The sequence below is a fragment of the Acipenser ruthenus genome, chromosome 47, assembly GCF_902713425.1.
Source record: "Acipenser ruthenus chromosome 47, fAciRut3.2 maternal haplotype, whole genome shotgun sequence".
NCBI classification, from domain to species: domain Eukaryota; kingdom Metazoa; phylum Chordata; class Actinopteri; order Acipenseriformes; family Acipenseridae; genus Acipenser; species Acipenser ruthenus.
In genome coordinates, this window is record NC_081235.1 from 8,730,221 (window position 1) to 8,785,000 (window position 54,780).

A 54,780-nucleotide genomic window follows, 5' to 3' on the forward strand; every position below is an offset into this window, starting at 1 on the left:
GTGAGGGGGGGTGGGGGGGGAGTTGGCTAGTGAAGGGCACATCAAGCCCAGTGGTTGTAACTCATAAGGACAGAGCTTGTAACCTTAGCAACAATGCCATTCACTTTGCTTTGTGACCTAAAAATTATAATAGGCTTCGTGCAAGGAAAGAACTACTAATAAGGAATATCTGACAGGATAGCAGTCATCAGTGGACTGTTTCATTTAACAATAATTATAATAATAAAAAAAGAGACACTAACAATCTTATGACGTATGTATATATATATATTAGTACACATTACGTCACTGTGGGTTATTTGAAATAAATGCATTTATTTCCATATTTTTATTCTCTAATGTTACCTTGCTGTCTACAGATAAAGCAGCAACGTCGATTTGACAACTTGAAACCACTCGATAATCGTCGGTTAGTCCAATATAAATATATGCGTAAAAATGAACGCATATAGAAATCCTCCCCAATGACCTCATTTACTTGCGAGTGTTAAACGAGCAGCTCACTTCTCCTGCAGGAAAAGCAACACTTTATAAAACAATGTGCACCTTTCTGTTACTGCAGTGTGTTCAGCGCCCCCCGGAGGCTGTACCCTGTCCCCGCTTCTCTCTCTCTCTCTGCGGGGCGCCTATGAAAACGTTAGGAGCAGCAGAACAGAGACTGCAGTCTCCTAGCATAAAGAAACACACAAGCAAAGAATACAAACGGGGGGGGGGGGGGGGCAAAATAATTGCTTCTGCGCGCACACACAGCCACTACCAAACTCCCAGAGACTGTTTCCCCAATCTTGGGAGTATTTTACCTTAAGGTAACATTAGCTAGATTACTACCAGAGCAGGATAGTTTTCATGAAGTTATTGACATGATCATGGATTTCTGGGGGGGGGCAGGCTCCTCCATCCATCTGTGTCCCACTCAGGGTTCAGGTCTGGGAAGTGTAGGGTTTAAAGTTGTCTCTAAAGACAGTCTGTGGTGACAGCTCTGCATGCAAAGGGATCTCAGAAAGAAGCTGGCCGCCAGTCATTAAAATAAATTACAGGGCTCTGGTTCTCTTTACAGCCCCGAAGAGCAGCCGCTGACCACAAGCGACACTCGCTCTTCAGTCAGGCAGTGTGGAGTAGTGGTTGGTTATAATCAGGCAGCAGTGTGGAGTAGTGGTTAGGGTTCTGGACTCTTAACCGGAGGGTTGTGGGTTCAATCCCCAGTGGGGGACACTGCTGTTGTACCCTTGAGCAAGGTACTTTACCTAGATTGCTCCAGTAAAAACCCAACTGTATAAATGAGTAATTGTATGTAAAAATAATGTGTAAAAAATAATATAATTGTATGTAAAAATAATGTGATATCTTGTAACAATTGTAAGTCGCCCTGGATAAGGGCGTCTGCTAAGAAATAAATAATAATAATAATAATTACAGCGCAGGCAACGAAGGGGTGAATTCAATCTTAAAGCACGCCACTGCTTTACGACCCGTGTTATGATGGCCCTGTTTTTTATGGTGCTATTCAATTAAACGTCCGTGCGTAGAGGGCTCGCCCAGAACATGCACGGGCAAAAATGCAATTTATTATAAACATCGAGGAGCATTAGCTGGGATTCAAGCGCACACACATATTGCACTTCTGTACCGAAGCTGAAGAGGAATTGATAAGCAGATAATGCGCGGTGATTCAGAAGTCTTCAGCATTCAGGAAGAACTGGAACTCAGTGTTCTGATATCTCTAAACGAGTTTAAACAAAAAAAAAAATGACATTTATGGTTTTGTTTTAGACAATGCTCCTAAATGTTTTGTTTTTTTGTAATTTGATAAACTTGCTTGTATTGACCATGTTCATTTGAACCTGTGTTGTTTTTTTTTTGTACTATAGCCAACTTGTTGACCAGATCTCCCTTGAAAACATGATTTTAATCTCAATGGGACTTTCCTGCTTAACTAGAGAAAACAAAACAGCATCGCCCTTGACCTGCTTTGTGCACGAATCACGCTCGATAGAAATAGGGTGTACTGTAAGGGTAGTATTGCAGCAGATTTCCAGGATGCTGGCAGATTTTTGAGCGATCTGCCTGTCATCAGTAGGCCCTTGCCGGGCACTCAGCCCTTTAGTATCCTGATCTGGTTCCCTCGAGTCTGTGACGTAAAACTTACAAGACACTAAAGGAGTGGATTGGATCACCCTAAACCCTGCGTGGGATAAGAGCACCTAACCCGGGATTGCATCCACCACCTATAATTAACAGCAGGAAGGTGGAGGATGCACTCCAAGGTGATTCCCCAGTGCTGTAAAATGCTCTAAAAAAAAAGCTGCGATTTAATCCCAGCCAGGTATCGGTCGACCAGATCTCAAGCGGTTAAACTGACAAACGTTTCAGGCTCTTGCCTGCACCGGTGAGTCGGTAGCAATAGCCAGGATCCGGTCGCTAGCATTGCCCGCGGCAGCACACGGGACTTCTGGAGCGCTCTGCCTCGAAAGGCACGGGGTTCGGCAGCCGTTAAGAAAAGCGAGCTGAGCGAAGCGACGGGCTGCCTCCCCGTCACTCTGGGAGACTGCCTTCATGATTGAATGCTGCGTGTGATGCCGATTCTGAAACTCAGTGCCTCCTCTGGAAAAATCTAGCAAACAACAAGACGCTTATATGGTTATATTAGCCTGGTAATGTGTTTATATATCATATTGGGGTCAGATTATAAATACATAAAATAATGAATAATTAACTACAACGATCAGACCTGGCTGTCTTGTTTGATCGAGTGCTCTGCGTGCTCTGGTGCCTTGACTGTGTGGCACAAATGAGAGAAAATTTAAAAAAATCGAGGACATGGCATCTTCTATTAGTATTCGTGTGACACGACCCCTTTAGAAGCGCTGATAATTAGAGGCTCAGATATCGGAAAAGCAATTTTCTGACAGTGAAAATCATTGCCTGGCTCTCGCTAGCGGCGTTGTGAAGACAGTTCCAATTCACTGTGGGCTCAGGGAGAGGGGTCGGAAAGGGGAGGGGGGGCTGTAATTGCTGCTTTTTCTATGAATTTGAATGCCCTTGTGAAGTTTTGGGATTACATTTATAAAATAATCATAATAATAATGATGCATCTTTAACAGACTGAGAGGTCAGAGATGTACTTTGCATTATTTTTAACCGGCTCTTCTGCTTAATTAGCAGAGTGATTTCATGTCGGTTTTATTGTAGTACTGAACTGGTCGCACTTGACAAAACTCCAGCTGCTCAGGACCACTGTTTACATGTAATAAAATAACACTATCAGCGAGAGCATTGCCAGATACTACAGTCACACTTTTTTTGCAATTACTCAAATATTGTGCTCTTCAGTTCCAGTTGCCCAGCATAGACATATGCAACTAGGCTATCCGTCAATGTAAAAGAAATGTTTAAAAACTTGAGGACCAAAAGATTCTCAGCACAATAACACAATAAGGGTGTGTGTGTGTGTGCAGGGAAAGTTAATAATGCTGCTGGTTAGGTGTCCTGTCAGATGACAGGAGCACGATGCTACCTCCACACTGTCTAAATCTTCGCCAGTGAGTCCATTTGCCTGTGTTTTATTGGGCCCCTTGCACTCCAGGGAAATCAATCTGCAGGGAGCTTAATGTGGGAGGCAAGGATAATTGTTTAACATCGCAGATGAGCGATGACAAACCGCCCTCGCCCCCTCACTCCTTTCTCCTCGCATAACTTCAAAACGCTGAATCAGCGTCTTTAGGTAACGTCAAGCAGACGGACGTTTAGGACCTTCTTCAGTGTAGCTGTAATGGAAATATAAAACAAAAACAATTTAAATGACTCTCGAAGCTTCTTGTTCTGGAAGTCCTGGCGATCTCAGCACAGTAGTGTACAGCGATCTTAAAAAAATAACAAAAAAACAGACACGACATTCTGAAATCCCATGGTAAAAACACTGTAAAACATGCTCAAGCACAGAGCGAAGTATGAGCAAAACAAAACATGGTAAAGTGAGAGAGAGGCGGATCCATACATTACATATACATTATATACACTGCCAGCGCTCAAAGAGCTCCAAGCAAGCCTGTCAGACTCATTAGTCTTCTAAGTGTTGTAAGCGACAGGCAGGGTCGTTTCTGCTGATGCAACAGAAGATGTCTGCAGCATCAGAAGCACACCGGAATTCTCTGAATAAATCAGGGATGGAAATAAGACTCCTACAGCTGAAACTACCTTTAGAGGATGTAAACAAACCAGACAGTCAACAGGGCACGGCTTCCAGGGAAGCAGACCGCGCGCACAGGAGCGAGTGAACTGAAGGAGGATCTTTATAAGCAAGCTGGTTATTTTAGTACAAAAATGAAACGTCACGGTGAGACCTAGTCTTGGAAGGTCTATGCAAGCAGATACCAGCATTTCCCAAAGGAGCCTGCGCTCTTTGTCTGCCATGCCCGGCAATGATAGTTGGTTTCCTGAGTAGCTGCAGAATAGATTTGTCTCCAAGAAACCCTCACAACAAAAAGGTCCTTTCTCCTATTGAGCCTTTAAGCAGTTGCTTGATAAAAAAAAAAAAAAAAAAAAAAAATGACGTCGCTCCTCGAGTGCTCTCCTCGTCCGAGGACAATGACGAGAGAGCACTCCACGCTGGCCTAATAGGCGATATCTCAAACAGAAGAGGCGTTTGGAATGGGATTGCACGGAGGAGCACATGAATAGGCTCCTGCAATTACACACGACTGCGAGAGCTGCAGAGAGCCCTTACACAGCCCCCCCGCGGACTCTAATGAATTCTTCAGTGGGAGGTCAGTGTCTCTCCTGCACTGTTCCTCCGCACAATGAGATGAAGAAGGAGATGGCAAGGTGACCCTGGAACACTGCACAGCGCGCTGGCTGCTTCTTGCGGGTGCTGCCTTTCCTTCTCTTCTCTGATTGTGTGAGGGGCGGTGTCTGATGGCTCAGAGGGTCGCGAATGTGCCTCTGAGGTGGATGGTCCCGGGTTCAAATCCTGGTCCGTTAACCCTTTTAGAAAATGCTCTACCAAGTGCGTATAATAGAGAGCAATGGCGCCACTGTGATTCCCAGCTCTTATGTGAAACGCTATATCACATATATGTAAGGTTTGAGAAAATGACAAAGCTACAGACTTGTGTTTGCCCACCTTTGAACAATGCAATTCATTAACAACAATACTTCATACAAATAAAATTATAACTCTCTCTCTCTCTCTCTCTCTCTCTCTATATATATATATATACACATACATACAGTGCTCCCCCTTTATATAGCAGCTCTTTATAAGCCAGTATGTCTGTGGCTCCCCTCTTCCCCCAAATGCCATTCCACTAGCTCTTTCATTCCAACACTAATATCGGTCCTGTATCTATGGCCCTAACTACAGTGATATACAGTAGGAGCCCTATATTCGTATTGTTATATGATTGCACTGAACGTGTGCTTTGGCCAGGGCTGTCTTGCAAACACTCATTTCAATGATATATCCCGTGTAGGTAATTCTAGATTGGAAGTTGTATGAATACCAGGTCATTCATGGATAGCCGTATTGAATTCCTGACCATCTAAAGAGAAGCTGTTTCCTGTCTGGAGCAGCTGCCAACGTTACAGATTAAGGGGAAAAAATAATAGGTTTTAATATAAACTAATACTCCCATCACTCCCACTGCGTGTCAAATACAATCGAGGAAACCGTTTCAAATTTCATCCCATTCAGGGTTATTTTTGTGATCATTATTTTTGATATATTATATTATTACATTCAACAACCCAAGGACCTGTCAAAAATGATTCATGGCTGTTTCTGTTGTATCAAATTTCTGTGCATAAATATGCATGTCTATATTATATATATATATATATATATATATATATATATATATATATATATATATATATATATGTGTGTGTGTGTGTGTGTGTGTGTGTGTGTGTGTGTGTGTGTGTGTGTGTGTATTCCTGCTGCGTGATGGAGGTTCAAGCATTGATTGATGTAGGCCTGTGTTGTATGGCTAATATTGGCAACGGAACAACAATACAGGGTAAAACAGATTTGAGGTTGCTTCCAACAGCTCACGATGATTCATGGATTTTGTGCTGCAAGAGGTTTTCTTGTACCGGTTTAAATTGAAATCGCCTTTCACACGCAGGTGACACACTTTCCGTTGGGATATTGCAAACTCACTTAAGCACTATTGTACAAACATGTTGAAAGATTAAAGCCACATACGATATCCAGTTGGGCTGAGATATGCTGTTCAATATCTAGATTCGTTTTTAGTTGTTTTTTTTTTCATCCCATTATTTATAGCTGACGTGTACATTCACCCTTAATTGTAAATTGCGAATTACTGAAATTGTAGCAGTTTAATCTGTTCAAGTATTAGATGGTCTTTTCACGATAATACTTGACTGACACCTAGTGGCAAAATTAGGTATAACTGAAAACAGAAAGGGGCTTGATATGGCAAATAACATCTACCGCTGATTGGAACAAGCCTCTGCACAGTAGCCTCAAGCTCGCTGGCTCAGCCTGAAGACCCCGATGTTAAGTTTTGTTCTTGTGAATCAAATATGCAGTTAATGTGCAAATGTAGAACAGAGAATGACTTACTGATGTATTTAAGCGATTAATTAACGCGATCTGAAGAAAGAAAAGGCGATTGCATTAGGTATACATTGATGTAGACTTCAAACTGTCGACCTGGATGTTTTTACAATAGTTTTATAATGGTTAGCAATACAAACACAAACCACTTAATGCATTTGCGTGTTGTCAACCTGCTCTTTTCTATATCTTTCCAATTTTAGTATATGTGCGGGAAAACTATATATATATATTTCTGTGTGTATATACACACACACACACACACACACACACACACACACAGAAAACGCAAGACTAGTGTTTTATGAACATCTCAAAACAGCACCCGTGTTACTGTTGTACTAAATCAACTACTGATTGTATTTATAGAATTCATTATGCACGTTTTATTCATTACAGTAGCTAGGGCCATTGCGTTGCATTCTGGGAGTTCCGATGGCGTCTACTCGGAATATAATAATAACTGTAAATACCTATTTTTTTCCTTCGCCAAAAAATGCATGCTCATGACACGTTGGTGAGGTGCCATACACCGTGAATTTAAATTATGACACTTAAATAAAAGAGGAGAGGAGCAGGTCCTACCGAGATTTGAACTCGGATCGCTGGATTCAGAGTCCAGAGTGCTAACCATTACACCATAGAACCGCCTATGAACGCGTATACCGCACGACGTGGAGACTAAACTTTAATTAAATAGATCTATTGTGTAAATTTATACCGAATTCTGGAGCACATAGTCCACTGCTTTATATTATGACGTTTCTTTTAAACGTCGTTTGCGGAAAAAAATATATTTGGGTTTTTTCTTGGATATAAAATCGGCGATTTTGTAAATAGTTAAGTAGGCTATACCCTGTATAATGTCGTGTTGTTAAAACAATATATAACGAATTTACTAATAACACTTGAAATACTGTTAAAATATGAACACATGGAACCAAGAAAAGTCAAAATAATGTTTTTTTTTAGATCAGAAAACAATAACAATGATGGCAGATTTACTAACCAAGTCAACAAACACCTTAAAAAAAATATCCGCCGAAGAAGCATTGTAAAAACAAAACAAAAACACCTAAAGCGAAGACTGTGTTTGCATGCTCTTCATCTTTTTGTGCATGTGGGCAATACTCTTTTGCAGCTGCACTAAGACTCAGATGTCTGTCACTGAGAGACCTGTGCTGTTCTGATGTGATAATCCGGTACAGAAAGGCTCTCACACGTGTTCCTGATGTTTCTGCCGCTGACTGCATGACAGGTTCTATGGTGTAATGGTTAGCACTCTGGACTTTGAATCCAGCGATCCGAGTTCAAATCTCGGTAGAACCTCACTTATTTTTTTTTATTTATTTTCTGGACTGCATTGCAATATGATATCATTTTTAATTTAATCTTTAATTAATGGGTTTGTAATCAAACTTTTTAAATGGGATATCGGCCTATCACTGCATTTTGACACCACTACTACTATCGCTACTGATGCTATTAACAGTAATATGGACAGTATAGTTACCTGAAGAAAAAAAACACTAATATGCGGGTTTGAGTTTCTTATGATTATGAAGGACGGTACTTAGTTGCGACAGCTTTGCGCAGGCGCAGAGATTCACTCTGTCACCGGAAGTTCTTGTCCATCCCGAGGAGGAGGAAACGTGTTTTTCGGAAGAGGTTCTGTTTAGTGCAATGAAAGCTTCCTTCGTTTCTTTTATTTAAACCCAAAGATGGCGCCATATGTTTAGGAGAGCAAGAGTGAGTTGACAAAAAATAAAGCGTGTGTACGTTCGGTACTGGGTAAGCTAACTTTTAAAACACGATTTGAAAAAATCAGATGATCATACCGAACACAGATAGTTCTGGAAAAATAATACAGAGGATTTCTGACACATCTGGAAAACTGCAGATGCCAGCAATGCCGGTGAGTTACACACAATATCAACATGATGTATATATAATTATAATAAGATAATAAGCATATATATATGGACAGTAATTAAAAAAACAAAAAAACAACAACAACGTTGTGCAATTTTTATTTTCCAGTGGGAGTCTCATTTCCATCCCTGTGACCCCTTACTATTTTACAGCACTGAGATTCCCTGTGACCCCCCTCCCCCCATGCTAGCCCCTAACCCGTATCACAGCAGGCACTGCCGGGGCGCTGCACTCCTCTGGTAGCGCACAAACACAGCTGTATGTCACGCTGCTGTCTCTTTGTTTCAGGCTGGGACAGGCTGCGGATCCCTGGTGCAGAGGTTCTATGCTCTCCAGGCTGAGCGAGTGGAGGCCTACAGGCTTTTTGAAGAGTGAGTTTCAAGGGTTAGCAGCAGCAACCCTGAAAGACACCCGCACACTTTCACGAGGAACGCTTCGACCACAGATCTGTTTGTAGACGAGCTTCTAGGCTGAAAGCAGCTTGTCGTAGGATTGCATTTAGATATTTGTCTTTTTTTTTTCTGTTTGCTCACATCAGAGTCCCGCGGTAACATCTATAAGAAGTAGATCAAACTTTTGTTGACACACCTGAAGGTTTCACAGACCCCCGATTAGCACTAATCCTGGACTAGCTGATGTGACCTTAAGACAAGGCAGTTCAAGATCACTGTTGATCAGGGTGTGTGACACTAGCCCTCAGAGTGTTATCTTAATACAGGGATGGAAGTAAGACTCTCATTGCATAGCACTGTCACCCGTTCCAGGTTTTACTGTGAGCTTGATTAGCCCCAGTGTATAGGTATCAAGCCCAGGTGTTGTCTTGTTAAACTCATAGTGAGACCAGGTGTGGGTGAAAGCTCTCTGCAGTGGGAGTCTGATTCCTGTCCCTGTAATAAGTGCCCACGCTGGTTTATTTCACGTCAGGGGCCACGAGGCGTACCTCCGGACGGCGCCGCACTATGATTTCCAGCGCTACCGGCAGCTGGTGCACGAGATCACGCTGGCGTTCAGCGGCATCTCCAAGGAGCTGATTGAGATGAAGGAGCGCCTGCACGAGGAGTGCGAGCGGCCAGACCTGTCGGAGCACATCGAGAAGCTGCAGGAGAAGGAGAGGCACAAGCTGGAGCTGGTGAGAGGGCCCGGGGTTTGTGTGGTACAGCAACCTGTCTGTCCTTCTGTCTGTCTACCTAAGAGCCTGTCTGTCCGTCTGTCTGTCTACCCGATGTCTGTCTGTCTGTCAGTATCAGTCTGTTTGCCTGTCTGTCTAGCTATATCTTATAAGCTGATATTCAATACAAGCTGCTGTCCACTCCACTGGAGGTCAGAGAGGGCTTTCTGCTCAAACTTTGTGTGGGGTGAAAACCAGCTGGTGTCTTCCTGCCCCCTGTTCTGTATTGCTTTTGTAATACAGGGGCGTCCCATTCGTCAGGCATCACCGGCATGAATGTTAACAGCGGTTGTCCGTCTCTTCCTTTCAGCTCCGAAATTAAAAACAGCGAATGTTAGAAACGCCGCATCATTTCCGTCTGACGCAAAGACGTGTCAGGTGACCGCGTCGCGCTGACATCGCTCGGGAGTCACCTGCGGTGTTCTGATCCGGATGGTTCTTTTTGCCCCTTCCAGACTGCCAAGCTGCAGCTTGCGAAGCAGAATGTCGTGGATCATCCGGAAGACGAGAGCGGGCCAGAGCTGGTGCAGGAACTCAGGCAGAAGTAAGAGAATCGGCTACAGCTCCTCGCAGCAGCCGTGCTGCTCGCCGACTTAGGAGGATCAAACTGCTGTGAAACGAGAGTCTTTTTAAAGCGTTCCCTGCAGCTGACTGCTCTTTCCAGGGATAGAAATAAGACTCCTATTGCATAGGTTTCACAGACCCCGATTAGCACTAATCTTGGACTAGCTAATGTTACCTTGGGTAAGGCAGTCCAAGGTTAGTGTTAATCAGTGTGTGTGAAACTAGCCCTCAGTTTCTTAAAGTCTTACCTTAATACAGGATGGAAATAAGACTCCTAGAGTCGCCCCTTCCAGGTTTTCCTACGAGCTTGGTCAGCCACGGCGTACAGGTAACAAGCTCAGGTGTGTCTTATTAAACTCGCTGTGCAATGGGAGTCTTATTCCCTTTCCCTGTCTGTCTCTTTCTCCCCACCTCTCTGCTCGCCCCAGGATAATTAAAACAGTGGAAGCGATCAGTGAAATCCTCCAGGACTTCAAGTACGATTCCGAGGAGCTGGCGTGACGTTCCGCGGAAGTGTTTGTGAGCGAGGCGAGAGAGGATCGTCCTGGACTGACGTTGACAGAGATCGATGGGCTGCACTGTCTTCGCTTTTCTTCTTGTTTTTTGTATCTATTGATTTTATTCCTGCTCCAGTTTTCTCTGTGTGCACTTGACCTGTCTGCGGCACTAAATGTCAGATGCCTTTATTAAAGCAGAGCTCTAGTGTTCTTGGTGAGAATTATGTAGTTGCTGAAGGACACCTAAGGTTTCCACGATGAAGAAGCGAGATGGACTGATTTCCCTCCCACCCTCCCAGGTTATACTGTTCAGATGCATAGGGTTGCATTCTCAAAGCTACTTGCTTCAAATTGTCAGGTTAGTTCAATGAAATCGTGTTTACTCCACATTTTGTTTCAGAAAGGAGAAACGCACGCAGTAAGGTTACCAAACCAGAAACAACTAAGGTTTTTAACTTTGAAACTTGTAAGTGGTCTTTAAGTTGTTTGTTAATCGTTTTGAGAACTGTATTTATTATTATTTTTTTTCATATGAAATTAGCTCTAATGATGAATTGTAGTAAACACCTTTGAGAATCTAGCCCAGGAGTAGCCAAAGCTGTCCCTTCCATTCCTGGTCGTTGTTCCAACCCAGTTTGAAACTGTTTACCAGTTCAAACTCCAGCCAGACCCTGCAGGAGTTCATGATCTCATTGCATCTGTCAAACCTGCAGTGGAATGAGCCTCCAGGGCTGTGATTGGACACATCTGATCTAGCTCATACTGTGCTCAAACTGCTCATCCAAAAAACAAACAAGATGGGTTCTCTATTGACACCAGACCATGCACCTGGTTCTCGGTCACTCCAACATCAAGCTACATCTGCGTCTCAGAAACCACAAGGCACGTGATTTGATTTTAATTTTTATTTGTTTATTGATAACTGCACAAAAATGCTTAGGTTTCCATCAGCCTTAAGCTATCCAGCACAGAATAAAAAAAAATCACAAATCTCTTGACCTGTTCTGAATTTTGTCTTCTTCATAACAACGATAACGCTCGGCGTGACCTGCGAGAGAACTGAGGTTACCTTGTAAGCTCTCCACGCCACCTAGATAATGCACACCACATGAACGCATGCTGATTGTGGACGACGGTCGTCCACAATCAAAACCTGCTGATCACACAGTGTTTGTATTTAAGTGCTGTGAAAACGCTGAACTATCTATTCGAAGCTGCAGGTCCACAGTGTCGGGAAGTTACTGAAATTATTAAACAAAAGATTATTATTAAAAAAAAAACACAACTGGAGAGGGTTCCATTCACTCGTACTGTATTTAATGCTGTCTGGTTGGTTAAGTGAAGTATGCAGATTTAAGAAACGTTTTTATTCAATGTGAGTGGCTTTGCTTAAACACATTTAAAATGTATCGCTTCTCATAATGCTGAACAACTCGCTGGAGACTGGTGTCGTTTAAACAGGAAGCATTAAAACAAAGGGATGCGAAGCATCAAAAATGACTTTACAATAAGCAACGCTGCACAGGTATCAATAAGAAAGTGGCAATGGACGAGATCGCTTCTGCAAACATGCCTCACGGAAGTGCCATTCAAGCTGAAACAATTTCCGCGGTAAATATTTCAGTGAAACTTCCCACCTGATAGATTCTTGTCCTGGATTCTGGAATGAGAAGGGAACTAGATTCTGGAGTTCAGTGTGCGATCTGTACGCACCGGGTCACAATGCAATACAAGCATGTCCTTTAGGACTCGTTGGAAAATGACTTTGGGGATGGCGAAAAACTCCAGAGGAGCAAAAAATCCAGAAATGCTTTGCAAAGCGGTATTGTACACCATTACAGTGCGTGTGATGAACCGGAGTCTTCCCAGCATTCAGTCTCTTCTGTACCACGACATCACTGCTGGCAAGGGTTTTTCTCCAAGTACCGTAAGTCCAGTATATTTTTCCGAGATGGTTTACATGGCTAGGATTTATCTCCTTGTAGTATCTGAAAGAAGAGTATAGAGACGTTCCAGTTAGGTGTGTCTACAGTCAATCAGCGGGGGTGGGGGGGGGTGGGGGCTCTTTGAATCCGGGTCAGGGGGGTGTTCTTGCAAACCTGCCCCAGGCAGCTGTATTAATGAAGCTGGGTGAAAGTTATGGCAGATCTGTCATCTGCTGTGGAGATGCCTTTGTTTGTAATCTCTCTCTGATCTCCCAGCTGTGGGGCTGCCATTGTATCGGTTTCCCAGTTAATTCCCCAAGCCGTGAGCACCAGGCTGTAGCGGGGAGGTGAGCCAAGCAGCCTGACGTGAGTGAGTGGGCCGATGATACCTGACAGACCAATCAGAGCCAGCCACTGCTCCCGGGCCTCTGATACCGTGAGGCACAGGCTAAAACATGTAGGCAGTGCTAACCGAGGAACCCTTTAGATTTAGATTTTTTTTTTTTTTTTTTAGCATTAACAATGGCCCTCTTTGTCATTTTGTTCCAACTGGAGAACGGCTTCCAAAGTAAGTTCCGCCCTACCTTTCCCGCTTCAGAGCAGTATGGGTGAAATAAAGGCGAAGGGCTCCTTACCTACCTGGTTGCGTGTTTTGTGGGATTTCTGCAGCCACACCCTCCACTGGTCGTAGAGCTTGATGCTGAGGCCCGTGCAGCCGTAAGCGTGTTTCCGCACCCAGCCGAAGAACTGCTTGAGCTCCCGACGCAGGGTGGAGTTCTGCTCGCCAGCCTTGGGGTCGCACACGCCGGCTCCCAGCCGATCTGAGAGCACACGGGAGAGAGGAAGCCAGGGGGGGGGTCACACAGAGGGACGGCTTTTCAAAGCACAGCAACTTAGGCTGAATAAATCTTCAGCAATAAATCTGAATTTGTGCACGTGTACTTCAACAGCTCGGCTGAGCGAAGCAGAGCCTATGATTAATACTTTGCAAACAGATGTCCGGCTGCTTAAAACACCTCCAGTTCAATTTAAATTTCTTGATTTTAAATCTTTTCTTTGAAGCCGTTTTCTGCCGCTGTGCGTGATTGTGACGTCACCAAAATACCTTTCTAAATACCCAGAGCGCCGCAGGCTCCTTCTAACCTCATAAATCAGCTTTGAAATCCTGGAACTACGAGAATCGCACGCCCTGCTAAATCCAGGATCCTACTCCCAACACGCTCAAATTAATCCCCTAGATTAAAAAAAAGAATACCGTTAAGTGCTATACTGAGACTTGAAAACCTCATACTGAAGATGTTTCATGGCCCTAAGTTTATAGCACGGAGTTCTCGTGAGGAGATGCCCCTGGTTCTGTCTGACTCCCCCCCCCCCGGTGGCTCACCGCTCCTCGGCGTGGACGCGGCGGTGGGGTTGCTCCAGTCGCTCCAGATCCCAGCTTTCTTGGAGCCGTAGATCCCGACGGGGTTGCAGCGCACCTGGACGAAATACACCGTGCCGGACTTGAGCCCGGCCAGCCGGCACGAGGTCTGATTCCCGACATCATCCACCACCTGCGGGGCAAAACACGCAGGGAGAGGAGGAGAGAGGGAGGAATGAAATACAGTTCAGCCAGGCGGGGGAATCTCTAACCCCGCAAAGAGCAGGGTGGATCAGCGGCCTCACCTTCCACTCGGAGCTGTCCTCCACGCGATAGCGGATCTGGTACTTGGCCTGGAAGAGGAAGTCCTTGAGGGCGGGGGGGGTGCTCCAGCGCACGCTCAGCTGGTCCTCCAGCTCCCCCACCCGGCTCACCTGCACGTCCGAGGGGGGGTCTGTGGTCACTGCGGTGGGGGGGATGCGTTCACAAGAGACGGGAGCGTTATTATTTCAACAGAAGCCATCAGAGAGTTGCAAGGGAATGGATATTCCCGTCTAAAAGCTTACCACAGTAAAAGCAATTGCAAAGCGTAGCACAGCGAAAGCATGGTACAGCATAGTATGGTAAAGCATACTAATAAACATGGCAAACCAGGGTAAACTACAGTAAAGGCACAGTACAAATGCAAATATACATGCAAAAATACAGTGGTACATGTTTCAGGAATCAAACATTTTGACACTTCTGCAATTTTTCTCTGCTAGACTCAGAAGAGAACAGTTTTATGAGCCAGTGTTTAAAGCTCTGGATGGACACAGTGTTTAACCAGTCAGAGCAGCAGTGCTCACGGTACCTTCTCTCTTTATAATGCAATCTCACCTGCAGCCAACTGGACTGCGTGCTGGTTTAGTGCTGCGGACTGAAGCCCACGTGGAGACCCCAAGCCCATCTCCCTTGTGATGGAAGCCAGAAGTGCAAGGCAGCTTGGCATACACTTAGCCCTGATCTTTGAAAGAGGATCTTCAAAAAGTCCTTTAATGCTCAGTTTTTAATTGAGCCTCTCTCTTGTGGGTCCCCCACACAGACACGCCTCCTCATCCTCTATGTTCCCCCAGAAGGAGTGAGACAGTCTGGTCAACCCCCCCTCACGCTCCAGCGCCCCCCTCGCTCTCGCCTGCCTCGTCTCTGTGGCTCAACTGGTTTTCCTGGCAATCACTTCAGCTTCTGAACTCCGTTTGACCCCAAATCCCATATTTAATTCAAAGGGACCCGTCTTGTTTGTTTATTTTCACAGCGTAATAAATTTTTCATCCCAAAAAAATAAAATAAAAACTTAAGGAGCTAAGTCAGGGTCGGAAACTCAGAATCTTCAGCAGTCGGAATTAACCCCTGTTCTGCCAGAGGTGTATTCTAACTCAAACACACGATCTGAAAAACCGTTTGTCTGATTGTGTTCATGTGCGTTCATCGCGGAGCGCTGTGGAGAGTACAGGGAGCCACACTCTTACCCACATCCAGGACGTCGAGGATGGTGACATCAGAGCCGGCCGCTCCCAGCTGATTGGATGCCTCCACCCAGATCTCGTAGGGCGTGAACAGAGCCAAGTCTCTGGGGATGTAGCAGGAGTAGGGCTCCCCCAGGTTATAGTCCTCACACTCCTTCTCGTGACCGTACCACCTAGACAAAGGAAGGAAAAGCCCGCGTTCATTTACCGTCACCAGCCTAGCTGCCAGTCCTGAGTCACATGGATCTTTGTTCCACACACCAGGAGTAGGATTCCCTACCGTAGTTTGTACTTCAGGGTGTACTTGGTCCTCAGGAAGGACTCCCCATTCCCGCCCGGCATCCATCTGCACGTCAGATCCTTGGTGTTCCTGGACCAGCAGCTGAGGTTCACTGGTTTCTCTGGGGGCACTGGTGACGCAGAACACAAAATAAAATAACGCGTCAGAAATTCCTTTCACTGAGGGGGTTGCCCTGCCCTTCGCATGCCGGGAGGTGCATTGGGGGGGGGGGGGGGGGGGGTTGGTTGTTCACATTCTGTTATAATTTATTCAATATTCAATCGTTTTGAATTGGCTCTTATCAGCAGTAAAATACACCCTGGTGGTATCCCATCAAATTACCCTTGAAGAGTTAAGCGCTCTTCTGTACAGCAGAATGCGTCACTCATGCACTGGTTTCCTTTTTTTGAGAGTCATTTATACAGTTCTGTTATGTGAACAAAACAGACACTTAAAGCAGATATTTATCATAGTAATATAAAGCAGGGGTGTCCAATCACAGCCCTGGAGGCTCATTCCACTGCAGGTTTGACAGGTGCAATGAGATCATGAACTCCTGCGGGGTCTGGCTGGAGCTGTAATTGGTTCAATTAAACAATTTGGAACAGGACTGGAACAATGACCAGGAGTGGAAGGGCCAGCTCTGGCCAGCCCTGATATAAAGTGACCCCCGGGACCGAAGTGAAACTCACTCCCCACGTAGACGCAGGAGCCGGCGAGGATGTGCCCGTCGGCGCTGTGACACACCAGGTTGTCCCCGGATTGCTGGCGGGAGCCGTTGAGCCGCTGCAGGGAGACGGTGAGAGCCGTGCGGTTCAGGACGGTGTAGTTCTCGCTGGGGAGGCGTTTGCTGTTCAGGGTCCAGTACAGAGTCCTGGCTTCCAGCCCCAGCTCCGAGCTCACCGTGCAAGTCGCCGTCAGAGAGGCTCCGATCGGCAGAGCTGGGTCCAGCGGGTAGATCGCGGCAAACTCTGGGGAAGTAATGGAAAGGCACCCTCTGATCCGTGTGTTTACTTTCATACATAACTACTGAAACGCTTCACAGCCGTGCAAGCCCTGCAGTCGAGAGACAGGTACGTGCCCATATTACTAACTCAGGAGGGGATTCATGACAAAGACCAGCTCAAAACCACCAGCTCTGAGCAGCACACATCAGACTCAGAAGCTGGCAATGGCCCACGGCTCAAAGCCGCAGGAACGAGCTGCATCAGGACTCGCCCGCACTGCATACCTACCTATTGAGCTGCCAGCTTCTATAAGTACAGTGGGTGCTGTTGGCTCGGCACGTCCAACCCGAGGAGGTTACAGGAGAGTTTTAATCTCAGAAGCATTCATGTTTTATTACTTCGGCAGGCTTTGTCTCTCGGTTTATCCTCATGAGTACCTGTTAATCCCTGTGTGTGTTTAAACGGCTCTGTGTTTCTTTTGAGTCTCCTCTCCTCCTCCGTGCTCCATTCCGGCTCTCAGAGCAGACTTGGCCAGGCTACACACAACACTGATCCCCTGCCAAACCAACGCCATCACTTACTGGAACTGAAGAGCACGCTGCGCTGCAACGCTGACGATGTCGCTCATGCTTTTCAGTGTGAGTTCAGTGTGCTGTTATATGATGCTGGTATACTGGGATGAGTTTGTGTGTATTTTCAGTGTGAGTTCAGTGTGCTGTTATATGATGCTGGTATACTGGGATGAGTTTGTGTGCTGTTATGTGATGCTGGTATACTGGGATGAGTTTGTGTGTATTTTCAGTGTGAGTTCAGTGTGCTGTTATGTGATGCTGGTATACTGGGATGAGTTTGTGTGTATTTTCAGTGTGAGTTCAGTGTGCTGTTATATGATGCTGGTATACTGGGATGAGTTTGTGTGTATTTTCAGTGTGAGTTCAGTGTGCTGTTATATGATGCTGGTATACTGGGATGAGTTTGTGTGCTGTTATGTGATGCTGGTATACTGGGATGAGTTTGTGTGTAGCTGCAATGCGCTCCGATTAGAACACAGCTGCGGCATGGGAATGTTCTCGGCCATCATGCTAGAACACACATTGTTCTAGAACACACATTCTAGAACAGAGTTTGATGTTCTAGGTTATTTACTGGTATCACAGTTGGTGTATGAAATAAGTCCTTGTCAGAAATTGAACTTTTTTTTACATTTATTTATTTATTTATTTACTTATTTTAAATAAATAACATTACGAGATTGTGTCACTGCGCACCTGGACAGTAACCGTTTACAATAGGATTTTTATTTATTTATTTTATAAAATGATGATTATCATTTCAAATGTTATTTATTTACAGTCTGCGTCACTTCTTTTTGTTTTTACGCGTGTATTTCTTTATTTTGCATATTATATTAGCGAGCATTTCGTTTGAGGTATTCCCGATTCTACAGGCAGCACGGTCGACAGCAGTAAAACGAGTTCAGGCTGCCTCTGTGTGAATACGAGCATGTCTTCTCCTGTTATAGAGCACGGAATGGAGTTTTTACTGAGATCCTTCCCGCCCCCTGAGCGCCTCGATAACACGAAACACCGCACAGTGTGGCAAACTGTTCTGTTCTGCTGATTAGCAGAAGAGCAGAGCTGCGGACATGCATCTATATACTGTATACATAACACAAGTACTTACGTGTCAGTGAAGATGCCACTTTGAGAACACAAAGCCCCAGAAACAAAAAGGTGATCATATTTCAACACTCTCTCTTTCCTCCGTCTTTCCTTCTTTTTTAAATAAACTTTATTTCTTCAAAACACGCCTTTGGCAAACCAGCGAATAAAACTCGGAGTCCCAGCGGCACAGTACAGTAGCTGACACGGACCCGTTGAAATACTTCCTGCAGACTATCCCGCCGGTATAATTACTTGTCTTATAATTCAAACTTTCACAAAAACAAAACAAACCAGCCCCTTGCTAAAACAGTAGCAGCGCAGCAGTCTGCAGAGGAATGCTCGGGTGCGCGTCTCCACAGCTGAACTTTACAAGCTGATACTTTCCAAGCCCCTCCCAAGCCGCCTCGACACATCCCTCCACTCCTGTTTTCTGCTTGTTTTGTCTAATTCTTTGTGCCTCCTCTCGCACGGTCACAAACACAACCCTACTACAGCAAACCGCATTGCAAGCTGTTTGATTACCGTGCTTCTGTAATCCAGGACAGCACACACACACACACACACACACACACTGACACACTGACACACTGACACACACACACACACACACTGACACACTGAGACACACACACACTGACACACATACACACACGCACACTGACACACACACACACACACACACTGACACACTGACACACACACACACACACACACACTGACACACATACACACACGCACACTGACACACACACACACACACACACTGACACACTGACACACACACACACACACACACACACACACTGACACACATACACACACGCACACTGACACACACACACACACTGACACACTGACACACACATACACACACACACTGACACACATACACACACACACACACACACACCCTGACACACACACACACACACTGACACACTGACACACACACACACACACACACACACACACACACTGACACACATACACACACGCACACACACACACCCTGACACACACACACACACACTGACACACTGACACACACACACACAGTGACACACACACACACACACACACACACGCACACTGACACACACATACACACACGCACACTGACACACTGACACACACACACACACGCACACTGACACACTGACACACACACACACACACACACACACACACACACACACACACACACACTGACACACACACACACACACACACACACACACACACACACACTGACACACTGACACACACACACACACACACACACACTGACACACTGACACACACACACACACACTGACACACACACACTGACACACTGACACACACACACACACACACTGACACACACACACATACACACACACACACACACACACTGACACACACACACTGACACACTGACACACACACACACACACACATACACACACACACACACACACACTGACACACACATACACACACTGACACACACACACATTGAGACACACACACACATTGACACACACACCAAATTTCATTATTATTATTATTATTATTATTATTATTATTATTATTATTATTATCATTATTATTATTATTATTATTATTATTATTATTATTATTATTATTATTATTATTATTATTATTTACAAATCCAATAAAGGGTATTACTATTTATATCCATAACTTTAAATACTCAATAGTTAGACAGAAGAACTAAAAAAAAAAAATTGTTGACAAGAAATCTTGAACACGTTTGTGTAGATTCTTTGTATCTCTCAAAGGCACAATGTTGTGATTTGTATTTCCAGTGTCATATGCATGCTGTGTTATTAGGGCAATAGGGACAGCTATAACACTGGGTCTCTATACACTGCGAGTGTCTTTACAGACCCCTGAATGGAGCAGTCACCTGCTCTAACCAGCCACTAACCCCCTTTTCCAATACAAGTAAATGACAGAGGCGCCTTGAATAAACAGCCACCTTCCTTAAGCAGACACCAGTCAAGTGTCCTTTTAGCGACCTGGTTAATTCAGCTTAGCAATACTGTTTCCCAACCAGCCAGCTCACCCGTACAATTCCCGAGCGAGCATGTGCATTGGAAAAAGAGCAGTTAGACAGTGACTAACAAGGGTGTAACAATGCAGGCTGTCTTCATGAGTGACGTGGCTGCTGAGTCAACCGTGCCAGAGTCCGCTTGGACAATGGCCGTGAACTTCACTGCAGTCTGACCCTGTTTCCACAAGCGAGGGGGTGACAGAGTCAGGGCTCGTTCCCCCGTCGCACGCGCTCTGTGAATGAGGGAGGCTTTGTGAATGAGGGAGGCTTTGTGAATGAGGGAGACATTCACAAAGACATTAACGGTCATAGCGATCAGAAAAGATGACAGGTCCAGGATATCTTTGTCTGGACAACTTAACTGGAACTGATCAGTCAGTCGCCGGTTAAATACAGTAAGACAATTGTTTTGGCTACACCACAGTAAAGTGTAGTAAAACGAGGACAGAAGCTACATAGGATGAACCTTCAGGGTGGTGTGTTTTTTTAATTATAAACTGCTTTGACTGTGGAATTGTCTGTTTCTAATACATGCAACACTGCACTAGCGGTCGCTGTAAAACCACGTCAGCCACGAAACATGGATAGGAGCAAAGATTGATCAGTCTGAGAGTCTGCAGCTGCGTGGGGGAAAACATCCTGGCAGACAGACATCTTCCGATTGGTCTGCGCTGATAGGGGAAGGTGAGGACTGCAGAGGTCTGTGACAACAGTAAGGTGAACCGGGAGCTACGCGACACAGTAAAACAAACAAACAAATAAAAAACATTCACGGCTGGTTTTGCTTCCTGAGCTATAACAGAGTTCATAGGTGACACACATGAAAACCTACAGCAGCATGCAAAAGCAAGCTCTCTGTGATACCTGTCTCACTTCCACAAAGCTCCAAGCTGTCGTTTTGCACTCTCCCATTATTTGCCGTGGTTTTGAATTTGCTTTATTGTACCTCTCTGCGCTTGACAATGCTCTCCTTGTGCTTAATTAAACTTTGCTATGCTTTCACCCTGGGAGGGTTCCACCACAGGATGTCCCACAGTTTCAGGAGCACTGCATAAACAAACTGGAGTGCAGACACAGGCTGCTGTTGGGATGCAGGAAGACAATCTGTGTAGGAATGCGTGCGGGAGGGAGGAGCCTGAGGGGGTCGTACGTTGAGGATAAGACAGCGATGAACGCGAGACAATGTGTGTTCAATCTGCAGTGCCACCCACAGGGGTTCAGACTGGGGTAGCACTGCTGCGGGCTCCAGGACACCCAATCTGCCTGCACTCCTGACCGCGTTTCCATCCCCCTGGGGCGGACAGGAGTCTTGATTGCACGCCAGTCTGAGTTCTGGGGTCTTGATATTTAAAACTTTAGGAAATCTGCTCCAATCTTCATTTCAGCTTTCATGGACTAGAAGAAACTAAGTCAAGCAGACACAGTTTTGGCCAGTGTACTATTGGGTGTTCTGCCTCTGTAAACAAATGGCCCTTGTATATGCGATTCTGCAGTTCAGCATGCTTTTCCCATATAGTTCACTGTGCTATATACAACGCTGCTATACCGTCCATGACACACTATACTTGCCTGTGCTTTACCTTATTATTATTATTATTTGTTTATTTAGCAGACGCCTTTATCCAAGGCGACTTACAGAGACTAGGGTGTGTGAACCATGCATGGGCTGCAGAGTCACTTACAATTACGTCTCACCCGAAAGACAGAGCACAAGGAGGTGAAGTGACTTGCTCAGGATCACACAATGAGTCAGTGACTGAGATGGGATTTGAACCTGGTACCTCCTGGTTACAAGACCTTTTCTTTAACCACTGGACCACACAGCCTCATATGATGCTGGTATACTGGGATGAGTTTGTGTGTATTTTCAGTGTGAGTTCAGTGTGAGTTCAATGTGAGTTCAATGTGCTGTTATATGATGCTGGTATAATAATAATAATAAGGTAAAGCACCTCTGTGTATCACGCTCCTTATGCATGACTACACGTTGCTGTTCATGTAGGAAAGGTCCAGTCAGCTTCAGCACACCTGGGTGGCAGTAATGGGAGGTGTGCCCTTGCAAGCATCCGTTAGCTAATCTAGAATTGGCATGCTGCTGCTGCTGCTGCTGCTGCAGTGCCAGTTCATAGGAAACGCTTCACACATTCAGAGACAGAGATGTTTTACCCAGGATGCACACTCATCAAAACTACAGTAGCAAGAACTAACGCCTGCTCTAGTTCCACACTACTGAATGAATTGGTCGGGTGTAGAGTACTGTTTTCTTGTACGTGCAAATAGAAAGCAATGCAAATCTAAACTCAGTCGTATATCCTCGCTGGTTTTACAATGCTGCTCGCTACAGGTTTATTTATTTTCATTTTTTTTTTTGCAAAATGGTGCCAATCGCCCAGGAGCCAATGCATTTGCCTTGGCCCATTTAGGTGGGGGACAATCACACTTCACTCTAAACAATTTACATGGGGCAGCAGTGTGGAGTAGTGGTTAGGGCTCTGGACTCTTGACCGGAGGGTCGTGGGTTCAATCCCTGGTGAGGGGACACTACTGCTGTACCCTTGAGCAAGGTACTTTACCTAGAGTGCTCCAGTAAAAACCCAACTGTATAAATGGGGAATTGTATGTAAAAATAATGTGTCAAAAATAATGTAATTGTATGTAAAAATAATGTAATATCTTGTAACAATTGTAAGTCGCCCTCGGCTAAGAAATAAATAATAATACATCGTTCACTGCAATCTCGTGCAGACCTGTCGTCACCACCCTTCTTCTTCTTCTTCTTCTTCTTTCTCCCACAGTCCCTTGCAGCGTGGGGTATGACATCACAGCGTTGCCAGCCGATTGAAGCAGACGGTGCTCGCTACTGTGCTGCAGGTTTGAGGCTGACTTGGATCAGAAGCACCGTGCAGGATGGCTCACTGCTGCAGCATCCGTGCGCTCCCTGCTTTCATCTCGCTGCTCCTCATTTCACTCACAGCTGCCAATGGTTTGTTTGACAGCCAGCTCGGGGACATCACTTACTGCAAGAAACAGTGCCAGACCGCCTTACAGCACACGAGCACCGCTACAGTAAGTGCCGCAGTGGGGTCTGATTAAATGGTATTATTATAATTAGTATTATTATATAGCCATTTGAAACGAGCCCAGCGCGTATCTATTGCAATCTTATTTCTGTCGGCTAAATTATATTACGTTGTTTTGTTAAATGCACAGGTACATCGTCATACATTATCACCGTTTGGAGTGATTTCCAAATAAATAAATAAATAAATGAATGTCTGGCGTACAGGATTTATCTTGCAGTGAAAATAAACAGAAGGCGTCCATCTTAAATCGTCGTTTGATCTAGTCTGAGTGTGCCAGTAACACTAGGCGTCAGCATCCTAGTTATTTTCAACTTGCATAATACACTTACGCATTAAAACAAAATGTACAAAGTCATTATTTTCCTATTATATGTGTGTCTATTTTTTTTTTGCAAACAGTTTTATTTCACAGTAGCGGGTGCAGCGTCCCTCATTTGCTGGCGTTTAATCTGTGTCACTGCCATGTCATGCCATCCCTTCTATCGTAACCGATTCTTTCCTTGCTTTCTCGTTTCCTATAAGCTCCTTTTCCCGTCGGCGAACAATATATGACCCCGTACTGCCCTTTATTTAACGACCTGAGTGACGTAATCGGTCACTGTCAGAATTCTGTTTGTCTGCAGGCTGCGGTTCACACAGGAGACAGGGGTGACCTCGGAGTAAGCGGCGCCAACATTACAATTGTTCTTGTTAATATGATAATAGTGTAAGATGTATCTATTGTCTTGTAAGTGCTATGCTTGCATAATGAATAACTGAGCGGACAAATACAGCTACAAAAGAGAAATATACATTATTTAACGTTTGTCTCAGCCCCATACATTGTGCAACAAATACATGATACACAAATTCAGTAATCCTTTTAAATCGTATCTATCTGTCTATATCTATCAGTCTGACAAAGATACTGTATAAAAATCATACAGTAGTTACAAAAACCACAAAATGTTTTTAAGCCTATTGCGGTAGTTATTATTTCTAATCTATTCATTTGAGTGTTGATATAACAAACTCGTTGGAAGTAAATCCAGCTTCTCGATTGTGTGTGTGTGTGTGTGTGTGTGTCGCATGAAACACACGCACGCACGCACACACACACACACACCCCCCTCCTGCGCGCTGTGCGCTCGTGTCTCAGTGTGGGGTGACGCTGGGATACTGTGATGAAAACAGAACTCGGTCACGTCTGAGCTGGGCCCCGGCCTCCTGTTTTACGTGGTGTTTGAATAGGATGTGCAGATGTTTAACACGGTAGCCTCCTGACACGTGAGAAACAGCAAGCTAGCTTTGGCAGTCTCTTTATTGATGTGTTAGGAAGGAGCTGCCCAGCCGTACAGTCCTGTGTTAGGAGATGTCTTCACTTGAACCTGTCCCCCGTCCCCCGTCCCCTCTCTCCCAGCAGGACCGCGTCCTGAACGCCTGTCACCGCGGCTGCCGGCTCTTCTCAATCTGCCAGTTTGTGAATGGGAACGCCGGGTTCAACACCACCCTGTCCGAGTGCGAGGGGGGTAAGCCAGCCAGGGACTGAATGAAGAGAAGTTTAACTGTGGAAACTGGGGGGGGGGGGGGGGGTCAAATGATCCTGTTAATATTGTGTACTGTCAAATAAATATATATATGGAGTTGAAGCAGTGCTCTGATGGGGGGGGTCTCTGGAGTTGAAGCAGTGCTCTGATGGGGGGGGTCTCTGGAGTTGAAGCAGTGCTCTGATGGGGGGGGTCTCTGGAGTTGAAGCAGTGCTCTGATGGGTGGGTCTGTGGAGTTGAAGCAGTGCTGTGATGGAGGGGGGGGGGTCTCTGGAGTTGAAGCAGTGCTGTGATGGGAGGGGGGGGTCTCTGGAGTTGAAGCAGTGCTGTGATGGAGGGGGTGTCTCTGGAGTTGAAGCAGTGCTCTGATGGGGGGGGGTCTCTGGAGTTGAAGCAGTGCTCTGATGGGGGGGGTCTCTGGAGTTGAAGCAGTGCTCTGATATGGGGGGGGTCTCTGGAGTTGAAGCAGTGCTCTGATGGGGGGGTCTCTGGAGTTGAAGCAGTGCTCTGATGGGGGGGGGGTCTCTGGAGTTGAAGCAGTGCTCTGATGGGGGGTGTCTCTGGAGTTGAAGCAGTGCTCTGATGGGGGGTGGTCTCTGGAGTTGAAGCAGTGCTCTGAGGGGGGGGGGGGTCTCTGGAGTTGAAGCAGTGCTCTGATGGAGGGGGTGTCTCTGGAGTTGAAGCAGTGCTCTGATATGGGGGGGGTCTCTGGAGTTGAAGCAGTGCTCTGATGGAGGGGGTGTCTCTGGAGTTGAAGCAGTGCTCTGATATGGGGGGGTCTCTGGAGTTGAAGCAGTGCTCTGATGGGGGGGGGGTCTCTGGAGTTGAAGCAGTGCTCTGATGGGGGGGGGGTCTCTGGAGTTGAAGCAGTGCTCTGATGGGGGGGGTCTCTGGAGTTGAAGCAGTGCTCTGATGGAGGGGGTGTCTCTGGAGTTGAAGCAGTGCTCTGATGGGGGGGTCTCTGGAGGTGAAGCAGTGCTCTGATATGGGGGGGGTCTCTGGAGTTGAAGCAGTGCTCTGATGGGGGGGTCTCTGGAGTTGAAGCAGTGCTCTGATGGGGGGTGGTCTCTGGAGTTGAAGCAGTGCTCTGAGGGGTGGGGGGGTTCTCTGGAGTTGTTCTGACGGAGGGGGGTTTGGGTCCCTGTCGTTCTCAGCCTGCCTGGAGGCATACAGCAGGAGAGGGGAGCAGGACGGCTGCGTCGCGGGCTGCAGGAGCCAGCCTTCCGAGGCAGAGAGCAGGAGGAGAAGGGTAAGACTGGGAAACAGGGCTGTCTGTTTCCACGCCCCTTTTAAAGTTTTGACTTCAAGTTAGAGCAAGGTTTGAACAAAGGCCAAGAAGAGCCAGCCAGTGGTCACCAGTAGTTTCCATTAAATCAGGTTACAGATGGCCATGCCATTAACCACACTTGACTACTTAATTGAGCAGTTAATCCCTTCGTTATTGAATTGGTTGTGGAAAGGCCTTGGAGGACTGCAGTTGTCCTCCCCTACACTAGAGGGCTCTCTCCTCTGTCTGAACTCCCTTGTGTTTCTGCAGCTGGAGGCCTTGGCCCACAAGGCCCACCCCTCCATGCTCGACATGGTCTCTGATTGGTGCAGCAACATCGTGAGCTCCGCCCAGAGCTTCATCTCCTCCACCTGGACCTTCTACCTGCAGGCTGACGATGGCAAGGTGGTGGTGTTCCAGGTAGGAGCCTGTCAGTCCGGACGGCACAGCGGTTAGAGCTGGCGTGGGCTTTACTGGGGTCTCGCACTCTCACGCTCTCCAGGCAACCAGAAGTAAGACTTCCCGTTGCACAGCAGTTTGATCCGTTCCTGCTTTCACTATGAGTTTAATTATTTATTTATTTGTTTATTTAGCAGATGCATTTATCCAAGGCGACTTACAGAGACTAGGGTGTGTGAACTAAGCATCAGCTGCAGAGTCACTTACAAATACATCTCATCCGAAAGACGGAGCACAAGGAGGTGAAGTGACTTGCTCAGGGTCACACAATGAGTCAGTGGCTGAGGTGGGATTTGAACCGGGGACCTCCTGGTTACAAGCCCTTTTCTTTAACCACTGGACCACACAGCCTCTGAGAAGAAGACGCATCTGAGATCGTTACCTAGACACACTGCGGCTAATCAAGCTTTATTAAAACCTGGAACGGATGAGACTGCTGTGCAATAGGAGTCTTATTTCCATCCCTGCTGTTACGTGCGCGCTCTGTCGTTCTCTAACGCGGTTTCCTGTCCGATCATTATTTACCAGGCTTGTTATTGCAATTTGCTTTTAGGAGGCTTTTCACAGAAGCAGCCTCCATGTTTTAAACAAAGATAAAGACATTCGTTTTCTGTGTCTGTTGTATTCCTGTATTTCCCATCACCAAGTGAAAGGGAAGTGCGTGGAAGGAAAGCATGTGTTGATGGCTTACTACGTGGGGGTCCCAGTGGAGTGCCAGGGACACTGATAGATCAGTCAGTGAATGAATGTTCAGTTGAGGCTGGCAGGAAGTAAAAGCCACGGCGATCGCTGATTGATTGATCTGTTAGCTGCTGTATCTTTGTCAATCTCTTGCACTCTCTTCCCCTTGCCTGCGCTCCAAGCTCTCTCAGAGAGAGACAGAGAGAGAGAGAGGAGGAAGGCAGGAGGCGTCCTCTGCCTGTGAGGCTGCAGGTCCATTTAAGTAGAAGGGATTGGCTCAAGGCATGACTACAAACCCTGTCTGAGTGATGAAAGGGAAGTGAGAGACAGGTTCTGGGTTCTGAGTGAGTGAACGGGCCCCTCGAGGCACCGTGTGGAGCCTGTGTCACACTGCGTCCAGGCTGTGATCGGGGCAAACCGATATTCAGTCCTCATGAAGTTTACAGAATGCAGGTCTTCCCTGCGTGAGCCCCAGCGTGCTGATCTTTCTGTGAGACTTCCAAGTAAAGCACATAAATATTCAAAACCCGATTTATTTTGAGTCTTACCTTGCTGCGAACACTAATACCCGGCTCAACACACAGACATGTTTATTTTTGTAATATGCAACCCCATGTGGATTCAATAACAAAAAAATGCCTTTTGAACTTTTTTAATTTCAGAAAAAAAAAAAAAAAAAAAAAAAACCCCAAGATCTAATTTAAAAACGCCGCATTGCAGCTTCTTATTCAATTTCACAGATAGATACACGCGAAGGCATGCTTTTAAATGAAAAGAAAAAGACAGAGCAGTGCGAGGTAAGAGCTCTCCCCGGCTCCTAGCCAAAGCACCTTTGGCGACGGCTGTAATCCATCCCAGCTGGATATTTTTTCCTTGTTGGTTTCGCTCTAGGAAAATGAATTCGGTCCGTGGCCAGCGTTTTAACTTCCTGCAGGAATTGGTTTTTTTTTTTGGTTCAGGATTACATCTGGAAATCATGTCCGGAGAAAAAGAAAACAAAGATGGGAAAAAAAAAAAAAAATCCTAATTAAAGGATATGATCTTGGGGGGGGGGGGGGGGGGGGATGACAATCTGGGGGCGTTCTAACTAAACTCTCTTTCTCCTCTCCTTTTCCATTTTACCTCAGGGAGGGCCAAAAGGCCAGTGTTGGATGAGATTTGCCATGACAACCTTGAGTTACGTGCTGTGTTACCGTTCTCTGCTGCTCAGTGTTCGCTGCACAGACTGACTGCTGGGTTGTGTTCTGTGCTCCTCAGTGAGTTAACTACACAGGCTGAATCTGTTGCAGCCGCATGATAAACGAATCAACAGCCACAGTAGCAGCCGAGCTCCAGACATTTTTATTCGAAACAATTTGGAAGAGCAGCTCCATCCCGTTTTTAATGAGCTCCCCGGAGAGCCGGGCTGATTATAAATAGTTAATGCAGAGGGACCAGCGAGAAGAACTGCAGGATGATTGGGCTTGGCAGGGAGAATGATAAACAGATGGGCTACACTGCGGAGACTGTGTCGTGAAGACAGGCCGAACAAACTGAATCCGTGTACCCTCGGAGAATCGGGAGGGACAGGGAGGGGGGGGGGGGACATGATTGTCTTTAAAATCTGAAAAGGCGTTGACAAAGTGAACCCAAACCAATACTTTAAGAGCGGCACGGAAACCAGGACACCCACTTGGAGATGAAGTGGCGCTGATGGGCTGCACGCCATCCTCTCCTTCAGGAAGTCTCGTCTCTTCTTGTGTTCACTCTGAGATCTAAAGGAGGGGCTTCAAATCTTGTGCCCCTGCTCTAAATTACAGGAGAAAATCCCTTGTGAATGTTACATCGAGAGACCTTGAATAATATCACCAAGTTATTACCAATAAAACTGCAACCGATGCAGGAATTATTTTGCCCGCAGTAACGGAACTGCTGTTGCGATGCAGCTCGGTGCTCTTTGTACACCGAAGAGGAGGTTGTCTTTGTTCGTGACTGAAACGTGCTAGTAGCGCACCGAGGTTAACCCCGTGTCTTTCTGTCTGTTCAGAGCCAGCCTGAAACTGAGTATGCAGCTCCAGAACTACAGGCTCCCAGGTCTGATGTAGCTGAGAAATCCTGGCCGCCAGTCAACTCCCACACCCTGACCCCACACGCAGGTGAGCGAGAGCCTGTGCCAAGCGACAGCCTCCCTGGCCGTGCCGATCCAGACAGGAAGGCACTAAAGAAAGTGTGCTTCATACAGTAGCATGATGTCGACATGCCAAGCTTTGTGCTGGGCATTTCTGTACCGATTTGTAAAAAACGTTCCCATACTGCACTGTCAGTGAGGTTCGTGATGTCGGAGGTCTTCATATAGGACCTAGGGATGGAAATAAGACTCCTGTTGCATAGCAGTTTCACCAGGTTTAATACGAGCTTCAGGAGTGTACAGGTAACAAGCTCAGGTGTGTCTTATTAAACTCCCAGTGAGACCAGGACTGGATCAAACTGCTATGCAACGGGAGCCTGATTTCCATCTCTGGTATGTGTCGGAGCCTTCAGTGTCCCAGAATGCAATGCCACAACTCCGAGCAGCGGTGGGGGAGGGGGTGGTTGAAAACGACAAGGTCTCTCCCGAACACTAACGCTCCTTTCTCTCTCTCTCTCTCTCTCTCTCTCTCTGTACGCTGCAGGACCGCGCGAGCGAGCAGAGAAAGGGCCCAGGAAACCCGTCAAGACCAAACACCCCTCCCAGCACGCAGACGCTCTGCCATCGGAGCATGACTTCCTGGGCTGCATGTCCAGGTGCGGGCCGGGGGTCCCAGGGAAGAGAAGAGGAGGAGGGGGGGGGGGGGTCTGTTCAACTGATCTGAACACTGTCCATACAGTGAGGGGACTGTGTGTGTGTGTGTCACAGTCATGCAAGCCCATCTTCTCTCTCTCTCTCTTGCAATGCATGCTGCTGCATGTTTAAAAGCTACGTCGAAACATGTGACTAACCCTCTCTCCGACCCCCCCCCCCCCCCCAGGCGCTCAGGACTGCCTCGCTGGATCCTGGCTGCCTGTCTCTTCCTCTCCATCATGGTGATGCTGTGGCTCAGCTGTGCCAGCTTGGTGACGGCCCCAGACCAGCACGTCAAGACGCAGGTAAACTGGGAGGGCTCTGGAATATCAAGAAGCGTGCAAAACGAAAACGATCCGCAGAAAAACGCTTTCTTTTTTTGTTTGTTTGTTTCTTTCCAGCTGAGTATAAACGGTGACAAGGAGTTCCTGGATGACGTCAGCAAAGTGTCTCCGTACCCCCTGACCCCTCTGATCGCTGTAGCCGTCAATCAAACGGACGAGCGCGAGGATGCGGGGCCGCTGCCCGTCAAAGTGGACTTGGACCAGACGATCATCTAGAGCACTTCCTCTTCCTCTTCCTCTTCCTCTTCCTTTTATATATACACGTGCCGTTCGTTTTGCTTTTCATTACCGTACCGTAGCTTGGCGATGAAGAATACTTTTTCTAAATCTTAATCTTAAAAAAATAAGTGGAAAGTGCTCCTTTTAACTCGGTTCCCCTACAGACACAGACTTCAGATCCCACAGGAAGTTTAAACACTTTGTTTTCTTGTATGTGTTGTGCGTTTCTTTTGTAAGATTCATGGATCGAATCAGGACTCCCGTTGCATAGCAGCTAGATGCATTCCTGGTTTTACTGATAGCTCACTCATCCACAGTGCATTGGCTGCAGTGTCAGGTGGACCTAATTCAGCATACAGTAAAACCCGGAATGGCTCCAACTGCTGTGCAATGGGAGTGGGGTTTCTGATTCCATTACTGTCCAGGGCATCTGACCCAGGGTGCGCAGAGCAGGTCAGATGATGGAAAAAGACACTTTGTTTTGTTGTGTTGTTCTCTAAACACATTTATTTATTGTATTGCTGTGGTTGTGTTGTCGCGTCCGTCATGCTAGTGCATTGCTAAAGGTGTAGAATATTTGTTTAAAAGACAAAAAAAGCACTTAATTTTTTTTTTTTTTTTTTTTACAGTTAGTTGTGCATTCAGTCCTGTAGATCAGTAACACAACATAGCACATCAATGCTAGGGCAGTTCTGCAGTAAATCTACACCAGTTATATCAGGGCCCAACACAGACGCAGTCAAATGACTGACTTGTAATGTAGATATTTGAATATAGTGCAAAAATAATCCAATAGTATGATAATAAAGTTTCAGCCTCACTCTGGATCCACTAGGGGTCACTGTGCAGTTTGTACAAATCCTACTCCATTTAAAAGGTTATTTAAGCTGTGCATGCTTAAGAAAATAACCCCGCTTCAGTAAGTGAAAGTTGTGTCCCTGTTCAATACAGTGCGTAGATATCTGCTGACTTGGATCAGGGTCGCTTCCATCCTGCTGGTTCCAGTGATGTCACAAGCATGCTGCCAGCCCTCCTTTCTTTACCTTTCTCTTTGTTTTATCGTGCATGCTGCTCCGTCGTGCTTAGAAGCTGCTGTAGAGCTGTGAAACGGGTCGGGACATAAGAACATCTGATTTTAAAAACCGGCTGCTTGCCTGTATCCGGAGGTGAGGTTGTACGTGGGAGTCTTGGGTGTCGAGCGTGCCAGGGGGACAGGAGAGCCCGGATCTGCACCAGCACGTTGACCTGGCACCCCTGTCCACACATAGCAGTCTAGAATATAACACAGACACAACTCTGCCTACAAGGGTCTGCATTTTGTAACGAAGTAAAGGAGCGACAAAGCAAGGCTTTCAAATGAAATGTTGTAGCCTCTTAGGAACCTTCTGCCTGAGCCTCCTTTCTGCCGTGCTCAAGATGTTATTCTCTATTTATCAGAGTGGGCGCGGTAGATTTAGTGATTTACACAAATATTAAAAGTAACTTCAATCCAATGACTAAAAGACATGGAAAAAGTCTCCCTAGGCGAAACGTTTTTGTCGCTGAATTGAAGTTTGTTTTTAGTATTTTGAAATTCGGCACTGTTGTGTCAGTGCTGTGGAAGATTTGTGGGTACCAGGAAGCAACTTTAAACCTTATGTATTTAAAATCCTGCTCGCCAAGTCAAGTGCACGAGCAGAGAACCAGGAGATGTGCAAGAGGAACAGTGAGGATGCTGCTAGTGCTGAGGCAGGCGCAGAAGAACTGTGTTCTTAGAGTCTTGGTTTGAAATTGCTTTACTGTACGGTTTGACTGTCGGTCGCTGCTGGCTCAATTCTCAGTTTGGTACACCTTGCATCTTTTTTGAAATGACTGTTATTACAAAAGGTTCTGTTTTATTTTCCTGTGTGTAGCTTGGGCAGTGAGACTGCTGTGTGTGCCGCGGAGCAACAGCCTAAAGCAGAATCTACCCAAAGTAAAAAAAAATAATAAAGTTTCTCTTATCAAGCTGATCTGCATTGACAGAGTAAGTGCTGAGACTCCAAACATCTCCGGCATTGAACTCATTCAAATATAAACCCTTTTTAATATTTAACGTTTTTTCAAACCCTTCATTATTTAAACCGTGGCAGTGTGGGGTTTGATTAGACCAAGGAAAAGGACAGAAAACAACAGGGCAGGTTTTTGCTTTGGCTCGGTGACAACGGCACTCTCAGCCCTGCTCAGAAACCGCCATTCCTTCTCCTCTGTGTGTGTCTTCAGCTGTTCTTGAGTCTAGTAAATCTGGTCACAAACTGGTGTCTGGGACGGTGTCCTGTGTGTTTTCTTTCTTCATAAGGGAGATCTTTTCTTTAACATCATCAAAGAAACTACAAAATGATATCGCACTGGAAGCCATTAATAGCAGTCCAGTATTTCATGATAGATTTCAGAATGTCACATTTTTCAATATATGGAAAACTACAGTAATTCAGTATTTTACTACAATGTTGTTCAACAGGTTTCATTCAACTTTCTGAAACAAAATTCGTTCATGCTGTAGGGCAACATTTTTAGCCATAGCTGTACTGAATTCCTTTGGCTCTGGCTACTCTCTGGTGCCCCCTAGTGCTGACACAGACATATAACAACCATGACCAGGTGGGGGCTGTGATAGGGGAGGTTATGCAAAATATAGAAATTCGCCATATTTAAACACTCCCCAGTGTTTAAATATGAACTGACAAAACAGGCTAAAAAAGTTAACGAAACCGGTGGCAATGCCTTTAGCAGGCACAGGGTGGTGTTCCTGAAAACAGCAATGCCTGTATCAGCTGTGCGTAGCCAGCCTTAGTGCTTAGTCACAGTGACTTGAGACTGCATGCTCTGCAGGGATTACCCTGGGAGCTAAACGCCACTCCGCGAGTTCATGCACTGCTGACGTGCTGCACAGCTTGTACCCAGAAACTCCGAAAACAGCCGCTTGTGAAGAGGAGAGCACGAGGAAGCATCACTCTCACTCACCACAGGCTCCAGGGATAACTGATCTCGTGACAGCTCTGCGAGGAGACGGACAGCATGCTCTCTGTAATGATCATCTCCACCCTCCATGCAGAGACAGGACCACGGTGGCGAGGTGTGGCCCTGCCCTTGACGTGACTCGCGGTCACACGGAGAGTCACAAAGTACCAATTCTGTGAGGCTCTGTTTCAGGTTCCAGTGACAACAACCTCATTACTTCATAACTGCTCAGACGTGCACCGAGTTCTTATGAAGCAAACATGTATAATTGTAACGTGTGCATATCCATTCACTGCACAGGCCTCCACTGAGTGGCTTTGAAAGGAAGACATCTGTACTGCACGAGGCTGAAGGCATTGCAGCAGGGCCTGCTTTTAGATAGCGTCCTCAACTCCTTAATACACAAGCAACTGCTTCCCCTATTGGCTGAAATGCTTTCAGCCAGCAACACAGCCTAGAAGACACTGCTGGCCTGAAATAACCCTGAAAGTGCAAATGTACCTGTTTCCTGACAATGAGGAATGGAAACTGAGACATTTCTTTAACCGGATACTGTATTAAAATGAAAATACATGTTTTCTGTGGAGCATGTGTTTCTTTCAAAACTGCACATTTGACTATATATATATATATATATATATATATATATATATATATATATATATATATATATATATATTGCACATGGGCTAATGTAAGAAAGTGTATAAAAGAAGAAGAAAAAAAAATCAAAACTGCAAAGTCATGCTGATACTGAAATGAAACTGCTCACAGAGAGTGCAGACGCTGCAGGGCAGGAACAGGAACCAGCCAGGGCTGCAAGTGAATCATTATTGGCTGCAACGTCTTTGCATTTTTTTTTTTTTTTTTTTTAATTTGTTACTCCCCACCAGCAAAGAGAGCGCGCCGACACTGACTCGACGCTGCAAACCGGAGCATCTCGCGCACTGCATTTCCACAACAAACAGCTCGCGCCCTGCGCGGACTTCGGTGCTGTCTGGGAACCAGCCAGTAGGTGAGTGTGTGTGTGTGTGTGTGTGTGTTTTACACGGTCGACAAAACGAAGCTTTTTAAAAAAACAAACAACAACATCTGTAAGATTTTTATTTTGTCGACTTTCTTTTGAGTTTCTCGATACAGACACGTTAAAAAAAAAAAAAAAATGTAAACAAGTCACACAAACTGTGTTTCTGTACCGGTACGCATTTATAAACAAACAACAACACACACCGACAAACGGACCTGAAAAAGGAAAATACTTTAAATTTTAACGTGGTCGCAAGTTTTTAAAAAGGGAAGGTTTTTTTTTATTGCTGCTTCCAGTAACTGCTGTAAACAAGTTCTTACTATGAAAATCGGTTTCGCTTTCAAAGTCAATAAAATATGCTAGTCTCTCTTCTCCAACCCTGATGTTAAACTACCGTCTAGTCTTTTTGGCGATTCTTACTGGTGACACTAACAGGAAACACCCCCCAAAAAACTACTGTCAGTAGATTAAGCTGTTGGTAGTAACCACTTCGATAACAAATAATTAAGAAATATATTTCCTAGCGTTTTCGCGTGTGTCGCTCACATTAAACAGATTTGCAATTATGTCGAAAACAACAACAAACACGTACAGCCGTTGCAGTCTAAGACTGTAGGATCTGGGTGTTGATCAAACACAGTGCCAATAAACACAACCACAACACGTTTTTATAGCTCCCCAGTCCTGTGCGCTGGCAGCTGACGCTGTTTTTGTCCCTTGAACCCTTGCCTACTTGGAGCGCTGCTGTGCTCCTGCGAAAGTCTTCCAGCAGGCGTTATTAATAACTCACGAGCTGGACACTGGCGTGGAAACAGAGCTGTTTTTAGATTCCAATTCGTTTTTTAAAAAAAAAATCTATTCCCTATACCCACGTCCCACTCCTTTTTCTTAATCGATTCCAACACGTCATTGATCAAAATTGCAATTAGCAGCATTCCGTTAGAAGGAGCTGCTCGCAAACCCTGGCAACAAAATCACTTCAATCAAAGTCACTGTTTTAGTCCACCAATAAAACAGTTACTGTGCCTCTAAAGTATCATTAACGATTCCTTCGAAGGAATTGATTTTAAAAAGGAGATGGGATTGACCCCACCCTGATCATGAAGGTCTGGACTCCGGGGAGTAAGCTGTTATAAGCACAAAGCCACTGCGTTGCATGTAACTCTGCAGTCTCTTGTCAGCGTGAACCTGCGCTGCCCTCGCGGTGTGTCTGGCGCTCCAGCAGGATGCTGTAACGTCTCGGGTGCCAGGACGGTCTTGCCAGGATATTCTTTTTATTGAAGGAGGCTGTCTCTCCAAAATACCCAGCCTTGTCAAATAGACGAACACACGCATGAACGTATAGTATTTCAAAACTTTAACAAATATGAAACCGGCTAAACAAAATCTAGTGTGTTCTGGTTTCCGGCTGGCTCCCTGTTTGAGGAATTGATTCCTAAGACAGCCCCGACGCACCTGTCGTCTCTTCCGGAAGGGCAGAATCTCTTCAGGGCAGTTTGTGGCGATGGTCACATGATGGCTTAAAAGCGTGGCAGACTCTCGACTTGTTGTGGGAATCGATTCTGGATCACAGGTAAACCCAGCTGGCTGTTGCTTATTTAATCCATACATTGAAGCCCATGAAATTTCAGTTCAAATGAAAAAAGCGTGTAGTGATCAGTTCAGGTGCAGTGCAAGATTTTTGTCCCCCGTACTGTTGGAGAAATCTTTGTCACGTATAGAAGTGCACTTGAGTAAAAGATTCTTAATCCTGTTTCTCTCTTTGATTTACAGTTAACCTCAGAGGATCCCTCCTACCTCTTGCAGTGTTGAAAACCTCCTGCCATGCAGAAAGCAACCAGTCCAGACATTGGAAATTGGGGGTGAATCTTGACGACACCTTACTTGTTAATCGGACTTGCTGCTCCAGAGTTCGTCAACGTATCAATTTGCTCTTGATTACACTTTTTTTTTAATTGTGTTTGTTTTTTTGCACAAAGGAATTTCTTCTTCTTTGAAAAAAAAAAAAAAAGTCAGTGCACCATTGCCTAATCGAATTGATTGTCACAGCCAGTTTTGACGTGCTAAATCCTGAAATTCAACGGCGCAATGTTTTAAAGATTTGAAACCTCTGCAGCGGTTGACCATGACTTTGGGGTGCTGGAGAGACGTTTGCTGTGCTTCTCGTACAGGTGTGAAAAGACAGAAAGAGGAGGACACGGTCGTGCTGACTCCCTTTGGCCAGCGCCTGCTTTTCATTTTCTAAAGAACTTTTACGAAGGGGACAGAACCCAAGAATGACATGCACAAGGAGGAGGAAACCAAACACTGGGGGAGACTTCCCAGCCGTCGCCGTCCCGTCTATGAAGGGCCACGGATACCTGGACTACACCATTGAGAGCCACCCCTCCAAGGCCCTGGAGAGAATGGACGAGTTCCGCAGGCACGACCAGCTCTGTGACCTCATCCTTCACGTCACCTACAAGGACCAGCGAGAGGAATTCCGGGTAAGCGGTGGCATCGGCTGCAGCCGTGGTGCAGCACCCAAGCTCGGATTGAAACCTGGAATGGGTGAAACTGCTGTGCAATAGGAGTCTTGTTTTCATCCCTGCAACGTCTCTATTTTGCCTGTTCTTTTTGCCAATCCTCCTTGTTGAAACCCACCTTCCTTCCTTCCTTCCCGGAGACTGAAACTCCTATTGCATAGCAGTTTCATCCAATCCAGGTTTTTATTCAGTAGTGTAGAGGTAACAAGCTCAGGTCTTGCAGTAAAAACAGGACTGCAGTGCAATGGGGGTGGTCTTATTTCCATCCCTCCCTCTCTCTCTTCCTCCCTCCCAGGTGCACAAGCTGGTCCTGGCGTCCTGCAGCCCCTATTTCAAGGCCATGTTCACCGGCGACTTCAAGGAGTGCCACGCCTCGGAGGTGACGATCCGGGACGTGGCCCCCTGCGTGATGCAGCGCCTCATCGAGTTTGCGTACACGGCGCGCGTTACGGTGGGGGAGAAGTGCGTCCTGCACGTGCTGCTGGCTGCCACGCGCTACCAGATGGAGGATGTGGCCAAGGCCTGCTGCGACTTCCTGGCCAAGAACCTGGAGCCCGCCAACGTCATCGGCATCGCCAACTTCGCAGAGCAGATCGGCTGCAAGGAGCTGCACGAGAGAGGAAGGGAGTACATCAACACACACTTCAACAAGGTGAGGGAGGGGAGGGAGTACATCAACACACACTTCAACAAGGTGAGGGAGGGGAGGGAGTACATCAACACACACTTCAACAAGGTGAGGGAGGGGAGGGAGTACATCAACACACACTTCAACAAGGTGAGGGAGAGAGGGGAGGGAGTACATCAACACACACTTCAACAAGGTGAGGGAGGGGAGGGAGTACATCAACACACACTTCAACAAGGTGAGGGAGGGGAGGGAGTACATCAACACACACTTCAACAAGGTGAGGGAGGGGAGGGAGTACATCAACACACACTTCAACAAGGTGAGGGAGGGGAGGGAGTACATCAACACACACTTCAACAAGGTGAGGGAGAGAGGGGAGGGAGTACATCAACACACACTTCAACAAGGTGAGGGAGGGGAGGGAGTACATCAACACACACTTCAACAAGGTGAGGGAGGGGAGGGAGTACATCAACACACACTTCAACAAGGTGAGGGAGGGGAGGGAGTACATCAACACACACTTCAACAAGGTGAGGGAGGGGAGGGAGTACATCAACACACACTTCAACAAGGTGAGGGAGGGGAGGGAGTACATCAACACACACTTCAACAAGGTGAGGGAGGGGAGGGAGTACATCAACACACACTTCAACAAGGTGAGGGAGGGGAGGGAGTACATCAACACACACTTCAACAAGGTGAGGGAGGGGAGGGAGTACATCAACACACACTTCAACAAGGTGAGGGAGGGGAGGGAGTACATCAACACACACTTCAACAAGGTGAGGGAGGGGAGGGAGTACATCAACACACACTTCAACAAGGTGAGGGAGGGGAGGGAGTACATCAACACACACTTCAACAAGGTGAGGGAGGGGAGGGAGTACATCAACACACACTTCAACAAGGTGAGGGAGGGGAGGGAGTACATCAACACACACTTCAACAAGGTGAGGGAGGGGAGGGAGTACATCAACACACACTTCAACAAGGTGAGGGAGGGGAGGGAGTACATCAACACACACTTCAACAAGGTGAGGGAGAGGGAGAGAGAGAGAGAGGGGGGAGGGGGGCTTTAGACCAGCACTTCTCAAACTGGGCCCCCCCCCCCCCCCCCCCCCCATATCAGGGATAGAAATAAGACTCCCGTTGCATAGCTGTTTGAACTGTTCCTAATTTTACCAGGAGTTTAACCCTTTGCGGTCCATTGTCGGACTGGGTCCGACATTGCAATTATTCCTCACAGGTCCTTTGTCGGACTGGGTCCGACATCATTATAGCAACGCAATAAACGGGTGTTTAGTCGTTTTTTCTCCGGAAAAAGCCGAGAAAACCATTCAATTGCCGAGTGGGAGCGACAGGAGCCGAGACAAGTCGGGGAAAAAAAGAAAAAAAAAAAAAAAAGGCGTATCTCATGAATAGTCATACATGGTATCAGGTATCAGATAACGGGGCGTTCATAGTAAACAAGCTGGCTGAGTGCGTCAGCGCACAGAGACTATCATGGACATTTGCAGAGCTTTTTTCAGATGTTATAGTAATAAAATAATGACTTGGATCGCATTATTGAGGAGTTTGGTGATAAAACGAGTGATCCGGAGATGATCGATCGGTATGTACGACTATTATTATTATTATTATTATTATTTATTTCTTACATATCTGAACGCTATAGCAAACGAAAGGGTGGGGCGGGGCTGGAGATGCCTAGTGAGTGCTTTGTTGATATGCAGGGCCATTTAAACCCGTTTGACTGTGAAAAAAAATACTTTTAAACAGCGCGTATAAAATTAACTGCGCGTGTGAAAATTAATTAGACCTGGCGTGCCTGACGCGCGATTAATAAATGGACTGCAAAGGGTTAAGAAGACTTTAAGTAGCTTGTTACCTGCACACTGGGGCTAATCAGACTTTTTTTTATTTTTTTTATTTTATTTTTTTTCTGTGCAGGTGACGAAAGAGGAGGAGTTCTTTAACCTGTCCCACTGCCAGCTGCTGGACCTCATCAGCCAGGACAGGCTGAAGGTGCTGTGCGAGTCGGAGGTGTACAAGGCCTGCATCGAGTGGGTGCGCTGGGACCTGGAGGGGCGGGCGCAGTACTTCCACGCGCTGCTCAATGCCGTGCAGATCTACGCCCTGCCGCCCAGGTTCCTCCAAGCCCAGCTGCAGGAGTGCCCCATCCTCAGCAAGGCCAACTCCTGCAGGGACTACCTGTCCAGGATCTTCCAGGAGATGGCGCTGCACAAGCCGCTGCCCCCCCCCAGGCTGCGGGGGAACAAGCTCATCTACCTGGCTGGGGGCTACCTGCAGCACTCGCTGAGCTCCATGGAGGCCTGCGACCCTCGCACGGGGCAGTGGACCAGGCTGGCTGACATGGACGCCCCCCGCAGTGGCCTGGGCGCCTGCGTGCTCTTTGGGCTGCTCTTCGTGGTGGGCGGGCGGAACAACTCCCAGCAGGAGCACATGGACTCTCCCTCGCTCGCCTGCTACAACCCCATGACCAACCAGTGGACCCAGCGGGCGTCGCTCAACGTGCCCCGGAACCGCGTCGGGGTCGCAGTGATCGACGGGGGCATTTACGCGGTGGGGGGGTCCCACGGGTCGGTGCACCACCGCAGCGTTGAAAAGTGAGTATGAGCGACCGGGGGGGTCGGGGAGTGGGAGTGGGATAGGGATTGGGGGAGTCTTATTTCCATCCCTGGTATTTAGCATTAGATTTCAGGCATGTCATCTAAAACACATCACCCCAGGTCAGCAGGATTGCAGAATGTATATATTTTTTTTTTGCTAGATGTCTCTAAAGCTGCTGTTGATCTCTTGGCGCTTGTATTGCCCTGCTTTTTTATTAAGTGATATCAGACCTCGACCGCCTCTCAAACAAGGCTGCATCCGTGTGCAAGAACAGGACATGTGCTTCACCTATTAAAGCTGCCGTGGACGTCAGGAAAAAATGCCTCCCAAGAATGAGCGACTGATCTGATCTGGGGGGGGGGGTGGGGGTGGGGGGTATTCTGCCTGTGCTGGAAAGTTTGTGTTTTATTTTCTTTGCCGTGCACAGTTGTGGCGCACCTCCAGTAACCCCTGGGGGCTCAGGGATATAGAGGAAGGGATTGTTAGCGCTGTCCACTCGTGATTTAACTTCACCAAACTCCACGTGGCCATTAGTTGCAGAACAACGTACAAGGTCCCTCTATAGTGTACAGTACTGAAATAAGAGGAGTGAAGATGTTGGCACATTAACACATGACAGGAGTTGCACAATCCCAAAGTTTGGTCATCCTGGTTATATATATATATGTATAGGTTCAACTGTAGTGTGTGTGTGTGTGTGTGTGTGTGTGTGTGTATATATGGATATGGATATCTTGGATATATATTCAACACAGGTGTTCATATTTCCTTAGTGGGAATAATATATAAACATGAATTAGATCAATTTGCATTGAAAATGTAGACTCAGCTTGGGCGTGTGGGTATCTTCGTCAGCTCCTGGCAGGCGTGAGCTTTCACCCCCCACCCCCCTCCCCCTCACAACACTCACACAGCACAAGGGAATTCAGCCAGGAACACAAGATCTGCTGTGACATTGTTACAGGCAAGAACAAGCATGCACTGTTTAAACCAGGCCAGCAAAGCAAAGTATGCTATTGCACCATCGTCTCTTATCTACAGTGGCATGTGTGTTGCGTTTGTCTAATGCGCCAGGGGTAAGCTTATTGTAATAAAACGTTCACTTCGTGTGGCTCCCAACGCTGTGTGATAAACTACCAAAAAACAACCAACCAAAGAAAAAAATAATAATAATAATTCGCTCCTGCTTGTAGCTCGATTTGACCCCAGGGCTCCAAGGAGGGCAGGCAGGGGGTAAGCGCCCGTGTTTCAGCAGGTGTGAGATTGTTATCCTGTTTGACCGCTGCTCTGAACCTCCAACACAGCTGGCAGCTATAAACAGCGATCGTTTCTCTGTGTAAACGCTAGCTTGATAAATCATCCAGACCGGATAACGAGCTGAATCGACCCCCTGCTTCATCTGCACATCCAGGATACAGAGTCTCACAAGCCAGGCTTCCTCTGTGTAGCTGTTTGTGTCTGCTGTCTCTCTGTTTCATTCAGGTGTGAAGTCATGCATGGCGACCTTATATGGGGACAGAAACAAAAAAACTACTCTTCCAGTCTTTTATAGCGGGACATATGGAAGACGCAAATGCATCATAGCCTCATGTGAGCATGCCGATGTTTTCCCCCTATATAACCTGGCTTCTCTCTCCGCAGATACGATCCCGAAACGAACCAGTGGACGTTCGTGGCGCCCATGTCGGTGGGGCGGATTGGGGCTGGAGTGGCCGTCTGCAACGGGCTGCTGTACGCGGTGGGGGGCTTCGATGGGGAGAGCCGCTGGGACAGTGTGGAGCGCTACCACCCCGACACCAACACCTGGCAACCTGTGGCGTCTATGGGGTCCGTCCGCAGCGGAGCCGGTAAGCAGAGAGGGAACCAGGACCTGCTGCAGCGAGCAATCTCATGCAGTGTCTCAGTTTGGGTGGCTGGGGGTTCATGCAATCTCATGCAGTGTCTCAGTTTGGGTGGCTGGGATTTCATGCAATCTCATGCAGTGTCTCAGTTTGGGTGGCTGGGGGTTCATGCAGTCTCATGCAGTGTCTCAGTTTGGGTGGCTGGGGGTTCATGCAATCTCATGCAGTGTCTCAGTTTGGGTGGCTGGGGGTTCATGCAATCTCATGCAGTGTCTCAGTTTGGGTGGCTGGGGGTTCATGCAATCTCATGCAGTGTCTCAGTTTGGGTGGCTGGGGGTTCATGCAATCTCATGCAGTGTCTCAGTTTGGGTGGCTGGGGGTTCATGCAATCTCATGCAGTGTCTCAGTTTGGGTGGCTGGGGGTTCATGCAATCTCATGCAGTGTCTCAGTTTGGGTGGCTGGGGGTTCATGCAATCTCATGCAGTGTCTCAGTTTGGGTGGCTGGGGGTTCATGCAATCTCATGCAGTGTCTCAGTTTGGGTGGCTGGGGGTTCATGCAATCTCATGCAGTGTCTCAGTTTGGGTGGCTGGGGGTTCATGCAATCTCATGCAGTGTCTCAGTTTGGGTGGCTGGGGGTTCATGCAATCTCATGCAGTGTCTCAGTTTGGGTGGCTGGGGGTTCATGCAATCTCATGCAGTGTCTCAGTTTGGGTGGCTGGGGGTTCATGCAGTGTCTCAGTTTGGGTGGCTGGGGGTTCATGCAATCTCATGCAGTGTCTCAGTTTGGGTGGCTGGGGGTTCATGCAATCTCATGCAGTGTCTCAGTTTGGGTGGCTGGGGGTTCATGCAATCTCATGCAGTGTCTCAGTTTGGGTGGCTGGGGGTTCATGCAGTCTCATGCAGTGTCTCAGTTTGGGTGGCTGGGGGTTCATGCAGTCTCATGCAGTGTCTCAGTTTGGGTGGCTGGGGGTTCATGCAGTGTCTCAGTTTGGGTGGCTGGGGGTTCATGCAGTCTCATGCAGTGTCTCAGTTTGGGTGGCTGGGGGTTCATGCAGTGTCTCAGTTTGGGTGGCTGGGGGTTCATGCAATCTCATGCAGTGTCTCAGTTTGGGTGGCTGGGGGTTCATGCAATCTCATGCAGTGTCTCAGTTTGGGTGGCTGGGGGTTCATGCAATCTCATGCAGTGTCTCAGTTTGGGTGGCTGGGGGTTCATGCAATCTCATGCAGTGTCTCAGTTTGGGTGGCTGGGGGTTCATGCAATCTCATGCAGTGTCTCAGTTTGGGTGGCTGGGGGTTCATGCAGTCTCATGCAGTGTCTCAGTTTGGGTGGCTGGGGGTTCATGCAGTCTCATGCAGTGTCTCAGTTTGGGTGGCTGGGGGTTCATGCAGTGTCTCAGTTTGGGTGGCTGGGGGTTCATGCAGTCTCATGCAGTGTCTCAGTTTGGGTGGCTGGGGGTTCATGCAGTGTCTCAGTTTGGGTGGCTGGGGGTTCATGCAATCTCATGCAGTGTCTCAGTTTGGGTGGCTGGGGGTTCATGCAATCTCATGCAGTGTCTCAGTTTGGGTGGCTGGGGGTTCATGCAATCTCATGCAGTGTCTCAGTTTGGGTGGCTGGGGGTTCATGCAATCTCATGCAGTGTCTCAGTTTGGGTGGCTGGGGGTTCATGCAATCTCATGCAGTGTCTCAGTTTGGGTGGCTGGGGGTTCATGCAATCTCATGCAGAGTTCATCTGGATATCATTCCACAAAAGACCTGTCAGTTCTTTTAAAGTGTTGCTGAACAAACTGTAGGATTTTAAACCCAACGCGTTACTTTCCCTAGCTTCCCTAGCTTTGTTGTAAGTATTCCTGAAAATATATATATATTTTTCAACATAATCGTGATGGTTTCAGTTTTGTTATTAACATATCGGTAGACCCTGATGCAGAAAGCTAGTGAAAGTGTTTATTTGTGTTTGAAACCCCACATCCTGTTCGGTCACGCTTTCCAGCGAGATCGTACTGACCGCTCTGTTTGCGTTCTGTCTTCATCTCTCAGGGGTTGTCGGTTTTGAGAACTGCGTGTACGCGGTGGGCGGGTACGACGGCACGGCGCAGCTCAGCAGCGTGGAGCGCTACAGTGTGGCCAGTGACCGCTGGGAGCCCGTCTCTCCCATGAAGAACCGGCGGAGTGCACACGGAGTGACCGTGTACCAGGGCAAGATCTACGCACTGGGTGAGACTCCGGCAAGCAGCCTGCCATTGCACTGCGCCAACGGGAACCAGTTTCAAAATGATTAGTCCAGGAATCTTACCTGTCCACCGCTCGCTACGCAGCCCCGGACGTGCGGCTATGAAAGAAACGCATGTTACAGCACTCCTGTCTGTCCTTTCATTTAGAAACCTGGTATCTACTGTGTCTAGATCCTCCGATAATTCATCTCGTGATTTCGATATAAGCTTGAAATCACAATATATCTTTTGTTTTTTCTCCCCCATGTCCTCAATGAGCCACCGTATGGTAGATTTCTGATACTACATGAAGTTGAAGAAAGTTCTGTTTCTATGCCTTGTTCTCCAGGAAATCACAGAACAAAAAAAACCAAAAAAAAAACGCAGTAGTTCTGACCACCGGAAAGGGGAATCGGTTATGCAGACTGTAAATGTTACGCCTCCCACTGCCCCTACAGTGTAATCAAGCACCTAGGCTGCTGGGTTTACCTCTTCTGTCTGCTGTGAAGATCCTGCCATTGCTTTGGGGAGTGCGTGTTTCACACAGTGTAAGTGGCCCTGTGGCTGAAGAGAAGCAAGGTATAAATGTGCATTAATATGTAACATGTAAATGCACAGTGTCTCCAAGGCAAAAGCAGGGCGGGGAACCGCACGAATACTTGCAGGGCTGTTGCAGCACGCCTGTTCTGATTCGCTGCCGTGGTCTGGTCTGTTACAGGGGGCTTCAACCAGGAGGGCTTCCTGTCCAGCGTGGAGTGCTACAGCCCAGAGAGTGACGAGTGGACGCAGCTGGCAGACATGCCCCTGAGACGCAGCGGAATGGGCGTGGCCGTTACCATGGAGCCCTGCCCTGGCAACCTGGACGAGTGGGAGGAGCAAGAAGAGGAGGAGGAGGAGGAGGAGGGCGGCGACAACGGGTGAGCCAGAGGGACAGGATGGAAAGCGCTGCTTCTGCCACCAAGTCACTTTTTTTTTTTTTTTTTTTAATAGAACTTGTGGATGAATCTCGGCTCTAAACACGAGAGGTTTTTTTTTTGTTTGTTTTTTTTACCCAATCCATGGAAAATCGGGGGGGAAAAAATGTATTGTGGGTCATCGAGTTTTCTTTAGATAACCTGGCTTTGCTTCTATGGGGGGAAAACACCCTAATACGACTTTCTGAAAACTGAACTGTGCGTCCGAAAATATAGTGAAACTGAAAAATGTGGGTTTGGAGGTTTTTCTGAACACCACTCAAGTGTAAAGCTTGAAAATGTATAAATGTCCTAATTTACCTTGTATATGGAACTTATATGTCATAATATTGATAATGCCAATAATAATAATAATATATTGTTTAATAGCATGCAATGTAAACTGCGCAGAACGTGCGGTGCTGTAAATAGGTAAAGTATTTACACACTTTTATTGGTTGGGATATAGTTTGCTTGTATCCTGAAACTGTCTTCTTATGAGAGTATATTTTGGAGAATCAATAAATGAGTGTGCTTATCATAATTATATGTTCTGGTCTCTCTCTAGCCCTTGAGCAATGTGCAGGGTGCTGTCATGTGACTGCTAAAGATAACACGCCATTAAAGAGCCGGGATAGTCAAACACAATTCTCTCGGGTCCAGAACCCTTTTAAAAAGACAAGGCTTTTGTGTAGCTGTTTGCTGTTTTAATCATGGGCTCTGTACTGCCCCAGTCTAGCTTCCAGGCTCCTTCTCATTCATGCTTTCATTCACTTTACTTTTTCATTCGTTGTGTTGTCAAGTTTCTTCTCAGAGTCAGGAGTCGACATCTGTGGCGTCCCTTCGAAAGGGGGACGCCACAGAAACCCCTGCTTGTCTATATTGGGGTTCTGGGGGGTGATTTCCTGTGCTGACACGGTAATGCTGCTGGTTTGATTACATCGTCGTGAGTGCATCTCTCTCGGATAGATCATACTGGAGCCAGGCTGGTGCTGGTTCCTGGCCTGTTTCCACTTGGCACAGTTTCTCTCTCCGTGAAGCACAGAAACAGCATCCCTCCGCTGAGCGTTTTGTCACCCAAACACCCCCCCCCCCCATCCCCAGCCTTCTGGTTTCCCGTCTCCCTCCCTCCCTCGCTCCCTCTGGTGTTGTGTAAGTGCAGGTTCCACTGCAGAGATGCAAGCTGACACGTCCCTGTGCAATTAGGTAATTACAGGGGTGACTCAGTTTGATAACAAACACACGCTCTCCTGCCTCCTGCCTGCGTGAGCGCCTGCCGGGAATTCTGCACTCTGCAATTACAGGGAAAAAAAAATAAAAAATATCAGGATTGTTTCTGAAACTCTCATCAGGTGTCTGGCTCATTTTTCCAGTAGGTGGCGCCAAACTCTTGTCCCAGTTCTCCCTTGTCCTGTCTTCACCTGGTTTTATTTATTTATTTATTTATTTAAGGTAAGTTATTTAACATTATTTATAGAGTTTCTACTACCTGAGTCTTAAGAAAACTGGATCCCTTGTACCATTAAGGTTTGTAACCTACCTGGGCTATTCTGTTCATCATTGTGATTTATATAGACTGGCTGATCTGACTTCATCTTAGTGGAGATAGAAACACTGCTACACAAGTATTATTGTTATTATTATTTATTTATTAGCAGACGCCCTTATCCAGGGAGACTTACAGTTGTTCCAAACTATCACAGTACAAAGTATCACATTACAAAATATCACAGAATATCACAATGCAAACTATCACAGTACAAAGTATCACATTACAAAATATCACAGAATATCACAATGCAAACTATCACAGTACAAAGTATCACATTACAAAGTATCACAGAATATCACAATGCAAACTATCACAGTACAAAATATCACAGAATATCACAATGCAAACTATCACAGTACAAAATATCACAGAATATCACAATGCAAACTATCACAGTACAAAATATCACAGAATATCACAATGCAAACTATCACAGTACAAAATATCACAGAATATCACAATGCAAACTATCACAGTACAAACTATCACAGTACAAAGTATCACAGAATATCACAATGCAAACTATCACAGTACAAACTATCACATTACAGATCAGATCAGTTACAAAGTACAGTACAATCAGTACCAAGTAAAATCAAATGAGCAAAATCAATAATACAGTAATTAATTCCATTTAAGAGTGAGTTCAGGTGGGAGCAGTTGAACCTGTAGTACAGATATGTGCTTAGAAGAGTACATTCCATTATAATCACGAGTACCATAAATTGTTTATAAGGCTGGCCTTGGCAAACTCCTAAATTATCTTCATACTATTGTAAACAACGGGACTTCTCTGGTTAAATAAAGGTTAAATTAAAAATCACCATCAACCTGCTGTTTTCTCACAATAACGACGTCGACGGGCATTCAGTTCAATTCAACTGAAACCTTTATTTAACCAGGTAAAAGACATTGAGAACAAGTTCTCATTTAAAATGCACATTCATTGAAGAGAAATAATGAATGAGCTGCAGCGCCGTCCCTGTGCGGGAACGTGCATTCTTATGTACATCCACTAGGTGGGGCTGTTACATTGTGCAGACTATTGCAAGTCTTCATGCTGTGCTATTGTTGGTATTTTTTTTTTTAATGTTTTAATTTTTCTTTTTTTTAATAGGTCTTCAGTTTTTTTTTGTTTGTGTGTTTGTTTGTTTTTTTTTTTTTTTAGTGGCACCAAGTTTTAAAAGGGTGACTTGTCAAATGCCGGCCCTGACGGCCTCACTTGCGGTAAATGTTTCCCGAAATGCTTTGTTTTATGATCCCTTCCGCACAGACACCCAGTGATGTGTTCTGCACGCCGGCATCCCAGCAGCAGCTGTGTTTATAAACAGCACCGGCAGCAGCAAAGCCGTTGATTGCTTATTAGAGCAGCTTACTGCATTTATTTATTTATTTATGTATGTACTTATTTATTTGTTTGTTTGTTTGTTTGTTTGTTTTGGAAATAAGACTCCCGCTGCATAGCAGTTTGATCCTTTCCCGGTTTTACTATGAGTTTAATCCGACGACACTGCGCTTATTACCTCTACACTGTGGCTGATCAAGCTCGTAGTCAAACCTGGAACGGGTGACACTGCGATGCAATAGGACTGTATCTCTAAATCATCGAACGCATGCAGACTCGTTTGTGTGTGAAATTCCAAGACATAGTGGCTGTGTCGTGTATTTTGGGGGGCGGGGAGGGTCACTCGGTGCAGTGAGATGACTCACGCGTGACACAGTCTATAAATACACAGTGCGATGTAAACCAAGCCTCGTCCAATCAGCCGCTGCCCTCCTTCAACGGGACCCACGCTCGCGGTCGAAAGGGAGAAGGTGACGTCACACGCACCGCATTGACAGAGCTGCCGCTGTTGAATTGAGGCGTGTTCTAGGAAAATTAACATGATCAAAAACCCTGATCTCCCGAGCGTTTGAGCAACCAGTGCGGCTTCAAACCCCCAGCCTCCCCTGCTGGGCCGTGCAGGGGCCCGAAACCCAGTTCCAAGCCTCGCAGTGGCTCCGGGTTCCCTCATCTTCAGAGAGGCCGATGCATACTCCATTAATTCAGCTTCACTGTCCTCCTTCTCAGCATCACTAAACACGGTCACATATACGAACCCACTCTGCGCATGAACTTCACATCACAGGTCCAGAAAGCCGTACTGTCAGTTTTGAATTGCACGGCGCTGATGAGCTATCATTAACTAGATAAGGAGTAGGTTCGCGGCGTGTCTGCTCGCCACAGACAGGTGGCGCCAGCGAGCCGCTCCGGCGCTCCAGTCTCCAGTGCTGAGGGCAGAGGCTGACTCACTCCCTCTCTTATCTGCTCTAACCTGCTGTTCCACTCAACCTCCAGGGTATTAAACAGGGCAGTGCTCTCCGAGACAGAGCCCCGACTCCCAGGGAGCGTGAAATCCCTAATGCGGCGGCGGTAACTGGGGGCCGCTTACCACACCCCGGGAGGGATCCAGTAACCGGTCCGGCGGGTTTTGCTGAAGCCCTGGATCTGGCTGGGCACACTGGGTCGGGTCAGTACCTGGCTGCAGGAACCTGTGTGTGAAGTAGATTTGTAGACAGTAGGGTGGATCCATCAACACCCCAGTATAGTATACTTCAGTATCGATTAGTATACTACAGTATAGATTAGTATACTACAGTATAGATTAGTATACTACAGTATAGATTGGCTCAGAAGTCCCCTGATCTGTTATCAATAGTGTAATGATTACTATTGGAAGCATGCATGTTATCCATTGTATTGTGCGGATCTCACAACTGTACAAATATGATCTCATATAAAACTCGACCCAGTACGCTGCTGCTCCGGATAAAACACAAGCCCTTAATACACACCGCGGTACCATTGCGCCGCTCGTGTAGTGAAGCACAGGCACGCTAGAAACCGAACTGAGTGTGTCAGCCAATCACCTTCAGGGTACGTCATCCAATGGGAGTGGCCTATATTTTAATCTACTCGCAAATCGCAGGTAAATTGCCCACAGTGGAAAAGTCATGCCCTTGGAATCGTGAAGCTCAATCTAACAACGATGTTTAAACAGCTAATCAGCGCGCAAAACGAATGTAAAAACTGAGACAATCGCGCGTTTCAAAGAGCGAGTCCAGACTCTTTTTTTCGTAACTGGAGTGACTGTAACGATTCGTCGCTGAATCGTGACTCTTACTTGTTATATCGTATCTAGAGGTATCTATCGTTTGCGCACGGTGCTGTATGCTTTCCTGTGGTAAAGCTGAGAGATACGCTGCCTGATTATCGATCCATTGATAGATTAATCGATTGGTGGTCCCTCCCACTTCTCCTATAGTGTCTTTTGCATTGCTAGCACATGCATGCGTTCACTTGGATATGAAGGCTTCCCTGGAGAGCTTCTTCTCGATATATTACATTATTACTACGTTCAATAATTGGCGCATGCGTGTTTTCAGTTTTGCTTGAAGGTGCACCCGCTTTGTGAAGCGTTCTCATTAATGCATCGATTATCGATGATCTGCCCGATGTTCCATTCGGATCTCGATTGCAGATCGTGCCTCTGCTCTGTGATGCGCGGTCGGTGGGTGCAGGTACTGCTGACCCCCTGCTGGAGAGATCGGGATAAATGATTATAAAAAAACAACCACGGGAAACCGACATCCCTTTTCCAATTTAGCTATATCTTGGGAACCACTCTTCCGGGTGTGACACAACTTGGTAAGGACATTCTTTGGTGCACGTGCTGCCTTCTAGGTCCTCTGCTGCGGTTCCGAGTTAGATTTTAACAGACAGACGCTTTTAACGCACAGTGTAACTCCAATACAAACTCGTCGTTTAAATCATCAACGACCTTGAGCCCCGTCCTTTTAAAAATAAAAACACAGGAGATCGAGGAGTCGCTCTGTAAAAAGCGTTCTCAGCCCTGAAATCCGGGGATCCACGCGTCCACGATGCTCAGACCTGATTGGCCGAACAGTCAAAGGCTATATCTTTTGGGGGTGGAGGGGGTGGATGGGGTCTTTCGATTTAAAAAAAAAAAAAAAAAGAATTATATGCACCAATCTTCATACCCTTTTTGAAAAGATCACCAAATGGTGAAACTATAGCACCTTAATCAACCCATAGCAGTAATGCAGTTCTATAAACCCCATGTCATCCCAACACAGCTAACTCGTGGGAGTGTATTTATTACACTACTGGGTTTAAGAAGAACACTGTGGGTGGAACAGTACCCTAAAAGAAGCGTTCATGTTTTATCTATATACAGGAATAGGGAAAATAAACAACAGAACACGCATTTTTCTAGAATTTCAGGTGCGCGAACTACCCAGGGACTGCAATCCAGTCCGCAGCACTGCCCTTGCGTTAGCCTCGCTATTAGCCTTCCTCGGAAGCTACATGTCGCACAACTCCACAGCCACACACAGCAGCTTCTACAGTCACAACTAAAACCCAAACTAGCCAACACCGCCGCTCTCCAAACTCGGAGAAAGCATGAGCCGACCGTTTCAAGCTCCCCACACTGAGAATCGATTCTACTATGGACCTGCTCCATTAGCGGCCCGGGGAAGCAGGGGCGTCCGTCGGGGGCAACAGCCAGAAAGTGAGAGCCGGACACCGAAAAACACGTTTTTGTAACGAGCAAATGAGTTAGATTGTATTTCAAGTGTTCTGTCCGGTAAGCCGGGGTGGGTTTTTTAGTTTTTTGCAACAGAACGCTGTGCTTAGACGTGCCCCCCCGCCCTGCTTTAAAAATGGAACAATCCACAATTTATTCCAAGGAAGACTGACAGTTTTTTGGGTCATGAAGTAGCTGTTGAAGTCACGAAGCTGCCCTCCCTCCGCTCGAATACGAAATTAGTCCATTTTAAAGTACATAACTGAAGCTTTAAACTAAGTTGTATTTGGGGGGCTGGGGGGCTGGGGGGGGGGTATAAAATAGTGTCCAGCCACGAAAAGAGAGCTAAACACACAAGTTAAACAATAACGGGGTCATTTTTTGGGATTTATTATTATTATTATTATTATTATTATTATTTATTTATTTATTTATTTTTTTTTGCGGCTTGCATGAATAATTTGAGCATGTTTTCTGTGCGTTATGATAGTGGTCATTTTAATAGACTAGGCACCTATATACTACAGATGCGAGGCGGTCCTTAAACTGCGCGTTATTCTATTTAGATATGTGTTTGTATTACTACTGTATCATTCGTGTGTGTGTGTATATATATATATATATATATATATATATATATATATATATATATATATATATATATATATATATATATATATATATATATGTATTAGTCGTGTCATTTGCATTTGATGAATATTATGGCACTTTCATAAACTGCGTTCCACAGGTTCCATTCTTTTGTATGGATTTCCGTGAATGAATGAATTTCAAACAGCGACACGGGCACCTCTTTAATGACGCGGTAACTGTCCCACAGTGTCACGGGCGTGTCTGTTTACCGCACCTCTTGAACTGCAGTCACTGTAATTAATAATGTTAACGGGTTAGCTCTCTGCCTCCTCTCAGGGCGTTGATGCGGCAGCGGTGCGGAGTGGAAGGGGTTACAGTGGAGCCTCACTGGAATGCTCGCTTCGGTATTAGGCGGTCCCGGGGCGATACCTCGCTCGCTCCATTGCTGTGCTTTTTAATTAATATTATACTACCCGTTACCAAGAAAAAATCTATAGACTAGTAATATTGTAATATGTGTTTTGAAGTGGAATTGCAGACGTCATATTGTCTGAGTGCATTGCTATTGCAGTGCCCCTGTCTGAATGAATTGCAGTGCCTCTGGCTGAATGAATTGCTATTGCAGTGCCCCTGTCTGAATGAATTGCAGTGCCCCTGTCTGAATGAATTGCAGTGCCTCTGGCTGAATGAATTGCTATTGCAGTGCCCCTGTCTGAATGCATTGCTATTGCAGTGGCACAGGCTGAATGCATTGCTATTGCAGTGGCACTGGCTGAATGCATTGCTATTGCAGTGCCCCTGTCTGAATGAATTGCAGTGCCCCTGTCTGAATGCATTGCTATTGCAGTGCCCCTGTCTGAATGCATTGCTATTGCAGTGCCCCTGTCTGAATGAATTGCAGTGCCCCTGTCTGAATGAATTGCAGTGCCTCTGGCTGAATGAATTGCTATTGCAGTGCCCCTGTCTGAATGCATTGCTATTGCAGTGGCACAGGCTGAATGCATTGCTATTGCAGTGGCACTGGCTGAATGCATTGCTATTGCAGTGCCCCTGTCTGAATGAATTGCAGTGCCCCTGTCTGAATGCATTGCTATTGCAGTGCCCCTGTCTGAATGCATTGCTATTGCAGTGGCACTGGCTGAATGCATTGCTATTGCAGTGCCCCTGTCTGAATGAATTGCAGTGCCCCTGTCTGAATGCATTGCTATTGCAGTGGCACTGGCTGAATGAATTGCTATTGCAGTGGCACTGTATGACACGCTGGGGGGGAGCAGCGACAGGAAATAAGACGATTGCAATTCTAAACCAGAATACGAAGCCACTGACGAATACTTGCAGTACCAGACCCTAAAATGAAAGTGATCGGTTGTTTTTTGTCTGGTTCGGTAGCTTTATCGGGCGTGTTTTTTCCTTGCCGTCTCGCTGTGGAGGGCGGCTGTGGTTATCTCATGAGGACAGCTGGAGACGACCCCTTCGACATCCTTATTGTTGGAATCCCTGCAGTGCTGCGAGGCGGTCGCACTGCAAGGTGCAGCCTCTGTGTATTCTAGTACCTCCATGTATCGCTGGCCCCATCTAGAGAAGGACCTGCGCACACTATAGATTCAGTTCACTGCACGCGTGCCGTTTGCCTACAGTTATGAGCAAGAATTCAGTGTATTTCAAACAGGCAGACGTCCCCTTTACTTCTCCTGTGTTCGTCCAGCCTCTCTGCCCTGTTACAAAACTTTGCTTTTGTGGTAAACTTTTGAAATTGGGTTGACATTTAAAAAAAAACAAAAAAAAAACAAAAAAACACAGCAACCAAGAGCTGCCTGGTTGTTCTGCTTTTCTCTCTCTTTCGCTATCATCTTGCACACTGTATTTTTTATCAGACTGGAAACACCAGCAATAGGACAAATTAGGTCATGCTGTTTCATAATCGCAAGATGACCTCCTTACTCCAGTCTCCCTCTCATCCTCTCCCTCTCCCTCTCCCTCTCATCCCCTCTCTCTCTCTCCCTCTCTCTCTCTCCCTCTCATCCTCTCCCTCTCCCTCTCTCCCTCTCCCTCTTATCCCCTCTCCCTCTCTCTTCCTCTCCCTCTCTCTCCCTCTCCCTCTTCCTCTCTCTCTCTCCCTCTCATCCTCTCCCTCTCCCTCTCCCTCTCATCCCCTCTCTCTCTCTCCCTCTCTCTCTCTCCCTCTCATCCTCTCCCTCTCCCTCTCCCTCTCTCCCTCTCCCTCTTATCCCCTCTCCCTCTCTCTTCCTCTCCCTCTCTCCCCCTCTCCCTCTCTCTCCCTCTCATCCTCTCCCTCTCTCCCTCTCCCTCTCATCCCCTCTCTCTCTCTCTCCCTCTCTCTCTCTCCCTCTCATCCTCTCCCTCTCCCTCTCCCTCTCTCCC

The 54,780-nt window shown here is 46.6% G+C and overlaps 4 protein-coding genes and 2 non-coding genes across 10 annotated transcripts; 4 read left to right on the forward strand and 2 right to left on the reverse strand.

Annotated features, from left to right (window-relative positions):
* Nucleotides 1-7,156: 7,156 nt before the first annotated feature.
* Nucleotides 7,157-7,228, reverse strand: trnaq-cug (transfer RNA glutamine (anticodon CUG)). Its single transcript has one exon. It is a non-coding gene; the product is annotated as a tRNA-Gln (tRNA).
* Nucleotides 7,229-7,837: 609 nt separating this feature from the next.
* On the forward strand, nt 7,838-7,909 carry trnaq-uug (transfer RNA glutamine (anticodon UUG)). Its single transcript has one exon. It is a non-coding gene; the product is annotated as a tRNA-Gln (tRNA).
* Nucleotides 7,910-8,190: 281 nt separating this feature from the next.
* Nucleotides 8,191-11,739, forward strand: LOC117962283 (required for excision 1-B domain-containing protein-like). The gene is made up of 5 exons (XM_034911867.2): nt 8,191-8,495; nt 8,801-8,883; nt 9,437-9,641; nt 10,136-10,224; nt 10,673-11,739. The coding sequence occupies exons 1-5, from the start codon at nt 8,409-8,411 to the stop codon at nt 10,743-10,745; spliced, it is 537 nt and encodes a 178-aa protein (XP_034767758.2). The 5' UTR covers nt 8,191-8,408; the 3' UTR covers nt 10,746-11,739.
* On the reverse strand, nt 11,632-18,864 carry LOC131721017 (cytokine receptor-like factor 1). Of its 2 annotated transcripts, none has more exons than XM_059013828.1 (8): nt 18,442-18,864; nt 16,504-16,782; nt 15,812-15,941; nt 15,535-15,704; nt 14,332-14,489; nt 14,051-14,219; nt 13,302-13,487; nt 11,632-12,729 (listed from the first exon to the last, which is right to left on the reverse strand). In XM_059013828.1, the coding sequence occupies exons 1-8, from the start codon at nt 18,497-18,499 to the stop codon at nt 12,713-12,715; spliced, it is 1,167 nt and encodes a 388-aa protein (XP_058869811.1). In that variant the 5' UTR covers nt 18,500-18,864; the 3' UTR covers nt 11,632-12,712. The 2 variants fall into 2 exon arrangements, with proteins under 2 accessions (XP_058869811.1, XP_058869810.1); XM_059013827.1 differs by having other exon boundaries at nt 13,306-13,487; nt 18,442-18,863.
* A 4,396-nt stretch (nt 18,865-23,260) lies between these two features.
* Nucleotides 23,261-33,144, forward strand: LOC131721018 (transmembrane protein 59-like). Of its 2 annotated transcripts, none has more exons than XM_059013829.1 (8): nt 23,261-23,547; nt 24,964-25,072; nt 26,245-26,339; nt 26,628-26,777; nt 29,524-29,632; nt 30,149-30,260; nt 30,485-30,602; nt 30,699-33,144. In XM_059013829.1, the coding sequence occupies exons 1-8, from the start codon at nt 23,389-23,391 to the stop codon at nt 30,855-30,857; spliced, it is 1,011 nt and encodes a 336-aa protein (XP_058869812.1). In that variant the 5' UTR covers nt 23,261-23,388; the 3' UTR covers nt 30,858-33,144. The 2 variants fall into 2 exon arrangements, with proteins under 2 accessions (XP_058869812.1, XP_058869813.1); XM_059013830.1 differs by having other exon boundaries at nt 23,262-23,547; nt 24,967-25,072.
* A 1,461-nt stretch (nt 33,145-34,605) lies between these two features.
* LOC117401476 (kelch-like ECH-associated protein 1A) lies at nt 34,606-46,207 on the forward strand. 3 transcript variants are annotated; one of them, XM_059014093.1, is made up of 8 exons: nt 34,606-34,854; nt 36,346-36,439; nt 36,640-37,352; nt 37,687-38,043; nt 39,976-40,652; nt 42,298-42,503; nt 44,538-44,714; nt 45,429-46,207. In XM_059014093.1, exons 3-8 carry the CDS (start codon nt 37,143-37,145, stop codon nt 45,629-45,631), a joined length of 1,830 nt encoding a protein of 609 aa, XP_058870076.1. In that variant the 5' UTR covers nt 34,606-34,854; nt 36,346-36,439; nt 36,640-37,142; the 3' UTR covers nt 45,632-46,207. The 3 variants fall into 3 exon arrangements, with proteins under 3 accessions (XP_058870076.1, XP_058870075.1, XP_058870077.1); XM_059014092.1 differs by lacking the exon at nt 36,346-36,439; XM_059014094.1 differs by lacking the exon at nt 36,346-36,439 and having other exon boundaries at nt 34,606-34,850.
* Nucleotides 46,208-54,780: the final 8,573 nt, after the last annotated feature.

What these genes read in the sequence shown, in the direction of transcription:
- LOC117962283 (XM_034911867.2), top strand. Translation starts at nt 8,409, where the DNA reads ATGATCATACCGAACACAGATAGTTCTGGAAAAATAATACAGAGGATT. An exon ending in GCCTACAGGCTTTTTGAAGA is followed by an intron (nt 8,884 to 9,436) that starts GTGAGTTTCAAG and finishes ATTTCACGTCAG; the next exon opens with GGGCCACGAGGCGTACCTCC. An exon ending in GTGCAGGAACTCAGGCAGAA is followed by an intron (nt 10,225 to 10,672) that starts GTAAGAGAATCG and finishes TGCTCGCCCCAG; the next exon opens with GATAATTAAAACAGTGGAAG.
- LOC131721017 (XM_059013827.1), bottom strand. Translation starts at nt 18,499, where the DNA reads ATGATCACCTTTTTGTTTCTGGGGCTTTGTGTTCTCAAAGTGGCATCT. An exon ending in ACCCTGAAGTACAAACTACG is followed by an intron (nt 15,705 to 15,811) that starts GTAGGGAATCCT and finishes TCCTTTGTCTAG; the next exon opens with GTGGTACGGTCACGAGAAGG. An exon ending in AGGACAGCTCCGAGTGGAAG is followed by an intron (nt 14,220 to 14,331) that starts GTGAGGCCGCTG and finishes TTTGCCCCGCAG; the next exon opens with GTGGTGGATGATGTCGGGAA.
- LOC131721018 (XM_059013829.1), top strand. Translation starts at nt 23,389, where the DNA reads ATGGCTCACTGCTGCAGCATCCGTGCGCTCCCTGCTTTCATCTCGCTG. An exon ending in CCTGTCCGAGTGCGAGGGGG is followed by an intron (nt 25,073 to 26,244) that starts GTAAGCCAGCCA and finishes TGTCGTTCTCAG; the next exon opens with CCTGCCTGGAGGCATACAGC. An exon ending in ACCAGCACGTCAAGACGCAG is followed by an intron (nt 30,603 to 30,698) that starts GTAAACTGGGAG and finishes GTTTCTTTCCAG; the next exon opens with CTGAGTATAAACGGTGACAA.
- LOC117401476 (XM_059014093.1), top strand. Translation starts at nt 37,143, where the DNA reads ATGACATGCACAAGGAGGAGGAAACCAAACACTGGGGGAGACTTCCCA. An exon ending in GTCCGTCCGCAGCGGAGCCG is followed by an intron (nt 42,504 to 44,537) that starts GTAAGCAGAGAG and finishes TTCATCTCTCAG; the next exon opens with GGGTTGTCGGTTTTGAGAAC. An exon ending in GGGCAAGATCTACGCACTGG is followed by an intron (nt 44,715 to 45,428) that starts GTGAGACTCCGG and finishes GGTCTGTTACAG; the next exon opens with GGGGCTTCAACCAGGAGGGC.